Source organism: Glycine soja, chromosome 14, assembly GCF_004193775.1.
Source record: "Glycine soja cultivar W05 chromosome 14, ASM419377v2, whole genome shotgun sequence".
NCBI lineage: Eukaryota > Viridiplantae > Streptophyta > Magnoliopsida > Fabales > Fabaceae > Glycine > Glycine soja.
The window spans coordinates 1,994,236-2,050,361 of NC_041015.1; the positions used below are offsets into that span (position 1 = coordinate 1,994,236).

Consider the following 56,126-nt stretch of genomic DNA (forward strand, 5'->3'; position numbering starts at 1 on the left):
TTGGAAGTGAAAGCCACATGTTGGACTAGGTATGTGTGGACCAAATTGTCAATTGGAGTATGTGTGTGTTTTTACCTTTTATTAATTCACCATTTATCCTCTTCCTTTTTACATTTTGTGAGAAAGATGTTGAATTGTGGGTGCTAAGTTTGCTTTGCTCTTTCCTGCCTTTGCATCATCGGTGCCTGTGACGACTTAACGACAGATGGTGGTGTTTGGTTGGTGGCCACTGTTTTTGTTTGATTTTTTCCTGTGCGTTGACGGTGAAAGACAACTTTATAAGGTAAGATGTTTTTTGTTTGACTAGACTTTATTGATGACCTCCATTCTCGTAACATTTCTCCATGTGACAGTCATTTTTGTTAGATTTCTTCCTTTTTTTTTTGTTATTGTAGACAAACAAGGGATTAAACATGTGTTAGAGTTTAGGGTTTGTTGATGATGCTTTGATGAACTGAAACAATGATGCTCTGTTTTGGGTATGAAAAGGAATAAATTTTATTATTGATACAAAGATGCTTTGTTTCCTCCTTTTTTTACTCTATTTTGTGTGTTTCCTTTTATAGAATGTTTGATAAGATTAACCTTTTGTTGCACTACAAAGGTCAATTTGTCTGAAATATGACAAAAGGGTGTTGGAGTATGTATGCGGAGGGTGAAGAATGTTAATGGGACTTTGGAGACTAACCTGATGTATGTTTTTTTATTGTCCATGATACATGCAAGTTTTTAAATTCAAATTATTGTTATAGACCATGTTGTCATAAAGTTATATTTGATGGGGAACATTTTGTCGTTCTAGAAGAAAATTTTATCATGAAATTAGGAAGAAGAGCCTTTTATTTTTAAAATAGTCATTACCTTTATAAATTTTAAAATCGAAATTAAAAAAATCACTAACATTTTAGTTCAAAACATTGTAACTAATGTGGAACATCTCTTACGCACATGGATTTGCCACATCATCCAGAACGTGTCACGTTGGTATTCAATGTTAACATGAACCGATGAGACTTTGTGTTAGAATTAAATTATCGATATATTTATCCATTTTTTTGATACGGTGGCAATTTTTATAAATTATTTTTAAAATTAAAAAGACAAAATTATTCTTTATTTTTTTGTCTTATTTTCTAACCTCAAACTGTTTTTTTAAGCATTGCAATTAAATTTTTTTGTCTCTAATGGAATCTCAAATATCTATATAAGTTTCCAGTTCTTTTAGGACAACTATGGCATTAGTTCTTAATCCAAAATTTAAACTTATTTTAAAAAATTATAAAAGAATCAAATAATTTCTTGTTTTCAGTTTAAGTCTAGTATTCTAAATCTAAAGGCTCATGTTGAATGAGAATATTTTAAGAAATTATTTTTCTACCATAATGTTTTTTAGAAGATTTTCTTATATTTAAGTGTTTTTAGAAGTTATAATCACATTCAGTGAATCATAATAGGTCTTATCTTAATCTCCTATACCGAATATTTAAGAAAGTATAAATAAAAATGATAATATAGATTAAAAATAAAATAAAAAGATTCGAATAAAAAAAATTATAAATTCATATTTAAGAAAAATAATAAATAAGAAAAAGACAGAAATTATTTTGACGAATCAATTAATCTCTTACTCATCACAACTAGTAGATTATCTGGAGTGAACTGTCAAAATAATTAATAACCATGAAGTTAGACAATTTTTAATTTTTCTTTATATATGCACTAATACTCACACCTTATTCAGTGATTTTGAAGAAACGTTGTAAAAAGTATTATGGTCAATTAATAAAAATGAAAACTGACGAAAACTAAATTTGTAAACTAACTTGCATTTTTAGAGGATTATATACATCTTTGGATAATTATAATGTACAATTTCTTCTTACAAGCTAGCTTTATAATTTATATTAATCTTAACGAGTTGAGCTCTATATATCTAAATTTGTCCAATTTAGATGCATTCTATCCAGGTATATTTTATGTACAAATGTCCAGATTGAATACATCTTATTCAACTGCGACAAACCTGCATGCGTCCTGTCTTAGACCATTTCTTTTTAAGGTCTCGATCGAGTACATCTAAAGTATCTAATCAAGGATTTCTGGCTATGCTATAAAGAGTAACACTAGTTGGCTTAGATTTTTCCGTGCATATATTAATATTAAGATTATTTCTATTAAGTATTGAAATGTATATTTTTGAAAACGAATTTAACTAGAAATAAATATTTAAAAAATAAAATAAAAAATCAAAGTTATTGAGATAGCTAATGGTGACCATCGATAGTAGTCAAAAACAGTGATAATTTTTTTATTAAGGAATAATTATTAAAAATTTGAAGTTTTGTTTCCTATAAATATCTCTTTTCATTATGCAATAAGGTTGAAACTTAGAATGTTGAAATTTATAAAATCCGTAGACATTCACCTCAGATGATTGGAGATGATCACTAAAAGTTTTCATGCTACTTGACTTTTTATTTTATTTAACTATAACTAATATTTTAACTTTCACGATGCACAAGACAAATATTTATTTCTATAATATATAAGTAGGTTCTCTCTCTCCTTCTCATTTTTAAATTTTACATTATTTTTACTTCAGTTTTTATTTATATTTGTAGTAAGAAAATTTATAAACAACAAGCATCATTTTTTTTTCATGTATGAGTTTATTCATTCTTTCTCATGTCTTACCTTTTATTTCAATGAATAAAATTAGGTGGTGATAATAGCTAAATAATTATACTTTTATAATAGAAAATGAAAAGAAATTGTTTTTAAAATAATTATTAAGCAGTTATTTGCGCTTAAATGTTAAAGAATTGATATTTAGCTGAATTGTGACTACAAATATAAAAATTGGAGGTGTTATAAGCAAAAAAGTAAAAAATAATGAAGAAATCAGAAATGGCTCAGTCCAGCGTGCAGCTCGTGCTAAGCGAGACAGGAGACACAGGCGCTAAGCGAGACGTTAAATACGAAAGTTGATACTCGCACCCAGCGAGCAACACGCACCAAGTGAACAAAAAGCAGAACACGCTAAGCGAGAATCACATGCTAAGCGCGCGATCCAACATAAGTAGCACGCGCTAAGCAAGAGGAGGTTGCTAAGCGCACGATTTGAACGCATTAAGCGCAGGCTGTCGTGCTGAGCGAGCCCACGAAGGTCCAAAGCCTACTTCAGCAGCTATAAATAAAGAGTCAGTCCAAGGGGAACGACAAACCGAGTCTCAGAGTACTCTCATTACTACCTAAAGCCTGAGAACTCTTCATCTCTTTTCTCTTTTTGTATCCATTCTTTCTTTTTCCCCTCTCATTGTAAAGCTCTCATGGCCATGAGTGGTTAATCCCCTAACTAGGGTCTGACAGGCCTAAAAAGCCAAGCAATGTATGGTGTACTTCAGATTTATCAATGCAAAAGGATTCCTTCTAGGTTTTTTCTATTCTATTATCCTTTCTATTTCTTTCTTGCATTTTCATCTTTACATTCTTTTAGGGGTTAGATGCTTGGGAGAGAGTAACGTCTAATTAAGATTTAAAGAAAATATGCATGTATCAGTTTTAGGGGTTAGGTGTTTGGAAGATGGTAACCACTAATAGAACAAAAAGAAAAGATTTCATAAAAAATCATTGCTAGACATAAAATGACACTTTTTATGCGTATGCATTTTCTACGCAAACATCTAGAACTTAATCTTCATGCATTTTATTTATTGAATCTTTTCAAAGATATTTGGGAGATAGGTAAATAAAATAAGCTTGTCATCGTGAGGCATCAAGGACAAGTATATGGATAGATGTGGGTAGAATAGATCTAATCACATTGATAAAGAAAATCATCAACTCATACATCCTAGACAAACAAGTCATGTTAGATCCTAACATTTGCATCTTATTGATTTCCTCCTTAATTATTTTGTTTTTAATTTTGACTCTTATAAATTTTAGACTTAAGTCTCATCAAACTACTATTAAATTTTATTTTTGCATTAATACTAACTTGAGTCACGATATATATTTGTCTAAATTATATTCTTAATTATGTTATTAGTTCTAAGTATACCTTTAATTAGACTTAAAGACATTTTGATAATTACATACTCAAAATCAATCTTAATTAGTAGTACAAGTTTTCAAACAAAACATTGTGTATTAAAGTCTCTTTTTAAATATCTTTTATCCAAAAAAAATAAATAATATCACTGTAAATTTTTCCTTAGAATCAATTTTAGAAAATTATTATATGAATACATATTCAAGCATACATTTGAGTGTTAAGAAAGTCTAGTTCACTTAATCAAATAAGGATGTGAGTTATTATTATAAATTTCTTAACATTGTCTTTAATTCTTACAGATAAAAAAATATACACTTAAACAATGAATGTTTTTATCTTCTTTTTTTCTGAGCTATCAACATATTAACAACAAAACTCAAGAAATGAAAGTATTAAAAGAATATTGACTCTTATTGTTCTCTCCTATATCACACCTCTTTCTTACCCTTTCTTTTGTCATTTCTTGGTCACCAAGTACAAAGTGAAAGTGAATATATATAATTTCATAAGACTCAAGAAATGAAAGTATTAAAAGAAAGAAAGTAAGAAAATCATACTAATTTTTGCTACTCTATCTATTGTCACATCTCTTTCTCATCATTTCTTTATCATCTCTTCTCATCAAATATGAAGCAAAAGTAAATCTAAATTAATAGAACTCAAAAAAGGAAAGTATTAGAAGAAAAGAAGAAAAACAATTTTTCTTTTTTCTCCCATCTGTACACATCTTTTTTAAAAAAGGAAGAACCATAAAGATTAAGTAGTAATTGAAATTTGAGTTTCTCCTAAGGTGGCACTTATTATTTAATGTATAATGTGACATGATTTATCATTTAGTTCTTAATTATATTGATTTATTTCTTATTATTTAAGTGGACCTCAAAACCATGAAAATAACGCGTTAATTGTATATAATAAAAAAACAAAACAGAGTAAGTAATTTGGAAACTATTTATAATAATATATATATTTTTTTTTATAAAAAAAGAAGTGATATGATGAAGGTAGAAAGCGCGTGGATTGATGGGTGATCGCGTATGGTGGATTGTTTGTGCTCTTACAGCAGAATCTTTGTTTCATGTAAGTACACGAGCGTGGGAATATAACACCATAGATCATACTACAAATCTAACATTAGCATACAATATACAATATACATTATACATTATACGCCCCTTTTAACTATACTATCATTTAAATACATACATCGCTTAACCTTCGGCGCAGCAGCCACCAGCAAGGCAACACACACAAGTCGCAATAACTTAATTATCTTTTTTTTTTTAAAAAAATATGAAAATAACATGCATGGAAAGAAACGAATAAAGCGCAAGAGTTGATTAGCAATAATAAAATAATTAATCAACGAAAATCAATTGCAGTACCAAGCACCAACATTAACATTATAATAAAGCATGAGTGTTAATTAAATAATTGTACGAGTTTAATTAATAATTAATAAAATATTCTCTCACCTTCGTTTCTTCTGTATCTGTCGTCACTTTAGAGCTCTCTCTCTCTCTCATATGTCCCTTTCAGTCATAAATTAGGGAAAAGCAAGCAGACAGCTACACACAATACTCTCTCCTATTCCTCCTTCTTCTTCTCTTCTAGTCTGAGAGAGCAAAACGTTAATTACTCTCTTTCTCTCTCATCTAATCATCATAATCATCCATGTTCCTCTTTTCTCAGTCTTCTTCTTCTTCATAGTCTCTCCCTTCTTGTAATCACTGATCATGGTGGCGGCTACGTTTGATGGATTCTCCATAAGGTATATCTATTTGTCTATTATCTATTGTTTGTGGATTTGGTTTTACTAATATATGAAAGCGCGCTTTATAGGTTTTGATTTGGTGTTGCTGTTGCAGGGACTACACATCCAAGATGAGATCCATCGACGTTTTCAAGTGCTGGCCGTTTGCATCTACCTCCTCACGTGACGTATCAGATGAGGAGGTTCAGTCGTGGCTTCCGCCGATGAACCCGTGCCCTAGATCCGACGATTCTACCGACCACCGCGCTCAAAATCTGGAGATTCCGCCTTCTGCTGCGGAAACCGATGAAGACGACGGCGATGTAGATTGCAGCGAAGAGGAATCTGCAGAATCTATGGAATCTGAGAAATCCGCGCCTCCTTCCGACTCCTCCCCGGCGAACAACAACAACAACAATGAAGACGAGAAACTGGAGATGGTTTGTCCGGTGTGCCGCGAATTCAACGCCGCGACACTCACGGCGGTGAACGCGCACATCGACGGATGCCTCGCGCAGACGATGAGAGAGGAGCGTCGCCACATGAGGATTATGAATTTGAAATCTTCGTCGTCAAAGTCGAAGCCGTCGAAGCCGCTGAAGAAACGTTCCATAGCCGAGATTTTCATGGTGGAGGAGCAGCCACATCTGCCACAGCCACAGCCGCAGCCTCAGTTGCCGCCGCAAATCGAGAGCGTGTTGAAGTTCTGGCCGTTCCGCGAGGGCAAGGTGGACGATGTATCTATTACCGTTACGAAGTTCGAGTGGCTTTCTCGGCGACTGGAGGCGCTGAGATCCACGCGCGTAGACGGTGAGTCCGCCAAATCGGACCAAGGAGATATCTCGGAGGAGAAGATGGAGATGTTGTGTCCTGTTTGTCGAGATTTCAACGCCGCCACGGTGACGGCAGTAAACGCACACATAGATGGTTGCCTCGCACAAGCTGTCAGGGAGGAACGACGGCAGATGAGAAGGTCGACCGGTAATTGCAAGCCCATACCTAAGACGCCGAAGAAGCGCTCGCGCTCGATCGCAGAGATTCTTACAGTGGCGCCACCGATCGAAGCTGGCAAAAGGAAAGCGATTCAGGTTGAGGAAGAAGATGAGGAGAAATCCGATTATGGCTATTCAGGTGGAGATTCAACTAGGGCCGCCACTCCTGCTCCTTCTGCCGCTGTTGCTACTCCCGTTGCTTCGGTAATTAAGAACAAGAAGAGTACGATGAAGAATAGGAACAAGAAAAAGTTGATGAAGGTGAAGAAGAAGAAAAGCAAGGTGGAGAAGCACGGCGATAGTGGTGTGTGGTTCGTGAACAATGAGAAGAAGACGGTTGCGAGCAAGAAGAAGAAGAAGAAAAAGAAGAATGTCTTCAACAACAGACCAACTGGGAACAAGGTATGTGGTTTGTGTCTCATAAAATATAAGTTAATCTTCCGCTATTTGCTGTGTGTTTCCGCGATTTGCAGCAAATTCCTGACTGATAAGTATACAAATTCATGGAATTTGCGCATAAAATATTACCCGACACTGTAGAATGTAGATTTTGGGTTGATGTTGTTTCTTATACCATGGGATTATAGCTTTCCTTACTCTATGTCTTGCTTTTTCTGCATAAAATTACTGCTGAAAAAGCTGATTAGAGAGAGAGCTTCACATATTTGTGGACGAAAGTGAGTGTTTTTGTTTGTTTTTTTGGTTGAGTACTTGAGCGAAATACGCGGCAAGTAAAAGTTGGGAAAGGAGAGTTACAAGAAAGGAAAACTAAGACAAGTGCCTTCGTGCGCGGAAGGGATTCAGAAGGTAGTGAAGCCTGTAAGAATGTTGCTCCAGCTGTAGTGTGTGCTGTGTGTATAATCAGTACAAGTACCCTAGCTAGAAGGGGCCACTCATGGGTTACGAGGTAGAAGAGAGAGCTGAGTCTAATGATGAGGGGTTTCTCTAGCCCCGTCACTATTAACTAATAATTTGGGGGGGAATTATCGTATGGGCCATGGGTAGATCAAATGATTCTCATATCTCTTGTGGCCAGTTTTTCGGACGTAGAGAGGTTTTATACGCAGCTTACAGCTGGATGTATTTTGGCTAGTGGGAGATCTGTAAGTGGAGGTCCGGAATTTGATAGATCATTTATTGGGTCTGTCAGAAGTGTATATTTAGTGATTTGGATTGATGAATGTTCGCATATGCAATTTCCAGATGGGCATGTATCGTCAAAAAAGAATACTCTGGCTTGGGTTGATATAGATCATTATCGCATGGGCATATTTTATGGCGTATTAGTGAAGTAGGGGGTGGTGATGTATGGTACGTATAATGGTTTTGGACGTTCCGTCGTTGTGTGAGACACCTGATTTTATATTCTGAAAGTGTTGGTTTGTGGGTAGAATGACTTGGATGTATCGGTCAACATAAGTTAGCGACTCATGTTTTGGACATGTGCAGATAATTTCGAGTGTCTATTAGAACCCAACCTAGGAGGTCTATATAGAACCAATGGAAATCGGAAAACAATGTCAGTTTGTGGTTACGCTGGCCGAAATTTGAAAGTGGAAGTAAATTAGTCAAGTATTTAACTTGGCTAGCCATGAAGGTTACTCGATGATGATATAAGGATGATATGATTTTGCTGCCAACTCAATCCTTAGAAGTGAAATTTATAACTTGGCTGCCCTTACTGTATCAGTAATGGCATCTTATTATAGTGTCTAGATTGTTTTAAATAACGTTTCTAGACTAATCTTAGTAAATACTTTATTTTCCAAAAATAATTCGCGAACTCTGGTTCTATGTTTTTCCTACCTATCATTTCTTTTTCAAGATTAATAGATTGGATTTTTTTTGGCATTCAGATTCATAAGAAATCTCAGGTTTCGAATGGGGTTATATGGACCACGTAAATTTCTACAGAGGTGTATCATATGTGATATGTGCATTTCTAGTTTCAACAGTGAACAATTACATAGCAGTCTCAAATTTATGTAAAAAGATTATTTAAGCATCATGATTCATGCATTTGCCATTGTCCATCCCCTCCCCTTTTAATAGAATCCAATATCCCACTAATTTTTTAAAATTTAATTTAATTAATTTGCATTTTAAATTGCCTTTCTAAAAGAACGAACTAAGATATTTATCGTATAAATATTTTACAATAATAATTTTAACCACATGTGTAATAGTTGTTTGTCCTAATACTATTTGCTACATCCATGCATGTGTTTTTCGTTAGCTTCTTCTTCGTATAAACAATGATATAAGAATGTATATGTTGTTATAGAAATACACTTTGGATATTATTTTTTAGAAGTAATCTCTTGTGATTTCAAACAGAAGATTCCCAAAGTGGAATTGTACAAGGTAGAAAATTTGTTACAAAAAGGGTTTGTCTTTACAATTTTGTTTATTTCATCATAAAGTGTAATTGCAACTTACCGGATTTTTAATATCTTAATAGCATATAATTATTTTACGCCCCAGCTTTCAGTTACAACGAGATTTTTCAAAAAATAATATTCGTGCCAAATTGTACAAGCTTATTTAGCGTTCTGTTTGTTAAGTAAAATCAATTATAGGGATTTGTACTTTCTATTAACACGTAAATAATATTCATTTATGATATATACATATATAGATTTCTATGTTTCCCTCTTCTGAAAATTGATACTAAAATAACCAAGTTTAAGAATTTTGTTCAAAGCGTTTCTGAAATTTCTTATCATGATAAAATAATGATATAATTTAGTTCTTAATTCAATTGTTTCAATTTTATAAACTTCTACATGTAGTTGATCTTAATGTATTTCAATTTGACTTGTTTTTAAATGAATGGTGGGGTACTTAAAACCCCAATTAAAGTGTTATTCAAATGTAACTAAAGTCTTTTCCTCATCATAGAGATTGAAAATTAATTTTTTTTCACTTAATAATCAAAGAGTTTGTTTATCCAGAAGTTTGGAACGTGATTTTATAATTAACGCTGGAAATATAGTTTTGTATAGTTCCCTGAAACTTTCCATGGTGAAATTGTTCTTTTGTATTAAATCTACTTTTACTTGACCATAAATTCCATTTGAAAACGTCTCTGCCGTTTTATCTTTTGTAGACACAAGATATAGGCATAAACGAAGTTGCCTCAATCTTTTACAAAAAGCTTTTTGATGAGGGACGAGAATTATAAAAAAACTGAAAAACCAATGGTCTGAGTAAACTTTTGGGGACATTCATCTTTGGAATCAAGTTATTGTAAATTGTAATGTAGCAACAGTCATAGACAATTGAAATCCTTTCAAAATTTCTGATTGGAATTGTTGAAAGGATATGAAATGCTGATTTTCTACAGTGTCTGTTTCATAAACATACATTTTGGCATCATTATACGTGAAACTGTTGCAATTTTATTTATTTTCTTATAAAAGCTACAACATAACATCCATAAAAAAGAAAATAAAAGAGAAAGCTACAGGCTACAAGAGGTGTTATTATATTTATCTTGATATTTTGCATATCCTAAAGCTTAGTCGGCTTATTCTTATTTTATTATAATATAACATCCATAATTTTATTAATCTTGTCTATCTCAGGTTGATGTTTACGAGCGCATGGTGCAAAGTGCAGTAAATAGTTCCAGAAAACTAAAAGGTACAATCGATAATAAAATGCTTCCACTTCACGAGGTTGATCCTTCTATCGATAGAAAGATATCAGGTATAAATTGCTTATCGGTAGAAAAGAAGCAACAAGTTAAAAACTGCGACTCAGTTGGAAAGCAAGAAAAAGCAGTATCTCCTAATCATGGCATTCTTAAGAACCGCTTCAAACATGTTTCTGAAAAGACGTCAAGTGGCAGTAGTATTGGAGATGGTACTCAAGAAAGCTATTATAGTGATCAAGAGGAAACCTCGGACAGACATGTGAAATTCTCTGGCAAAGATGATATACCTGGTCCTAAAAAGACAAATTCATTTGATGAAACCTTGTTCAAGATATCTTCAGATGCGGTGGCATCTTCAGCAGTAAAGGAGAAGTCCTCTGGAAGTGATGAAGAAACTGCAAGTTTGGAGCCAAACAGAAATTATGACCATATTGACAGAGGCAAGAGAGAGGTTTGCCCTATAGTTGAAAGTAAACAGTTTTCTAACACTCTGGACCAAGATACCATACAAAGCTTCTTGAAGCCATGTATCAATCAAGAGAAGTCAAAGCTGTTAGAAGAGAAGTCAGAATTGTTGACCAAGGTGGCAGTTTGTGACAATAATGATTCACAGTTTTTTTACGGAGGGAACAGAACTACCCTGCATTGTTCTCCATATGCTGACATTTCTAGACCTCTTTCAGCTGTCCAAGTAGAGAAGATGTCTGGTATAAATACAAAGGTGTGTGAATCTGGATCTTTCAGCTACAGTGGGAAGTTGGACCATTTGGATGATCCACAGGTTGATGCTGTTAACTCAAATGAAAATACAAAGACATTTCTGGAGCCTTCTTCATCTTATTCTGCTTCATATAATGCAAATGAAAAACCAGAATCTCCATTGCAAACTTATGGAGATAAAGATAATAGTGGTGAGGCCTTGGGTAACAGACAATTTTCTCGTATGTTTTCTGCAGATATGATTGATAACTCATTCCCCAATACAGGCTGGGAGAAAGGAAGTGGCAAAAATAGCTGTTTGGATCCGGATTTTTTTGGTTTGCCACTCAATTCTCATGGTGAGCTAATCAATTTCAGTTCAAGTGGAAACTTAGGGATGAACCAGTCAGATACATCAAGTACGTTACGTGGTTCTTTTAGTGGCTTACCCATTAATAATATTCTCCATCAAAGTAGCCAGGAAAATTTAAGCATTAATGAGAATCATGTTGTTCAGAAGACATTTCCAAAAGATGGTCTTGATCCATTTCCACATCATCCAACCCGATTACCTGTCACTGAGTTACAATCTAGAGAGAGAGAAGATATCCACCGACCTAATTCTTCAGATATGTGTTCCAGTCACTATGTCCCGCCACTTAATTCAGAGTTGAACTGTAAGAAAAACTCGTTCGTTGAACAGAATCAATGTGACCGAGTCTGGAATCACAATGGAAATGGGGTGGTTTCTCTGAAAGAAGGTTCACATCATATCTCACCAAGTTCCAGCCAACCAACAATGAGGTTGATGGGTAAAGATGTTCCAATTGGTAGAAGCAGCCAAGAGATGCAACAATTTGCGGGAGATGTTTGGCCTGATGAGGAATCCAGAAGAAGGAATTATTCTGAATATGCTGCTTTAGATCATTCTTTATTGGAAAGAAGTTCTAAGCAGGATTGGGTATCTGGTTCACCTTTACAAATATCAGCTGACAATGTATTGCAAGCAGCAAAAATTCAAAACAATCAAGCAGCACAAGGCACCATATTGATGAGCAGTACAGACTCTGGATTCTCTCAACAGTTTATTGATCGGCAAAGTAATCATGGAGTCAACAGAAATGCCAGTTCTTATTTCAATCCCATTACTCAAAAGTCTACTTCGTATGCAGCATTTAATGGTGCATCCAATGACTTTTCAGAGCAGTTTATACCTGGAGCTAAACCTCTAGGATTGAGCTCTCAATTAGTGGTACTACCTACACCTGGCAATTTTAGTCACTCGACTCATGTAACCAATGGTGAGCTGAATGACAGGAACAAAAATCCCCATGTTACAAAATCAGCCTTTGGATTTCCTTTCTTGCAGCCAACTGTGAATGAACAGGCCAAAACATCTTGGTATAGTCCCTACAGAAGTTCACCATCGTGGTTGTCAATCTCAACAGATGAAATGCTACCAGGGACCTTTTCTCGGCAATTTTCTGCTTCAAGTAGTCAAAACTTTCCTCAAAATCTGTGGGGAAATAATTTCACTACGCCATTTGTGAATCATTCAGCAGAAGTTCGCTTTCCTTCTAATCATCTGACTTCTTCTCTAGGTCCCATGCAGACGACTCCTCTTTCTCGAGTATCAATTGGTCATCCTCTACATGTTCCGGTTACACCCTCTACCATAAATAGTGATAATATAAACATAAATAAGGTCGCTGACAGATTGAAGTTCGATGACCATCAGCTGTGCACAAATACCAGAAAGAGACCTGCAGCAGCAGCCAATCTTGATGATTCCAGAAAACCTACCAAGTTACTGAATATGCGAGTGCAAGAAAACTTCAGTCGTATGACTAGGTTGCCTGGTGAAAAGTCCAGTGTGGAATTGCAACGAAACACAAGAACACTCGAACTGGATCCACACATGGGCAGTGCTAGGAGTAGGTGTTGTCAGCATGAGGCACAAAATCTAAATCCTGGAAGTTATCCTGCTGTAAATTCTTTTAAACTGGACGGCATGGTAACATCAGGTCCTGTCCGACTTGGTCCTAAAAGAGCGAAGCACATCTTAAATTCCTCTTAAAATATGGATCAGGATGACAAGCTATTCTGCCATATTCTCACCTGCGATTACTGACAGTGTTAGTGATGTAGAAATTCAGAGAAAATTGACTAAAGTATACTGATTTTAGGTGTAAGTTATATCATTTTATCATATCTGCTTTTCCTCCTCCATAGTATATATCCATTTGAGAACATAACAGGATTGTCCATGTATCAATATTGCCAGGTTGCTGAAACCGGCGGAAAATTGATATAATTCCATCCAGTCTTTCGATACATCCAGCTCTCAGTTTTGAAGTTTTATGCCCTTTACAGAATTTTGTCTCCAAAGAATAATGACGCTTTGGATATCTATTTTTGAGCCAGGTATTCCCCACATGGCATCTGTTCAATGACTATGCAAAGATGTGCTTATTACTGATACAGCAGAAGGAAAGAAAGATGGGCTTTAGGATAAGGGAATAGTCCATCTCTCAACCTATTCAATAAAACTTGAATTGGGGCTTTAGTTATTCATTAACCATTGGATACTTCCTCATTAATTTGAACTGGCAAATTATGAAAAAAAATAAAAATTCTACCATCCCGGCTTTGATTATTTTTGAGAAAATAATTATTTTCATTTAAAAACTTCTAAAAAAAATGATTACAAGCTGCTTTGAATATAAAAGGTTAATCCAGTGAAGTTGCTTTTGATGGAAAAATAGTTTCAATTTGCATTCATGTCTTAAGTCGTGAGAGAATTTAAACTGAATTACGTTTTTGTAATTGTTTTAAATATATTAAATAAATCAATTTGACTAATTCATTCCAAGTTCAATTACAAAGGAGACGTTACATTGATGAATTTATTAAATTTAAACGAATTTCATATTCATTTGAGTCAAAATGAGCTAATGATGTGTCCGATATTCTTTAATTGCCGATACACTAACGCTTATTATTTTATTAATGCAACACGAAATAAACACAAAATTTTATCAAAATCCAACAAAAAAGTTAGTAGGCAAAGTATTGCAGTCGATCCTCCTGTTTGATTCTTTGTCTTGTAGATCATACTTCTCCAGGTATTGTATCGGCCAAACTTTTTTGTATTTTAAACTTAATAATGTATTGCCGAGGTGGAATTGATGCTAATAAGTAATAGAAAGTAATATCCAACACCATCTTTGTGTGAAAAGTGAAAATAAGGAGGGGGGTGAAGTTGTTAAGTTTTAGAATGTTTCCACATATAAAATCGGAAGAGTCTAGGATAATTCATCTTACGAGTGCATGATTTTATGTTTCAATTTTTATTTTCTTCCTGATTTTAATTATTATCTGTTAAAAACATTCATTCAACACAGTATCAGTTACTATATAGTGTATGCCAAAGTGTGGAAGGAAAAAGGTTGATCGAACTGGTTTTATTTTATTATAAGATTGGGTTTCCGCCCCTTTATTTTATACATAATGACTATTACGTTTGCTTTGTTTGAAGATGAGTATTACCCAATAAAGGTTGCTTATGAAAGCATTATGGTTTTTGAGATCGTCAAGCTTTTCCATTATTTTTGTCCCAATTAAGCATGAGTTTGTGGGTACGTAGTTAATAGTTATGCTAAAGGAACTTAGAGGAAACAATTAATAACCGTTGCAGTAGAATTCTCGTTAAAGGGTTTAAAGGATTTAGCGAAAAACTGAGGTAATTTAACCAAATAATTTTTGTTTCTTAACTAAATCAGAAAATAACTATATCAAACTAGATCGAATGCTCTTACGTACATTCTTAATCCATGGAAGGTACACATAAAATATATGAAGCATATAATCGCAGCCATTTAGTTTAATTAAACAATAATTCTGAGACTCCTCCGTCTCCTTCATGTTAAAATATACAAAGAAAGAAGTATGGATTTCACAATGTTGACGTTCGTTTCATTCCAACTTGGTCAAATCGATAGTCACTCACTCATCGCTTCTTTGCTTCTTTTTCAGCCTGATCATATGAAAGTTAACAAAAAAAAACGTTAAAAACACAGATATATAGATGAGCTTTAGGATGAAGCAATTCATAGTTTTGTATCATACCGCTCTGACTACTCTATCAAAGGCATCAGGGCCATATCTATCGTTATAGCGTTCAACTGCTTTCCTTGCATCGAAGGTCATCATGTGAAGGACCTTCTTGTACTCATCAGAATAATTGGAAGTTCCAATATTCTTTATGTATTGCCTCACATAATTCTCATATATGTAAGCCGCTCCATTGAACATTGGAAGTACCAACCAGACGCAAAACATAAGCTTCAGGTATCCCCAAATGGGAAACCTGTATATATTTTTATGCCAAAGTTCAAATATTAAATTACTATTATGTGCCTATATATATATAGTTTAATTTGACATGAAATTGATGTCAACGTACCAAGCAAGGATCTTATGAGTGGAAAGCTCAAAGAGGGTCATGAAGGAGTATAAAACCCAATACGTTAGCCACTGTTGATCATCCAAGGTTGAAGGACTTTCAATTGCTCTCATTGATGCGTATCTATGATATTTACTCAGAAGTCAAGAATTTGATGATTAGTCATATCATGTAATAATACAGATAATAAGATAATGTGCATGCATGCCTCTGCGTAGGATGCTTAATTTCTTTTTATTGATTGTTAATTAAGAATTACAGCAGTTAATCCGGAGGAAGAGAAAATGATACTCGATTGCATGATAATATGATATGGCTTTTAATATACTTACAGAGGATAAAGAAGCATCACTCCAGGCCTGGCATGCAGAAAAAAAAAGAAGCTGTTAATAATTACGGGGAAAAACATAAAATGAAAAACATATAGTTACAGTGTGCGTGTTAAATTGCAGAATACATATTTTGGTGAATATATTTTTATTAAATGAGTTTTGTACATGGGATTTAGCAGGTATTGTGTGAAAAGTATATATTAATGCATGTGTAGGAGTGGAGTGAAATAAAATATATATACGACACAAATTACAGATATTTTCAAAAGCAAATTAATGGAGAGAGATTAATTTGTTCACCCTATTATTGTGTCCAAATGTCTTGCCATTGTTCCAAGGACACCCATGATATAGAAACAGCGATACTCAGATCTTTCCTGGTGGGAAAATTCAAGTTTTAAGAAGATTTGAAGGAATATGGGTTGTATTGTTGATGCATGCAAAGATGTATATATTTAGTGTAGTAGCAGGTGAATGAAGGAAAGGAAAGGAATGTTTGTGGAATGACCCAAAAGTCTTCTTTTTCTCTCAAGAGAGGAAAGAGACCATAAAGATTAAGGTATACTATGTGTAACAAAACGGGAGGGGAATATAAGGATGCCAAAACTTTGGGATTTCACGTGCCTTTGGTGCATATTCGAGAGTTATCGTATTACCTTTTGAGCTCTAAGCTTTTGTCATTGTGGGCTTGTGGCATTAAATGTTACCAAGGTGCCTACCCTTTCAATTGTTTTTCCCAGTCTCGGTAGAGTTGCGTAAAAAGTACTACTACTACGGCCTTAAGCCTTTAGTATATAGGACAAAATAGTACCCATCAAATTCAATTTAATTGAAACCCTACATTAATAGTTTTAGGGTCCCGAGAGAATCTACTTTTTCTTTCTTCTTATTTTTCTGAAATATGTGTCTATGTATACATGATTTTAATTTCCTCTTCAGTGTAATGTCAGTATAAAAAAGTTTTGAACTTGTACTTAATGTTGTCCTGTCACATCATTTAATACAATTTGATATCTCTTCTAAACCGATCGGTTTATTAATATAGTACGTCAAATGTTAAAATAAGATTTCAAGCAAACAAATAAAATGTTAAAATAAGATTGAACATATCAAGAAAGTGCTTTGAGTCACTAGGATCTTGCTAGTGAAAAGGAGTTTGAATAATTTGTAGAAGGTGACAAATTCAAATTTCATTATTATCATTATACGAAAATTATCTTCAATTAAAAAATATATACAACTTATCTAATGGGGAAGTGAGAAATGAGAGGTAACATGATCACCATAAAAATATAGTAGGTGGTTAGGATTATTTGACTTAAATTTAATCTTGATAATCCATTTTAATTATGGTCAAAATTAAATTCCTTCGCGCTATCATGATTTTTTATTTTATTTTTTTTGTATAGTTTCCAGCTTATTGCATTCAATACCTTTTTTTGAATGCTGATTTCATTATTATAAATTGATCTTATTAAACACATCAAGTTTTTTTTTAAAAAAATTGCACAATTCAAAAATTAACTAATACTTAATAAAAAAATTTCATTTAAGCTATAATATATTTTTAAAAAAAAATATAAATAAAGGCTATAATATTGTATATATGTGAATTTTTAATATTTGAATTTATCAAATTCATATTATACAAAAAAATTGTTTAATAGAGCAAGGGTATTGGACTTTTGTAATAAATGATCCCAACAAGTTGTATCTATGTAAAACATTTTCTATATAGATAAGAAAAAAAGGGAGAAAAAAATTTAAAGAGTATTGAAATTTCATGTTTGAATAACGTTAATACGTTATTAGTCATTTTTATCCACTCACGGTTCCATTAAAAAAAAGATTAGGCACCGATCATTTGATCATCGGATTGACTCTAATTTTACAAAATTAACTTCGTATATAATCAGGCAAAACGATTTAATATCGCTAAAAGCAAAATAACACACCTATACATCTATGAAAAAAAGATTCTCAAATGCAATCATGAACATAATAACTCCTCTACACAAGAAGCAAACAAGAATATTGTATCCCATTTGCTTGTTACTTGCTACTTGTTATTTCAAGGGTAAAAATTCCAATACATCTGTTTTTCTCTTTTCCCTAAAGTGATGATCATGACATGAATTGTACACTCCCGTTTTTCTCTTTTGCCTAATAGAGCTCGATCAATACCAAGTTACAGTTAGTACATTTTACACACACAAATTCCAAAAGATTCAATCAGAAAAAGTGAAGGGGTGATTCCAAAATTAAGAAAATGTAAGCTGATTCAAGCAATATGACCAGCCAAAGTAAGAATCTTGACATGCTTCTTCTGCCTGAATTCATGGGGTACTGTCCCAAAAACTCTTGTCCCAATGGGTTGGCGTTGCTTGTCCACAAGCACCACAGCATTCTCATCAAACTTGACCTCACTTCCATCACACCTTCCCCTTTTGCATGGTCGCACGCACAACCACATCATACACTACGTTTTCTTTATTCACTTTTCCATTCGGATGTGCCTCCTTCACTGATGTTATTTTGGTGTCACCTAACCTTGCCCCTTTCTTCCCTTTCAATGCTTGAATGCACATCACTTAGTTATCAACCACCTTCAGAACCGTTCTCATCTGTATGAACGTGCGTTGCTGTTGCTGCTAAAGCAAAACATTTTTTTTTCATTAGTCGGTCAGTCACTAATCCATGTCTGGCATCTTTGCATTACTAGATTGTCTACAACTTCAAATGACCAAGTTTAGCAAAGGTAAGAAAAATAAATAGCATGCCACTGAAAATAGGACAAAACTTACATATATAGATCCTTAGATATTGTTCGCGATGCCTTCTTCTTCCATTAGAATTGGAGTTTTATCTTGATAATCCGTGTAATCCTTTAATGCAGAACTTATTATTACGAGTAGATTATGAAAGTGAAACTCTGATTCTAGTTGAATAACAGCATAAACAAGCACCAAGACCTAAAAAACTTGACAAGTATTGTCCTTAAAAATATCACTCATGATCACAATTTTCACAACTATGATATTGCCATAATTCATAAACTGACCTGGGATAAGAAATTGTTGGATGTTATCTCATGCAATGTTAAAGAACCATAGAAGTTGTTATTATTGGAGATAAATATATATATCCAAGATTCAATTTATTATATTATCAATTTTAATAAAATTAATTTTTATTTTATTATTTTATTTATTATTTTATTAAATTGTTAATTTAACAAGTTTTTAATTAAAATTAAAAACTTGTTATCATGACAGAGATTATAATAATGAAAAATAAGTTTTTTATAATTTTAATCTAAATTATTTTTTATTGTAAGATTATTGTGAATAACACATTAATAATTCGGATAAACCAATATATATGTAATGGTCTTAATTGGATAAAGATTAATAAATTTTATTTAGAGATGCATTTATAAATGTCATCATCGAACTGACTCAATCGAGAATTTCTAATAGTTAATATTATTTTAATATGTCAATAAAAAGTTCTCAAGAATAAATATAATAGTTTTCTTTGACAAGAGATTATCATAGTAATTAACAAGTTATTTGTTATATTTTAATTTTGGACACCCAATGCTTTAAGACATTAGTTGAATAAATATTGGATATGATTAAATACTTGTAGAATTAATGATTAATCAAGAATAATCCAATAACTATAGGTAATGAGTTTAAGCTCTATGATAAAATTAAGACCTTGGTCAAGGCAATTAAATGAAACAAGAGAGTTTCTTAATTAAGTCATTCATTGATTAAATGTTAAGCTCTAGATGATGGAAGAAAATATTATATTATTTTTCTATTGGTTCTTGAAAGTAAAAGATGTTACTTTATGCTGTTATCCGAACGTTAAGGAGTATTTTTAGATGCCTATCTTGATTAATAAATTAATTATAATTAATTTACTACTGGTTTGGTATTAAACATATGTGATCACACACAAATGAGTGTTCCAATTTTTTCAAAAGAAAATAATTTATTTGATGATAAAATTAGAGAATTTAATTTAATCAAATAAATATTTTAGAAAAATATTATTATATTCTTTGCTAGCACCAAGAATATAATTAATATAAAAAAGAAGTATTGTTTTATAAAATCATGTGATAACAGAATAATAGTTTATTGGTACATATCAGGATTAAATCATGTGATTAGTTATCATAACCAGTCATGTGATTAATTATGAATTATATTTGTCTTATATTAGGTAGTTCCTTAACATAAAAGATACGAGATAGTTTTTATTTTTATAAAGGTAAAGAGACATGAAATTCTTTTAAATAGAATCTTTCCTTTTTTCTTTGAAAAAGACTCAAATCGATGCATTAAATAGAAACATAAACATATACCTAAGGTAAAGTGTACCAAAAACAAATTAAAAAAAATTCAAATTTGCTCTCTAGAGTTTCATTCATCAAAGAGTTGATAACATGTATTGATCTAGGTATGCATACAAGTAGAATCTTCACATCATTGAATTTTTTTTGGTGTTTTAAAAGCTCATCAACATGTAGGCATTTAATATGTTTTCTAATTCTATATAATTTAAATGCAACATAGATCCTAATTTTTTCGTTGTACATGTTTTGAACACTTGACTTCTTTTTCCTTTGATTAATCCTTAACCCACCAAGCAAACAACAACCCATTAATTTGATATGAATCAATTTATTCTAAGAATAAGTTTTTTAGAGTTATAATAATTATTAAATTTTAAGAAAATAAATAATTAAAATAAAGATTAATTCTTTTAAAATTATTTTTAGAATAACTTAATATCTTTTCTTTCCTCCCCTCTCTATATATAAGTAGATCCTGTCCCATATATATATCTCAATAAAAATATTAGGGAATCTATCCATGACATAATGAATTCAATGCATACTTAGGCCAACCGATTTACACAAAGCTTAATAAGTGAAATATCACAACTTCAGATAAAGCGCAATTTTTTTATCAGAAAAAAAAAAGAGAGCTCAATAGCTAAAAACTGAAGGCTTTTATGAAAAACAACGAGCAAACACTGGTGATGAAGCAGAATAAAAAAGTAAGGACTTACGAAGAGAACATCTTGAAGTAAGGGTTGCAGCATGGTTGAAATTTTGAGTGCTTTTGGTGACCCAACGAACAATGTAATGAAACTCAAAAGGAGGAAGGAGTCACGGAGGCGCGGTGGAAAATCAGTTCATTATTGGGCCTCCATTTTTTGGTTTCAGGGCATAATATTATTGGGCCGCTTAAACCTCTTGTAAGTGTTATTCTTCATTCACTTAATATATTTTAAAAAAAATTAGATTAAATTACTCATTTGATTCTATAGTTTCATGATCTTATTTTTTTAGTTCATACGGTTTGAAATTGGTATTTTTAATCCCTATAATTTATATTTTAATTCTTTTTTAGTTCCTTAGTTTAAAAGTGTTCTTTTTAGCCCTTATAGTTTGTATTTTAATTCTCTTTTAATCCCTATAGTTTGAAAATAATATTTTTAGTCCCTATAATTTATATTTTAATTACCTTTTAGTTCTTACTAAAAAAAAATATATAAAAATAATTAGCTACAAATTAGTTATAAGTTATCAATTATTTTTTTATTACAAATTATCTTACGATAAATTAGTTACGAATTACTTGCTAATATTTTTATAGTTAATTGTAATTGATAATATTACTTATATTTTGATGGTAAGAACTAAAATGGAATTAAAATATAAATTATATGGACTAAAAAGATAACTTTCAAACGGTAGGGGTTAAAAGAAAATTAAAATATAAATTATAAGAACTAAAAAAATCACTTTCAAAACTATAGAGACTAAAAGAGAATTAAAATGTAAAGTGTGGGGCCTAAAAGAGAATTAAAATGTAAACTATAGGGACTAAAAAAACCACTTTCAAACTATATGGACCAAAAAAGTAAGAATCATGAAACTATAGAGACCAAATGAGTAATTTAACCAAAAATTTAACTTTATCCTTTTTTATTTCTTTTTTTTGTTAATTCATTTTTTCTTTTCTTTGTATAGCCTTATGAATTGACAATTCATATGAACCACACGAATTGTTAAAAAATAATTAACGTCATTATATATAACACTAAATTTTTTAATGTATATTTAATACATATATAAATTTATATAATAAATTTAATAACAATTAATTTTAATCTAATAATATTTTTTTACATATATAAATTTTAAATAAAAATCATAGATTTAATAAAAATTTATATATAAAAAATATATTATTAGATCAAAATTAATTATTACAAAATTTGTTATGTAAACTTATATTTGTATTAAATATACATGATAAATTTTAGTATTATATATAGCGATGTTAATTATTTTTTAACATAATTGATATATTAACTTAGTTGGTTAAAGCGTCGTGCTAACAACAAAAAAGTCACAAGTTCATGGATTGGCCTTACTAATTGCTAATCCGTAGGCTATACGAAGGAAAGAAAAAAAAGAAAGGAACAAAGAAGAAAAAGTAAAAAAAGGTAAAGTTAGACTTTTTAAAAATATATTGAGTGTAGGAAGAATAATCTCTCATATAAACAATAAAAAAGAGGCCCCTTAGCCAGCACATTTACTTCACAACAATTTTACTCACTCTACTCCTTATTATAAGAGATACATTAAGAAAAAATGATGATACTTTTTATAAGACATTTTAGAATTTTTATAAAATATTTAATTTTTCTTTCATTGGTTGATCTTATCAAATAGTCTAATTAATTATGAGTTGTATTAATTAGTATCCTTGTAATATTGATTAATAAATTAAAATGAGTAAGTATTTATTGTGTAAAACATAGGAAAGTATAACAAAATTATGAAAAACAAATTTTTTATCCTAATAAAAAAAATTTCTTTTAGTTTCTTAACTAATATTCTAAGGACATATGTTAGTATTAGTCTTTTAAGTATTTGTGTTTTTTTTTTTTTATAGTAATGTATAATACTCTAGTATTTTAACCATAAGTTAACAATTATTAATAAGAACATAATTGACGCACTAGTAGTATTTTTTTTTAAATTCAATATAATCAATTGAGTGGATTAATTTTATTGATTTGTATAATTGATGTCCAAAATGTCTTATAATAATAAGGACCAGATGGAGTATTATTTAAATATTTAAATATCAAATAAGTATTATGAAGATAAAAGAAGTTTATTTCCGTTTCTTGAAATTATTTGATAAACATATAAATTTAATAGTAATTAATTTATACTTATATATTTTTAATAAATCATTTTTGTTGTGTGTATCCATAGAACATTAGAAATAGAGGAAAATTTATAGTCATGTCCACTGTTTGTCAATATAAATTTGTTCTTTGTATGTAGTTTGATTTTGTAGATTATTATATATGGATCTTTCCGTGTTGACAGTCAAACATATCCTATTAAGGTTGATTAATTGTTTTCTTTTTAAAGATCACGAAAATATCTTTGGTCGCGACGAATGACGATAGGCTACACAAAGATAGAAAAAGTTATTTATTTTCCTTTCCTTTTATGATCCCAACCAACAAAAAGAACGAAGAATGAGGGTTGCAATGTTGTGAGTATACCCCAACTAATTTCATGGTCAATCAATTCAAAGCAAATGCAAAAGTATAATATTTAAATGACGTTAACAAGTTGTTTCGTCTCGCACGTACACGGTACACATTTATTTGAATGAGTGTTGATTTCTTTGTAATGAGATTTTCAACAATTAATTAATTGTCCTGCTTCAACTCCTTACGTAGTATTTTTTAGTCGTGGTCCCTCACCTAATCAATCATCAATTGGCTACTAGTGTTTTAGGAATTTTGACTTGTGCTTCACAAATCACAGCTGTTAACTATGATCACAATATTGCTGTTGTGGTGTGGTCCATACATTATGTAGTAGTTGGCATGACTATGAATTACTGGAGTAGACGATGTATGGCAATTGGAACACACAACAAATTCGGGTAAAGCATTTTTTTCTGACTTACTTTTACTAGGCATTCTTAACATATTATCCTATTTTTCTTTGTCAACTTTGTTTTCTCCATTGGGGCATATGAGACGCATATGTGCCTCTTCTGTTCGGGACACAATTTTATTGTTGTGCCATGTTTCCATTTTACTAACTCTTCTAGATAGTTCCAAAGTTTTTCCCTACTATATATTCTCTCTTAGAACCTTCAGGTTCTCTCAGTTCTATTACTTCTATTATTATTATTATTATACGATTTTACTGTTCTTATATTTGAATAGCAAGTAGTCAACTACTTACATGTTTTATTTGTATTTATTATTATAATATTTTTAATTATTGACTTTTTGACGACTCACACATTATAATATTTCTTCGCCTGTCAGACCTTTTTGTAAGTAGTTCTTTATGAAATCTCGACAATCTGTTTTGATTGCTTTTAAAATCAATGACGATCTCACAAATCAACGAGACTTCTCATATTTTGTTCTTACTCACACACTTTTCAAAAAAATTTCTCATTCATCTCATAACTATTTCAAGTCAAATACGTTTAACTGTGGAGTTCTTAAGAAACATCTTATTGAAAAATAGATATATCTTGTTAGTATAAATAGTACTAATTAATTTTTTTAAGTCATTCTCAGCTCTACAATCTCATGATGCTTTTCATTCTCGCATGATTTGATTGAGGTATTACAGCTCTAGTCCTTTTAATCAATAATAACTTATTTGTAATCCCCTTAGAACTAGCCTGCTCAATTATCATTGTCCTGCTGCAACTATATATGCATAATGAAATTTGTAAAAGAAGTTCAAGTTTTTTGGTGTACTCAAATAGTCAAATAAAAGCAAATTTCTGGCAACTTGTATAATTGTATTGTGGCAGCATGTCTAGCATGTTCAATCCTCAATTGTCTTATATTTAAAAATCCACAATCATCATTAAGTCTGAATGTAATGCTAAGTAATTAATGAAACAGTAATTCAATTGGAAAGGGACGAAGTACTTTTATTGATGGATAACAACTCTTAGTTTTCAGTGTGAAAATAAGAGCAAAAGCACAAGATGCAAAAGAAATTCAGAATGGAAGAGAGAATAATCAGAGAGGAAGAGAATTTTCATTCATCATACATCATGCCTATCACACTCCCACTACTTTCCCTTATACACTAGTGGGATTCCGTTATTTTCCAACTTGGTTTCTTCTCTCTCTTCCCACGTCCCAATTCCTCAAAATCAGCAAGTTTGTTATGCAATCCTCTCTCACTTGATGACTCAGCAGTCTTGTTAACCTTCTCCCCACGTGACATTCCATTCGTTACATTGCCTTCCCCTTTAAAAACAACCTTGTCCTCAAGGTTGAAGGTAGGATAGCTTGCCTTGATATCTTCAATATCCTCCCAAGTAGCTTCATCTTGCAAGCCATTCTCCCACTGCACTAGTATCTGCTCAATCTGATTGTGCCCTCTGATGATAATTCGACTTGCTAGTATTTTCACAGGCTGCATAACTGGTCCCATTTCTGTGACTGTCAAAGGCAATGGCAGGTAAGGATCTTGAGCAGTCCCATTGAATGGCTTCAGCTGGGACACATGAAAAACAGGATGAATTCGTGCAGCAGAAGGCAACTCCAACTTATAAGCAACATCACCAATCTTGGCCAGCACCTTAAATGGTCCAAAGTATCTCATGGACAGCTTTTGATTCTTTCTCAGGACAGCAGAATGCTGTCTATAAGGCTGCAGTTTCACCAGTACCTCATCTCCTATTTGGAATGACACATCCAACCTCTTCTTGTCTGCTTGTCTCTTCATGACCTGTTGTGCTCTTGTCAAATTAATTTTAAGCTTAGCTAACAATGCATCTCTGTCTGTTAATTGTTCCCTCACTTCAGCAGGATCATCTATAGAACAGGCTTGCCTGGTCAGTGTAGGAGGCTCTCTCCCATACAAGGCTCTGAATGGAGTCATGCCTAAGCTCATATGATATGCAGTGTTATACCAAAACTCTGCCCATGGTAATGCCTTTACCCAACCTTTAGGATGTTCATACGTGAAGCATCTAAGATACATCTCCAAACATTTATTCAGCACCTCAGATTGTCCATCTGACTGTGGATGATAAGCTGATGACATGGCCAATGTAGTACCTTGTAACTTGAATAAATGTTGCCAAAAAGTACTGGTAAAAACCCTATCTCGATCAGACACTATAGATCTTGGTATCCCATGTAATTTGACTATGTGACTCATAAATGCCTCTGCTACCACCTTACTGTTATAATCAGCTTTTAATGGAATGAAATGAGCATATTTGGTGAGTCTATCAATGACTACCATTATGACAGATAATCCAAAGGAATTTGGTAAACCTGTGATGAAATCCATGGCTACATCTTCCCAAACTTGTTGAGGAATAGGTAAAGGTTGGAGTAGTCCTGCTGGCAGTGTATTGTTTGATTTAGCTTGTTGACAAATCAAGCATTTCTGTATATAAGCTTTGACATCTTCCTGCATCTTAGGCCAGTAGAATTGAGCTTTCAGCCTTGCCAGAGTTCTAGTTATACCTGCATGCCCTCCAATAGGTGAGCTATGATATTCTTGGAGTATTTTGTTCACAATCTCTTCCTCAGCAGGTATTACTACTCTATCTTTCCAATACAGTAAGCCTTCCCTAACTGTATAATGACTTGCATCAGCACCTTGCTTGTATGTCTCCATCAACTGTTTCAAATGAGGATCACTAATTAGTCTAGCTCTCAATTCTTCCAAGAAGATAGAATGAGGTTCTGACCATGCTAGCATAAACATTCTTGATAAAGCATCAGCTGCTTGATTATCTTTCCCAGGCTTATATTCAATCTTGAAATCATACCCTAAGAATTTGTGTAACCAAGCTTGTTGTTCAGGGGTTTGTAAAGACTGATCCATCAAACTTTTCAAACTTCTTTTATCAGTCCTGATAATGAATTTGTTGCCTAATAAGTAGTGTCTGAATTTGGATAGAGCCTCAGTAATAGCTAGCAACTCCCTGGTATAAGCTGATTGTTTCTGCATTCTAGGTGCCAATTTTTTTGAAAAATAAGCAATTGGGTGGCCATTCTGTCCCAACACTGCTCCCACACCAATACCTGATGCATCAGTTTCCAGAATAAATGGTTGAGAAAAATCTGGTAGTGATAATACTGGAGCCTCCGTCATGGCTTTTTTGAGCTTGACAAATGCTGCTTCTGCTTCATTATTCCATAAGAAACTGTCTTTTTGTAAAAGATCAGTTAATGGTCCAGCAATATTGGCATAAGATTTAATAAATCTTCTATAATAGCCTGTTAAGCCTAGAAATCCCCTTAACTGCTTGACATTATTTGGAGTAGGCCAATCTAATACTGCTTGTACCTTTGTATTCTCCATGGAAACTCCTAACCCAGATACCTTGTGGCCCAAGTAATCAACTTCTGTATCTCCAAATGAACATTTGGACAATCTAGCAAATAACTGATGTTGCTTCAAGGTCTGTAGCACAGATTCCAAGTGCTTGAGATGATCCTTCCAAGAAGCACTATATATCAAGATGTCATCAAAAAACACAAGAACAAATTTTCTGAGAGCAAACTGAAATATTTTGTTCATTAAGCATTGGAATGTGGCTGGTGCATTAGTAAGACCAAATGGCATCACTAACCATTCATAATGGCCATGATGTGTTCTAAAAGCAGTTTTCTCTCTATCCTCAGGCTGTACCAGAATTTGATGGTATCCAGACCTCAAATCCAGTTTTGAAAAATATTGAGCTCCATGTAGTTCATCTAGCAGTTCATCCACTGTTGGCATTGGAAAGCTATCCTTCACAGTGATTGCATTCAAAGCTCTATAATCTGTGCAGAATCTCCAACTTCCATCTTTCTTCTTAACAAGCAGTATGGGTGAGGAAAATGGACTGTTACTTGGTTGAATGATGCCTTGAACCAACATTTCTTGTATCATCTTTTCAATCTGATCCTTTTGTGTGTGAGGATATCTGTATGGTCTTACTTTAACGGGGCCTGACCCTTGTTTCAGTGGTATAGCATGATCCTGTTCCCTCTGAGGTGGCAGTGATGCTGGTACTGCAAACACTTGAGCATAAGTGTGGAGTAAGATGGCCAATTCAGGATCAATATTTGTTGGTAAATCCTTCAAAGTGTCTTCTGGTACTTCCTTCTGAATCAATTGTATTGCAAAGCACTCTTCAATTGACTTTGTGTTTTGCAATCTTCTGAAATGATGGAGCTGAGCCTGTGTTGCTTCTGAATTACCTTCACCTTGTAAAGTAATGAATTTATCATTTTGGAAGAATTTCAAGGTCAATGATGCATAGTCAGCTACATGAGGACCTAATGTTGCTAACCATGTGGACCCCAATATCACATCTGCACCAGAAATTTGTAACAAGTACACTGGCACTTTCACTTCTTGGCCTTGAATATGTAATGGTAATTGCTGAACAATTCCTTCTGCACTCAGAATCTGTCCATTTCCCACTAAAACTCGAAGATTAGGAGCTGGTTCCACTGGTAACTTAAGCACCTGAGCCACTCTAGGCTGAATGAAGTTGTCAGAGCTACCTCCATCCACCAATATCTTAACTGCTATGCCTCCCACTTGGCCAGTAAATCGAATAGTGCCCACACCATTTGATCCTCTCATAGCATTTAAGGACAAATGATGAGTATCATCATCCATGTTAGCTTCTTCAGTCACCATTACCTGTTCATCAGTTTGATCCTCATCTGTTTCCTCCAGTTGTAACAGCATAACTTGTCTATTAGGACACTTGTGTGCAGGGGAAAATTTTTCATCACAAAAGTAACACAGATTCTTTTCTCTTCTCAATTGAATCTCAGCAGGGGAAATTTTTTTGATGTTTTGGTTTCGAAGGTTGAATGGTTTGGTTGATGGTGTAGGTAGAAGTGGTGGTAAATTTGGTTTTGGATTGTCATTTTTTTGGTTAGTTGGTGGATATTTCTGTGTGGCTGAAGTGTTTGAGGTAAAATTTCTGGCTAGGTTTGAGAATGTTTTTGTTTTAGGTGGTGAAGTGTATTTTTCTTCAAATAATTTGGCCAATGCAACTGCCTTGGTTAAGGTACGGGGTTCCATTGCTTTCACATCCCTGCTGATTTCTTCCTGCAACCCACTAACAAAGCAATCCAAAATTGCCTCTGCACTTAATCCATCTACTCTATTTACTAGAGCAGTGAATTGCATATAATATTCATTCACAGTTGCAGATTGATTCAGTTTAAACAAAGTAGCACGAGGACAGTCATAAGCAGATGGTCCAAAATCAAGTTCTAAGGCTCTAGTAAATGCTTGCCATGAACTGAATGGTTCAGTTTTTTGAAGCATTTGATACCAAGGGACAACATCCTGATCTAAATGTACTGAAGCAATAATCAATCTATCAGCATCTGGTGTTGCATAGTAATCGAAAAATTGTTCAGCCTTGAATATCCACTCCATCACATTTTTTCCATCAAAGCGAGGAAAATCAAGTTTGACAGATCTCACCTGAAACGAACTTCTCTGCTGCTCTTTCTGTGAGTTCGATGCACCATGGGAAGACATCGGAATGTTTTGTAGACGCTGCAGCACCTGTGACATTACTGCATTCAGTTGTGAGAATTGAGAATCATTCGTCGACTGCATCACTTCAATCTTCTCCATCTGAGCGTGATTTGTAGCTTCCAACCGTTCAATATGGTTCTGAAGATCGTCACTAACACGAGTAATCGCATCAGCGTTTTTCTTCAATTCTGCATAAACCTCCTTCATACGGGTGTTGTCTGCCATGGTGAGATGAAAGCACCAATGTAATGCTAAGTAATTAATGAAACAGTAATTCAATTGGAAAGGGACGAAGTACTTTTATTGATGGATAACAACTCTTAGTTTTCAGTGTGAAAATAAGAGCAAAAGTACAAGATGCAAAAGAAATTCAGAATGGAAGAGAGAATAATCAGAGAGGAAGAGAATTTTCATTCATCATACATCATGCCTATCACACTCCCACTACTTTCCCTTATACACTAGTGGGATTCCGTTATTTTCCAACTTGGTTTCTTCTCTCTCTTCCCACGTCCCAATTCCTCAAAATCAGCAAGTTTGTTATGCAATCCTCTCTCACTTGATGACTCAGCAGTCTTGTTAACCTTCTCCCCACGTGACATTCCATTCGTTACACTGAATCTACTCCGTAAGCGTTGACTTCAAAAACAATATTTGTGTGATAAAATTTTTCGATGATGATCAAGTTATTCCTCTGTGGCTCTGTCCATTAACTTCTTATTTGGTGAGTAATTTGTTGAATGTATTATTCATCGTACAAGAAGTACCTATTTTTTGGCTAGAAAATTAACAAAGGCATTCGAGTCAACTACATTCCCATTCACATTGAAGCAAGATTTTGGTATACATCCAATACAATGCATCTGGATGGTTACTGAAATAATGTGAGGCTTTGCAAGGAAATAACTAGCATCTCTAGGAATCAGTGTTCAACGCAAGTAAACCATTTTCAGCACATGAAAGATTCTCAGCAATCATAGTTGAAGTGTAGAAATCAGTGTTCTTGTCCTACATTCTTCACTCTGTCCCATCTCCAAAAATCCTTGTTCCTGTTCTTTTTTCTTTTTCTTATGTGAGTATAAAGATAATACTTGGTGGGAAAAATATCCGTGGGGACTTGAGTCACATAATTGACACCTAAAAAGAAAATTAGAGAACAGAGAGAAAGGCGTAAATTCTATTGTTGTTTATGTTTAGACACCTAAATTCAAGCGTCTCTCATTTTTGTCACATCTTATCACCAATCATTTATCTTTCTTCTTTTCCTAGCTTATCACTAATTCAGTCGTAAGGGATACCAAATATTAATTTACTTTATCAAACAGTATTACTTGCTCATAGTTAACATGATAAAATACTTTCGGTAATTTATCACGTTTAAAACTACATAGTGCATTGTTTTACCTTCTAACTAATTTAATCACCAAGTGTTTATGCTTTCATAGACCTTCTGATTTATATTAGCATGTATTCGGAATTCTTTTTCTCTGGGAAATACCTGTGAATTGTCATAGTTGTAAGTGTTGAATGGTCATATAAATGCATACAACTAACTTTAATTAGCTCTCATGTGATCGATCAGAAATTGTCAAGAAAAAGATGATTGTATGCCCAAATTTCAGACACCATGATTATGAGTAGGTATGAAGGAATAATTGCACTTATCAATGGGTTATTATCAAACCCCTTTCCATGTTAGAACAACGTGGTCCTTAAAGAAGAAACTTCAAGGATTCAAATTTCCTTTTATGATGTTAGGTCACGTACGTAGGAGGCTAGGACATAGAATGTAGCCTTAATATTGGCATTAAATTGTTCCGAACAGATGGCATGGGGAAAATTTGAATTTGTAAGGTTCAACAAAACAATGGTATAGAATTAAATATATGTTGCTAGAGAATGAAATCTAAATAATGGCTAGGGACCATTCACAATGCAGCTAACTAAATTGATGAATATGCCTATAAAATTATTAGATGGCACTAGTTACTGGCAAGCTATACGTGTTCCCGCAATACACTAGTTTACATTGAACCTAAGAGAAACTCATTGCATTACCAAAACTTCAACTCGAGTGTTTCGTTCACACTAATGTGATTTGAGTTCGATCATCAGATTTTTATTAGTAAGCGATGTGTATGGTTGTAGTTTACCAGTTTTTTTTTTTTTTGTGAAATAAAAGGAATTGTAGTTTAACAGGTCTTAGACAGTTTTCTTTATGGTTGCATGGTTCTGTTTGGAAGGTACCACTGGTACCCTTTTAGTATAATAATAAATTTTTCCTTTGGCTGATGAAAAAAAGGATGTGTAAATTTTACTATAAATTATCGCTGACATTAATATAGTCTTTGCCAAGGAGATGTGTTTTTCCTTAATCTAATTTTTTTATGAGAAAAAAAAGAAGAAACTCATTGCATTTGATAAAATACATATGGCATTAGGAATTGAGAAAGATTTCCTTTGTCTGGTCCGCATCTTCAGTGGATTATATTTTACAACAGACAAATTTGAAAGATAGATAATTAATTACCATGCTTATTTTCTTTGAGCAAGTTATATTGCCTACTCTTTCTTTGAGTTACTTCTATAGCATACTACCAAATGGAAGAAGTATTGGTAGATATATAACTTTTGTCATTCATATCTCAACGATGTGCTTATGTAGTTATGTTATTGAAGTTACATTAATTTCCATCGGCTCTTTTACTTTCCCATAGTATTTGATATCTGAAACAGAAATAGTTTGCACAGAGGGTCCTAATTTATTCATCAGTGAATAAATTAGATGGTGTGGTCTTGCAGAATCGTTTTCTTTTTTCTTTGCGAGAGGCATTTGAGTAAGACTAATCAAATCAAACTAATGAAGAGTTTTTTTTTCTTCAAATTCTTTTAGCTGTGCTTATAATTTTCAAACTGTCCAATTCAAAAATGGTGAGTATATATATTCATTAAGTGTAGTTCAATTGATGATATACACTAAATTATTAACAAGAATATAAATTTGATTTACATATAATATATTTTTGGGAAGAAATAATGAATATGCAACTACATCTTATATCAAGTGATTACGATTATTATTCTAAAGAATAATATTAATTGTATATATGTACATGAAAAGATATATAATAAATGATTACATGCACAATTTTATTTGCGAAATCATTTTCTGGTTGAAGTATGCTAATAACTTGTAATCTGCCAGACTGCCCCTATATCTTGCAAATGAAGATGTAATCATTTCTATACCTAATAGAGTTTTGGGAGCAATGATGAACAGTATATCCATTTTTTTAAACCGCGGTAATTAAATTATTTTTACTTTGTAATGAAACACTCTCACCAGGTTTGGTCCTTTTAATAATTTAATCATATTAAATTTTTTTATGTACAAAAATTTAAACTTAATAATAACTGATACAAATTACCCGAACATATATATCATCTAAACCACTGTCTTATCTGAGAGTAAAACATACAAATTATTATAGAGCATAATTATCGTCTTACCCCTTATATTTCTTCTAACTAGAATATGTGTTCACATTATCTATTTCATCGACATGATTGACGAACCATACCGTTATTAATTTGCTGCATTGTAGAGGGCTTTAAATAGATTGCACGCTGTTATTCTTTATCTGTATGAGATGCTAAGGCATCTCTTAATTTATTCTTGTGTGTATAAAAAAAAGAAAATATGCTTGCATTCCAATACTCCAACCTCTTAAGTATATTAAGATCAACGGTGTATTAAAGACACAACCAAACAACGATCAGTATTAATATGTTAAATATCACTTTTGGTCTTTAATTTATCTTTTTTTATTCAATTTGATTTTCTTCATCTTTTAAAATATTCATTTTAGTCTTAACTCGAGTCTGTTACGCAGAAGTTATAATTTCTAACTTTCGGTCGACACACAGAAATTTTGATTAAATGCGGAAACACACAGTTAAAAGAAGAAACAAAAAAGGAGTTTAAACTCAGGAAAAGATTTCAATATGCTTCAATTCTAATGTGAAAATTTGTAGCTCTCATTGACGTAAGGTTATGCTCTGGATTTAGGCCCAACATCTATTACTTCAATGTTTGACTAATTACTTGGTTCAGAACTTAGGTTAGTCTCTTTATGTATCATAGGTACGATTAATCAGTCATACGTTTGATTCTAATTATGTAATCTGAAAAAAAAATATTATTATTATTTTAAATAAATTCGATTAACTATTACACATGCACACCTTATAAACTGCATTCATATATTTTGAAATCAAGGGCTTAAACGCGCCACTAAAACTTGAAGATAACCGTGTTACGAAATTATCATTTTCTGTTATTAACTTCAACGTTTATTTTTTAGTAGTATCTTTTCTTTTCTTTGTCCATAAAAGCTTATATTATTTAAATTTTCTTAATTAATTTTAAACACAATAGTTAGTTTTTTTTACTGCAATACAATAGTTAGTTAATTACATCAACCTAACATGTGTTTATATTATAGTAAAAAATAAATTACAATTCTTAATTGTTCCTTTAACTAGATGGTGCCTTGGAAGGAGATATAGCTAAGAGCATTCAAATATTAAGTGTAAATTGTTTTTCTAGATCAAACCTTGAGGTTTATATAGGAATGTATCACAACTGATTGATCTGTTATTCTCGCAAGAGTATATTGTGTGATTCAATCTGTTTTATCTGTTGTTTTGAGATCCTCAGGCACATACCACGAGTGATTAAAGTGCTTAACAACTAAACATTGCAAAAAGTGGAATGCTAAACTGGTAATCAGGAATTCCTTGGTCGATACATGAGGGCATGAAACAAAGGGAGCTCCAACTGAACCTAATGACGAAATCCGACGGAAGGGACTCAAGGAGTGCACTAATATATAAGAATCTTTATAGATGTATAAGTACCTTGTCTCGTATCATGCAAGTAGACACTCCAACAACAAAAACAAATACAATGGTTTGACTTCATAGATATTTTGTTCCTGATGATGAGTCTATATATGTACCCGCCATAACTCCATAAGGGTGCATGTGAGGTCACACCGTTGTGTCCTAACACATTGTAACACCTAATTCAAAAGAATGTTTAATGAAGATAATTTAAATATTAACTAAGTCATTCAAATCAACAAGGTACTGGAAAGTCACGAGAAGGAAGAAAATTTGCAACTGAAAATACAAGGTAGACATTGAAGAATTAAGATTATGATTAGGACGTCTCAGGGGAAGCCTATGCAGAGACGTCAACATAAACCTGGTCAAATTCTGTAATAAAAAAAATAATGAATCATACTAACACTCCATGGAAACGGAATTTAATGATATTACACTAAGTATTTTTCTTTTTTTTTATCATGACTTAATTCATATAATATCGTAAATTAAGAAACATTGTATTAACGAAAATACACAGAATTATGTTGCTATCTAAATGGAAAGAAATATGTATAAAATCAACCAAAAGACCTATGAAATATAATATTAATAAACCTAGCTCACATACTTAAGATGTAAATATACTGCGCAATATTCACATATATTTGGCTTCATATTTGGGAAATTATTTTTAAGTCTAAAATTAATTTTAAATTGAAGTAATTTTAGATAACTTTTGCTTCTAATGAAAAATTATATAAAAATTTACTATTAACTTATTATTAAACATTCAAACAATCTTAAAAACAATTTTCAATAAAATTAATTTAATTCAAAATCAATTTTATATTTTTACTCAAATATTGTATGCGTGTTTAGATGAGATTTAGTAAAATTAATTTTAAAATGATATAATTTATATTTGAATGTTTTTTATTCTAAATGGGTGTTGTAGTAAAACTCTATAAGGTTTTTTCATTCAATACAAAAGCAAAAATTACTTAGTGTGTATTGATAAGTATCACTAAAATTGATTTTGAAGTTATATGTTTCATATTTGAATGTTCTTTTTTATCAATTCTAAAACTCAAAATTCTTTAACGTGAAAACATTTAAAAATTTATTTAACAAAAACTGATATTTCAACATTATAGAGAATCTAATATGACACCACACACTTAAAGTTTTCTCAATTCAATCAATTCGAGATGCAAAATTGATTTTTCAACATAAAACAAACATATGAATATTATTTAAAATTGTGTGACCTGATATTTCAAGGTGATTCTAAATCATTATTTAACATGAATCGAAACTTAATTTGTCTTAAATTCAAAAAATGCAAGAGTTGGGTTGAGTGAGCAATTGAAAACTCAGGTTTCAAGCATGAGAGAAAGAGAAACGGGGCTGAAGTGGAGGCAAACAAATCTAGATTAGATTCTAGCCGGATAAAATGCCAAAACTCAAAATCCAAGAAGCAACCCTGCAGCTATGCTTCAAAAATTCAAGCTTTCCAAGTTTTTGCGTGCAAACTTACGTTCACGTCCCTCTCATTGGAATTGAATGAAACCCCACACATTAACAAAGTCACTTTCAAAAAGACACTTTCATTGTCCCTCCCTCACCTTTTTCCCATACATGAAGAAAAATGAACGGTTAATTCATTGAGCATGAAAGTTGACAGGTGAAATCCCAAACCCCTTCTCACTATACCCTTTTTCTTTTATTCTCCAAATATTACACAAGGAGTTACTACCAAATTATTATTTTCAGTACTGAGAGTTGGAGGGTCTATTTTCTGTCCATAAATACCTGTCTCATACGCCATCTCACTTCTATATTTTGCAACATTTTCTCCTCACTTGTTGCATAACACCAAAGAACTACAAATAGTTCTCATTGCATAGGTACAACCTAATTAGATAGCTAGACACACACCCCTTGTTTCTTTCCATTCTGCCTTTGATTGATTATTATCTTCATATCAAGGACAAGCTTAATAGCTTATAGTTTAATGACCATTTTTTTTCCAAAGCTTCTTCTTTGGTTCTCCTAATTAATTTCATGCATCCCCCTTAATGAAGTGACACTCCAAAAATACCATCTTTGGTGTTTTACTTCTTTTTTTTTTTTTTTGCTAATTAAATTTTTTAACTAGATAGCTCTGGTTGCAGCCATAGATGGAATTTCCCAACGAAGCAATACCAGAAGGGTGTTCACAGAAGAAAACGGGAAGGGGGAAAATAGAAATCAAGCGGATCGAGAACACAACGAATAGGCAAGTTACCTTCTGCAAACGCCGTAACGGGTTGCTCAAGAAGGCTTATGAATTGTCTGTTCTGTGTGATGCTGAGGTTGCTCTTGTTGTCTTCTCAAGCCGTGGACGCCTCTATGAGTATGCCAACAACAGGTTCAAATATTCTTTTACTACTAATTCAACACCGTACTTTTTCTATCCTTCGATCTCATTTCATATCTTATGAACCATTTAAATAACACAAACCATATCTAGAAACAACAAGGGTTTTATATATGGGGTTATTAAGACCTTTTTTCTTATTATGATTATTTTTGTTTGTTATGTGGTATCATATATAACTGAAAGGCATAGTTAGCAGATAATCATATGAGATTAAGAGTTTAATTTTTTAATTTATATGTATGAAAAAATGTCTATTAAAAGAGGTTAATTATTTAAACAAGCATTAATACTTTGAAAAATTAGTTTTTTTTTAACTTCTGACCGATGAATACTCTAGGTTCCCCGTGTATATATCATTCTTTCTAACTCTTGTACTTAATTGTTTCTCTATCACGCGTCTTCCCAGTGATTTGTTTAGAAGGGTGCAGATCTGTGTAAGCGATAGAAATTATAGACGTTAAGGTGAAACAATATGAAGTATGTAGCAGATGAAGAGAAAGCTTTAGTTAGGGTTACAAAGATTTGCAGGTGAGAAATCTTAGCTTCCTGGTGTATCTGTTATTGTTAAGCTTTACCAATCCCTCTCTCTTGAGTTTCTCTCTCCACTTGTCATCCATCAAATCTTAAAAGGGTCTGGCCTGCTGCACAAAGCTGTCATGCACTCAATGAGCCGCTGCTTCCATCTTGACTCCTCCTTAATACCACTTATTTGTCAATATATAGTGACACAACACAAACATCTCATCCAATTGGGAGTTAGGGTTTCAGACTTTTCACTATTTAGTATTTAGTCACACCTCAATCACTTCAATTCGTTTTTCCATATGTACATAAAGTTGGAGGAAGACCACTTCAATTCTAATGAGAGATAGATCACGGGGAAATGCGCAGAAACTGCAAACTAATTAAATAACCCTTTCGGACTTTTATTCACATAGTAAACTTGTATATTTTTTATTATATATATATATATATATATATATATATATATATATATATATATCTTTTTATTGTATAATTTTTTATTAGATAACAAAAATGTAATTTGTACTAATATAGTTTCTCTTTTTAAGAATATTTTTATCTAAAGTATCACGAAGAAGCAATCAAATCGGATATTAGGGATCTTGATTCAAAATGGGTACAGTTTTCTTTAAAGTTGCAACAGAATTTTCACAGGATTAGTTGTTTATAATCAATTAAGGGCATTTTTAGTCTATAATGCTTCAATATTTTTTAAAATTCTTACTAAAGTATTCGTTATAAACTGTTTTTGAGCATAAAGTAAATAAATTTAAACTAATAAGTATATCGAGGGTTATGGATGTCCCAATTTGTTTCCCATTTTCGTAAATTTTGTCCTTTACATAATGGAGGAAAGTCTAATATGGTTAGGGCGTTTCCCAGCCCATATGGGTATTATCTGGTGATTTTACTTTAAATAACTTGAATTTCTTTTGGGTACGTAAAACAAAAAACAAAAAACAAATGAATGTAAGATGAAAAGGCAAAACGTGTAAAAGCAAACGTGTAAGAATTTGATTTTGTGCATAAAACTATAAAATTATGAAGTGTAGAGAAACAACTTTTAGGAGAAATAAATATTTTTAGAAGTGTAGAGACACAATTTTTATGAGAAACTACAAACTCATTTTCTCATCCTCATCTCCTATATTTCTTAAGAAAATACATCATAGTATTTAGATATTATTATTCTCGCTTCTGATGTCTTTACCCTAAGTAGCTAAAAGTAACATGATGATAGCAGATTCTAAGAATGGCTAAAGGCAAATTAGTTCTCTTTCCCATATGTTTTTATTGCTTTCATCATTGTGGAATAAAGCTTCTGATTCCTGACGTCAATTCTTTACCTATTCTCTCCATTATATATGTGTTTTGGACACTTCAATTAAAGAGAAATTTAAACTTACACCGGCCCACTGATGCAACATCGACCTCTTCCTGCATACTCAGTAAATAACCACTTTGTATTTGAACTTTAGAGAAGCTCAGACAGATGGGATTTACCATTCTTTAAGATCAAAAGAATGAAACTTCATGTGTTTAACCATACTCAATCAACTAGCTTGTTAATTTGTGTTCTTATTAGAAAAATTTAGAGAGGGCCTAACACTGTAAGGTAAACAAAGAAATTAAAGCAAAGAGATCAGTGAGCTATTTATATGAAAGAAAAATACTAATAACATTTTTTTAATATTAGTTATAATTATGAGTAAGACTCACTAGATAAGATTAAAAAAAAAATTATAATTTATAATAATTTTCAATCAATAACAAAGAATGTGTTAGATAATTTGTTTCTAATATTTCTCTTATATGTAATAGATGTAATGTAATTTCTCAATTTCATAGACTCCAATGGTTATTGAAATTAAAAATTATAAGATTTAAATATGTTTTTAGTCTTCATAAAATTAACATGTTATTTGGTTCTTATAAATTTTTTTCTTTACTTTCCATCCCTTTAAAATTTAAAATTATTGATGTTTTCCTTATAATATGAATAAATTTTGATTTTCATCCCTATAAAATATTTTTCTTATTTTAATCTCTAGAAATAATTTTTAAGATATTACATGTCAACATTGTACCATATATAGACACTAGTTGTTGTTACCTAAGAAGATCGCTTGACATTCCGTGAATAGGGGACGATTTAAGGACTTGAGAGATCTAAAATAAATTTAAAAATGAGATCTTTTATTTACTCATAAAATAATTTATTAAAATTATTATTATTTTAAAGAGAATAGAAATAAAAAAAGTTTTTTAGTTTCTTTAACAATTAACTATTAAATCTCTTTTTTCTAAACAAAGTTATGATATTGATGAAAAGTTATTACTTATTAATTGTTACTTATAGTACCAATAAAAAGATTAACAGTTACTTATAATATTTTAATTAAAATTTATTTTTAAATATAATTTTACAATAATTTTTTTTAAGGTATATTAGTACTAAAAAAAATTTGGGATCTTTTTTTTTTGAACCTAAAGCCGTTGTTTGGGCCTTAAGCCAGCCTGTCGCTGAACATATAAGCTATTAACGAATGTCACACAATAATAATAGAGATCAAAAATAAAATTTTAACTTTTTGCGGGATGAAAATTACAAGTAAAATTATAAGGAAAAAAAAATCAAAATTACTAATTTTATAGAAATTAAAAATATATTTAAGTCAAATTATAAAGATACACCCACTTTTATTACAATCTCAAAGCTTTTTTACCTAAGAATATAATGTCAAAGAAGATGAATTCATAATTAATTTGTAAACTACAGATTAAGTCGTCACCGTGTACGTGTTTTGGTAAAATTAGCATGTACTTTATCACATTTGTATGTTTCTATTTGTTGTATTGTTTTGCAGTGTTAGAGGAACGATCGATAGGTACAAGAAAGCATGTGCTGCCTCCACAAATCCAGAATCTGTCTCTGAAGCTAATACACAGGTATATTTAGTAAGCTAAAAAAAAATCAAAGAAATGATAGAAAATGCTCTTGTTTGGTTAATTTGGTCCAGAATAAATGTTGTTTTAAAATTACGGCATATTTTTCTTAATAGAATAACAGCGTGAAGGTTAATTATTTCAAGCTACAATCTTCTCAAAGCCACTAAAATCCTTTATCATTAGGATACTCTAATAGACTAATGCTTATTTTTGAATGTGACATTTACGAGTTCAAATGTTCAAGGGGCATCTTCACCAATATTTGACAGTTTGGTATTGAAGGGTGCAATGAGTCACACACGAGATAATGTTAAAATGGATCAAACCAATTCAATCCAATTTAATCTGCTCTCAACTCATAAAATTAAAAATGGATTGGACAAATTTTAAGAATGGGTTGAAAATAACAAGTAGTCTATTATGGGTTGGACTGAATTAATCATAAATTTAATATATATATATATATATATATATATATAATATTTAATTCATAAGTTGATTTATCCAATAAATAAATACTTTAAAAAATCTAAATATATTTTTATTATCGTAATAATACTATCTTATTACTAAATAATCTTAGTATAAGTGTTGTTTAAAATTTATCATGATGAAAAAAATATAAAGTAATGTAACATAATAACAAAACAAATAATAGTTTAAGTGATAATAGTTATGTTTCTTAATCAAATAATCCACTTAGATATAAAATAAATTATGTTATGAAAAAAAAAATATTCACTTTATACTCATAGTTCTTAAAAAATTAATATTATACTAATATCATTAAAAAAAATATGTTCAATAAAATTTCCACAAAATAATTCATAAAAGAATCCACCTGTTGACCCATTGAATTAGTAAGTTATGTAAATTTCACATTTAATCGCATAATGAAACTCAACCTATTTTGACGAGTTTAGGATGATTTGCGGAAATTTAACCTATTTTTTACGACATCATAGATTATATACAGGTTGAAATAGTTAGAGATCAGTTATCTATTAGCTCAATAAGATAACAGTTAAACTACTTAGTTTCTCCTTGAGTTATATATATATATATTACGTTTTTCTCTCATCATATATCAATAATACACATTATTTTGTTAATATCTCTCGTGTTCATGTTCTCTCTTCACTTGGGCTCTATAGACTATATCATGCATGTTTCTCAACACACAATTCAAATCATCACATTGAAAAATCAATTATTTGTTTTACACCTTATTCTGTGTTCTAGTTACATTTTAATTCTCCTATCACTAAATTAATTGCTATAACATAATGCTCCTCCACAAGGTTTCTCTAACTGCTCGACACTATTTATCAATACCAGTTTTATCAGCAGGAAGCGTCCAAATTAAAACGACAAATCAGAGACATTCAGAATCTAAACAGGTCAATGTTCCATTCTCTTAAAAATATTATTCAGCAGACTTCTCCAGTGAAATGAAAAAACTCAATGTGATTTTTTGCATTCCAGGCACATCCTTGGTGAAGCTCTTAGCTCTCTGAGTCTGAAGGAATTAAAGAACCTGGAGAGTAGACTGGAGAAAGGTTTAAGCAGAGTTAGATCCAGAAAGGTATTATACTATCAGCATGAAGCATCTTAAGCTTCTAAATATATAGGCATTGTGAATTTATGTAGATATGCAATAAGTTAGTAAAAAACTAGCAACTAATTAAGATAATTTCAGTTAGTATTTTGAATAAAATGGTTTGCCTATTATTTTGAAAATTCCAAGTTAGAATATCTCTATTCCTTTGGACTAACTACGCACTCCAATTCTTTCAGCATGAAACTTTGTTTGCCGATATCGAGTTCATGCAAAAGCGGGTACTCATCATTTCCTTCGATGCTATTAGCTTCTGCTTAACTTATTTGCTTCACACACACACACACACACATATATATATATATATCAAAGTTTTACGATATTGAAACCAAATACATATTTTCAATTAATAGGACCAAGAATATGAAACTGAAACGGGATAAACCCAGAAGAAATTCCAATAATCGTGAAAAATAAAGTAAAAATGGCATGACTGCTTCGTACGAAGGGAATTATAAAATCTTGCAAATTTATGCCTGATATTTATATTTCTTCTAACATGAACATTACACTTGCTGGAAAAATGCAGGAAATAGAGCTGCAAAACCATAATAATTTTCTGAGAGCTAAGGTGATCTCTTAATTCTCTCCAAGACTTATATATAAAGTGTATGTTGAGATGAATGATAATTAATAATATATAGTTGGTTGATGATGCATGCATGCATGTAGATAGCTGAACACGAGAAAGCACAACAACGGCAACAGGATATGATACCGGGAAATGTGTGCGAGTCAACCATACCTCCACAATCATATGACCGCAATTTCTTCCCTGTTAATCTCATAGATTCCAATAATCAATATTCAAATCAAGACCAGACTGCTCTTCAACTTGTGTAAGTACACTCATCATCCATTGTTAATTACAAGTTGTTGTTATTGAATGCCCTTTTAATAATTATTAATTGATGAAAACTAAAACAAGGTAGAGGGGCAATGACCAATGAAACAAACAACTTAATTACTTTCAACATTGTACCATTCCTTTATATGCATGCAACCATATATGCATTATATAAGGTTTTTAAATGGCTAATAACAACATGGGTTTTAGTGTGGGAACGTGGTTAGCGGACGTTCAACTTAAATGACTCAGGCTGTGTTTGTATTGCCCTTTAGCAGTTTCAACGCCAAAGCTTTCTCTCAGTAAAGTTGTGGTTCAACGTGCATTGGAACATAAGAAACAGTTCAACTTACATATATATCATTTGACTTGTTTTTAAGTCATCAATGTAGGATTTGTTATTCAGCATCTCCCCAATCCAAATGGCATAGCCAAGCTATAACTTGTTTTCAATAGTCAACCAGGATAAATTTCACATTTGATCGAGATTCAAAGATAATAGCTCCTAGTCAAGTCTTTTTTTTTTTAAATCCCTTTTCCTTTTTTGTTTATGACCATGTTTTCTTTTCTGGGCAGGTGGGTTTTTTTAATTTTCTTTCTTAATACTGTTTCTCGCTTTTGGATTTAGTGTTTTCTTATATATGAAATTTTTTGATAGAAAAAGATGAGTGGACACCAATATGGTAATATGCTGTGTTTTTTATATATATATAAATCCATAAGTTCATGATTTTGATAGATGATTCCCCATGGCAACATTAACTAACCATTTTGATATGTTTCTCGCTTCCTTAAATTCTCGCCTTTGGATGCAGCTGATAAACGATTTGAAATTATGCCGCAGCCTTTCAAGTGGTGTGGGATCCCTTACATCGTCCTATGTTTCGTGAAGGAGAGTGCCCTTAGAAACTCCTCTGCTAAAGTTCTTACAACGGAGAACAAGAGAAAAACTAATCAGCATTTGTACCAATACATCATTTGATATTGTTTATGTATCTTTCAATATATATAGTTTCTATTCAGTCCTGGCATATTGTATTTTTATGTTATAAATGCTTATTTCAATATGAACACTATATCTATCGAGGAGTAAAAGTTAACTGGGCGTCCGCATTATTCATCAAAGTTGGACAACAAAGAGGAGGGGATTAAAATCAGTGGGTTACTTTTGATTCTCAAGCATTTGAGGAATAACACAACTATTGTATTTGATTGTGTTGCAAGTCTTACGATGGGTAAAATAAAAATAAAAAATCAAAGTGAATAAGTTAGAAATGTTTGAGTTTATTAAGTTTAGACTTTTAGGACAACATGATACCTAAACTTAAACATTAAAGAGCCCAACCACATTCTATTATTAGGCCCGCAATCCATAATAAATTGCTCGGATAAATTTCCTTATAAACACTTATAGAAATGAAAATAAGTAAACTTAAATGAACTTCACCCATAGGTGAAAATTAGTAAGTTCTTTTTTTTTTTATCTTCTTTAAAAAATTAATTTAAACTTATATGTAACCTTTGTCAAAACATTATATATAAGTTAATTTTAATTTGTGTGTAATGCTTATTTCATTTTTACTTATTATTTTTTCTCTTATAATTACCAGAAAATTTATCTAAATAGGTACGTGTATTAGGAATAAGCTCTTCGGCTGCATGATTTCAACATAAATTAAGAATATACCCGCTCACTTGAGAGAAAAAAGTCACATAGTAGAGCTGTCCATTCCCTCCAGCATACATACAGAAATTGCATTAAGTAGTAATCCCTTTGTCCTAAATCTTTAAGCAGTTTTGCTTCCAAAATCCTCGGTTTCTTGCAGTATATATAGTGACCAAACTCGGCAACATTTGTTACCAGGGTCTGTTCCTTGTTGTCCAGCAGGTTGGAGTCACAGTGAAATTGTACCAATCAATTGGGCAGGTTCCTTTGCTTCTTTTTTGAAAGGTTTGTATCCTCAAAGATTATATAAGATTAATGTTATCATATATCAAATTTTGAAAACAAATTTTATACAAGAGAGATAGAAAAACAATAAATGTTATAAGATAAATGGTAGTATAATATTATTGGTGGTATTCTACATGTGAAAACTCAAACAAAATAGAATAAAAGAAAATTTATTTGAAGCTGAATGATTTTTTAATTTTATTTCAACTTTAGTTTGACTTGATACTGCAACTAGTGAGTCCAAGACTAACATTAATACTATTTTAGTGCATGTTGTTCAACAAATATAAATAAACTGTTAGGGACAAAGTCCCACATGATGAGCTTTTCTTTTAGCTTGCACTCCAAAGCTATAAAAGAAGGCTTGGTGGACCCTTTATTAACATTCCAAAATCATTTCTCTTCTCTTCCTTTATTTATTTAGTCTAGTTAGAGAAAAAAAATACGAGAAAAAATAGTTTCTCCGTTCTTTTAGTAGTAGTATTTTTCTCTTTGTTAATTAGAGTGTCAATGTGCTTTTTTCTTGTGTTTAGAGAGAGAAATGTTGTACTTTCTTTCACTTAATTAGTAAAATTCTTTTCACTCATTATGATCTCATATGCTCTTTTCTCATCTCTTATTTTAATTAAGTTATTATTTTGTTACTTGTTACCCATCATAACCAAAAAATAGAATGGATAAAATTTGTTTTAAAAGTTTGGTGTTGAAGTGCTTTCTAGGAAGTCTTACTTCAAAAACATAATTATAAAGATTTACATATCAAATTCTGTTAAGGCCTTTTGACTCAAAATCTCCTTCCGCATTTAACTTTTGGTACAATTACTTTATATAATTGATGTTAAAAGAATTATTTTTATTTAGAAATAAATTTTGTTAATTTAGAAAATGTAGTCTTACTTATAAAAAAATTAATCATTTATAAGATAAAATTGCAAATATATGTCTAAAATTATGTGGTATATACATCTAAAATAAACTTTTATTACCTAGAAAAAGCTAAAAAAATTAATAATTCCAAAAGCAATTTTATTTTTTAAGACGGTCACCATTAAAACATTATTACTAGATACATATTACAAATATAAAATAAATTAAATATTGATCAGTGTGTTCTATGGGCACTAGTGTTCATGAAAATACGTTGGAATTTATATTGCTATTATTTTTATTTAAATTTCAATTATGTAAAAAAAAAATATAGTACTAGTGTTCATGAAAATAATGGGATGCATTTATATAGATGCACTTAAAGTAAAGGAAGGATTAATTCTCGTTCATATTAATTATTCAATAGGTATAATTAAATTTAAAGAGATAAATATAATTAGGGTTGATTTGAGAGTAAAATAACTAAAATTTAAATTTTAGATTGATAAAAAAAATATACTTTTAATTTTTATAAAGAAAAAGTCACGCATATTATATATATAAAGGTTCCAACATTATAGCTCTCATAAAATGAACAAAATTCTCTCAAATTTTACTTTAGCCACGCTTATATATTGTTGGGGACCGACCCTAAGTATACTAATGTAAAATACTCTTTTATAAATCGGTTACTATTAGAATCAATCCATCTTAAAAACACATGCATCTATATACCTAGAATTAATCTAGAAAATTAAAGATAATCATACTGAAAAGGGTTAATAATATGCAAGGAGATTTGTTAACCCTTAATTTAACTATAACATTCAATGCAAGTAAGGATCTCAAATCCAAAATTAACAAGATACAAATGCTGCTCAAGTAAAACAATATCTCCATTATGAAAAACAAAATAATTTACTAGGCTACAGGATTATGATGCTTATATCTTCATATTCTTAAACTGTAGAGCTACTGCTAGCTTCTTCTAACTGGGTACGTATTGTATACTTGCTTCATCTATTTGCTATATATTTATATATGGACATGCATGGAGCATTACCGTAAGTCAGAGACTGAAGGAAAGACCTTCTTCCCTCTTATCCCATACGGTATCATTGATTATATCTCCATATTGGAGGTGCAATAACTTTGTCTGTTCACAGTATAATCCTACACTTGCTAATAAACTTATCGGAGAAATTTACATATCTAGTCCATAAAGTTCGAACCTCAGGTAAGCCAATTTCAAGCCACGGCTTTGCTGGGCCGTTGAAATGAACAACAGCAGCAGCTTCCACTCTCTCTATGCTATTGCTAATTTCTTCTGATCGATGGCGATAACCCAAATCAGTGACGAACCATGATGAATCTATGGGGTGCACTTGACCCGCAAAAGCAATCAAGGCAGGTGGAAGCACTCCAGGATTCCATAATGTCAACCCAGACTGGACGTTCTGTGTCAAATTTCAAATCGTACAAGTATACATGCAGTTAATTAATATGATCATCAGAATTCACAAGACAGAAGAAAACAGCACCCTCCATGATAAAGAATTGAGTATAGTGCACAATTAATATTTCTCTCTCTCTGTCAATTATAAGATGACTAATGATAGATGCACACATACATAAATTTATATACTTCGATCTTAAATAAATATAAGCAATAAAAGTCTTTTATTTATTTTTATCTCAAATATAAATAAATTTTAATTGCATGTTTATTTAATGAAATTATCTTTAAAATATCCTTCATTTAATAAGATTTTTTTAGTTTAATATTAAGTTCCAATAAAAAATAATTTAGAAATAAATGCTTATTTTTAATTAAGAATAACATAATTTAATATAATTAATTAATTAATTTCCTTATGAAATACATCTTTTTGTATATATAATCGAAACGGGAGGAAATATATATAGGTGATGACAATATTATTTTTTTTATCTATCTTGTCACTGATATACCACATGCATCATATATCTACACATTTTTCTCTTATATCTCTATTTTTCTTTAGGTGTCTAGTAGCGCATTAGTGTCCATGGATTATTTAACTAAGACATTATAATACTTGCTTAATTGATATTTCTCATAGTCCATACAAACTAATAAAAGATTTAATGAACATTTCAAATCACTCGTGTTGTTGTTCATTAAGAATGATGAGACACCCTAATTAAGAAGTAAAAATGTGAAGTCAAAGCAGTATCTTGCTGGTATCATTTTGAAGCATATGGAAATTTGTCAAAATGGATTTTAAAGAGAAATGCAGTTGTCTAATAACTTCCTTATGTTCATCAACATATACTTACAAGTTTCAACCATTGATGATAGGTCTTAGTAATATCTGATCTCCTCCAAGCTTCAAGATCAAATATATTCACGCCAAAGAGCCATGCACACTTATCACCATCAAAGTTGGATGATATGATAGGATGTGAAAAATTCAAGAAGTTGACGTATTTGTTTCCAGGGCAGCAACTGTTCTCACACCATGACTTGAACACTGAACCACTGACTTTGCCATTAAGATCCAGTTCCCATAAAGAAGATATGTCATGTTGTACTACAACATCATCATCCAGCAATACTACCTTGTTTAGATCTGGAAACAGCTGTGATGGTCCACAAAAAATCAGATTATGAAACAATCATCAATCATCACTTAGCATTCGTCTTGTTATTACTAAAATCTTACTCGAGGTTTTAAATTACAGTCCTATAGTTTTGTTGAATTCCTTGATATTACACAAAAAAGTGGAATAATTATCAATTTTGGTGAATCTCATGTCTAAATCATGAAAAAGAGTTATTAAATGAAACTGTTAGACTCAAACAATAATAATTATCAATAAATTTTAATCAATATAGAAAAAATATTAAAAAATAATAACAAAGAGAGTATTATTAACATTCCTCTCACAGGAAATTGCGAACGTCAGAATTAGTTGCAAACACCACAAAAACCTTCCAACTTTGAAATTGTGGTTGTCCACTGTTATTTAAAACCTTGATCAATCTTAGCATTAGGGCTAGCTAAAGAATAAAGAAAAAACTAGCATGTATTACCTCAGGGATATAGATGCGGAGATGATTCAACAAGGAAAGGCTGCTAGGCCTTAAAGCTTCAAAATATCTGTCATGCTCTTCACTATGGTCAAGCTCCTTTTCTTTATAGTTGTTGTAGTAGTGCTTCCAAATTAACTGATTTGTTTCCTGCATCTCTTTAACACCAGCGTTCACTTCTTTAGACCAATCACAGTGGTGTAACCCTCTAACTTGTACAACTGCTGAGTTAATAGAGTTGATGGCAAACCAAGTATGCATTGGAGTATAAGTTTTCTTGTCAGTAACAACGTGAAAGACTAGTCTTCCAGGGTTGGCTGAATTTTCAACAGTGGAGGTTACAACCACAGAAGCTGCAAGGACGTTGTCGGTTAGGAGAACAATGTGGTGAAAGGTGGGGTCAACAAGGCGAGAGACATGTTCAGGAGAAGGTAGACGAGATCGTGCCATGGCATTTACAGCGTATTCTTCAGCCAACTTCAAACAAAGACAATGCAGACTTTGAGGAACACCGTGTGAAGCTATATGCCAATTAAGTGACTCCTTCTTTCTTGCTGATTGCACCTCACGTTCCATCTGTGACAGCTACATATATATAAACATAAAATAAAATGACATGTCAGACAATATACTATATCCTAAGAGTAATTAACAAGCAAAAGCACAATAACAACGTAAATAATCAGTAAATTTTGTGTGTACCATGGCTTTGGTCTTGAAAGCAAATGCCTTGAGGTCTTGTTTTAACGCCAACACTTTCACAAGCTCGTTAAATGACATTGCTCCTCCTTCATTAGCATTGCCATCATTTGCCTCTATTAGCGCTCTGGTCAACTCATCTCTGAGTTTCTTCATGCACATAAATACAGTATCACCGTAAAAAACGAGAATGAAAGTCACGGGAACGTAAAAATATGAGGAAAAATAAATAAATTTCTCATTTATTTTTTTTCATATATCTTTCTTTTTCCTATATATAAAATCTAGAATAAATTAAAATTTCACTTAAAACTTACAAAGTTATAAATAAAATCATTTATGTGCTTTTACCAAAGTGTTTAAGCTTTTTCAATCAGTTTTATAAGGTAATATTAGAGTCTCTATATAATATGGTTTAGAATTTAATCAATCCTTATTCTCCTCATTATTCTAAATAAAAACTAAATTTCAGCACCTGCAATTTGAAATAATCGGTTCATTGTCATGTATAAATAAAAGTTCAATTTCAGCGTAATTTAAAATCGTTGGTTCTCTGACATGTCAAATGGTAATTAATCTGTAAGCTTAGAATATATTAGTCAAATATCATTTTTATCAAAGTATCTCTGAATCTTTCTAACCCATTTTCTGAAATTTTAAATAATTTTTTTTAACATTTGTTGTGTCCGTAAGATATTGATTACGTTTTTTTTTATTAAATAATGGATTATATGTTTAATATGTTATTGTCACTTATAATTTTACAGTCTTTTTTCTAAAATTTTATTTTGTCTTATTATTTTTCTTTTTGTCGAATCCCCGTATGAACAATATATGATAAACAACACAAAATTAAAAATTATGTCGTATTATTTTTTCTAAACTTTTATTTTGTCTTGTTATTTTTCTTTTGTCGGATCCCCATATGAACAATATATCGTTCGTGCTGGCAGTGTTCGTATTTAAATTCATTTTCATTTTAAATTTAAAAAATTATGGCGTTTATCTTAACATTATTTTTTACAACACATAATAAAAAAAGACAGTTAAATAAATAATTATAAGCTTTTTTATTAAAAATAATATATATATATATTATTGTACTTAGTGTTGTGTTTATTTTATAAAAATAAATCATAGAAATTCAAAAATTATTTATTCCAGCATTATCCAGCTCACTTTAAAACCAATTAATGATAATATAATTTATTAAAAAATGTTATTCAAAGAACTACTTATAAGTTGTTTATTCAAATAAAAATAAACAAGTCAATTAATAAAAATAATAATAGATTGGTTCTATACCAGATTGGCGTCTCCTCCGCCGAAAAATGTCGATCCCACGCAATCTGCAACAATTACAATGGTTCATATATAGATGTTGTCATAAACATTCCAACAAAAAATGAGCTCATTTTAAGGATGATTTAAGAGTTAAATTTATCTTTGTATAACTTTGAGTCAAACCAGTTAAATATGTAAGTTTTTTATGTCCTATCAGTGTGAAGATTTTTATATACCATCTCCTACTAAAATAATAACTTAAGTATGAAAAAAAAACATAAAAAGATCAGATTGAATTATTTAAAATTAAATATATTAAAATAATATTTAAATAAATTTAAGTATTATTTTAATACATTTAAATTAAGAAAAATAAAGTAACATGAAGAGTGAAACTTTCATTCTATATCAACTCTTTTAATTAGACACCTTTAAGTGTATTTTTCTTCTCTTTTATACGGATATGCATTTAGCATGCTATCTTATCAATGAGATAAAGAAAATCTTTTTCAATCATCTTAAACTAGTGATTTGATTACTGATTAAGATTTAATATTGATTGGTGATTAGTGATCTTAAGTGCACATAGTATTATAAGTGCATTTGATAATATTATTATCTCCGCTGATAAAAAAAAAGTACATTTATACTATTCTCCTATTAAAATAGACTTTTATTTCACTAACATATATTAACCTTTAAACCTTTAATTAAAGTCAATTTTTATTGCATAGATTATTAAGATAAAGCTTTAATTTTATTGAAGAATAATGCTAAAAGCATTTATAAAGCTACACCTAAATATTATCCTTAATAAATAAAATAACCTATTAGCGATATAGGATTTAGGGGTTAATTAGGGAAACATTAAAATTAAAGGTATCTTTCTATAGTTTATAGGTATTTTTCATTGGAGATAATTTTATTTGACTTAAATATTTTCCATTGAATTATTATAGAGAGTATATAGCCATGACTCAAATTAGAAATAATTCATTAAGTTAATCAATCCATTAGATCAATAGTTAAAAAATTAAAGGTAATACAAAAATAAACTAGTTTTTTCACCCAATTCTAAAAATAAAAGCATAATATTTTTAAAGATAAAAAGTACTTATTAAAATAATATTATTTCTAAATATTTTAATTAATTTTAAATTCCACTACACTTTTATCTTTTCTTTTGTTTTATAATTTCACGTTTAAACCACACACATAATCTGTTTCATCTAATTAAATTGAAACAACTGCTTTGTCTATGAAAAAACAAATATTAAAACAAAAAGAATGTTATTGCATGTTTATATATATATATATATATATATATATATATATATATATATATATATATATATTAAAAGTTTTAATTGCAGCAACTATTTCTTATTAAAAAATTCGTTTCAAAATGTTTCTTAAAAAATACCAGTATTATTAAAGCAATCGTCAAGAGAATTTTGAAAATTAGTAAATTTCCTTGAGATTATTATGTTGGACCTAGAAGAAGACAAATGAAGCTGAAAATAGTAAGTTTTGGTATTTATTATTTTCAGTATGATTATATACACTGAAATTCATTCATATGTACTTGTCCCACACTCAACAGTTTTCCTTACCGAACTAGCTACTACGAAACAGTTAACAGTAAAAGAAAAAAGAAAACATTACGAACCAAAAGTAAAAAAGGAATCGGAAAAGAAAAATTACCAAAGGTGGAGCACACCGCAGAAGATTCCAGCACCAAAACCGCCACTCTCACAAAGCTGAGCAGCAATACGATTCCGAGCACCACCACCATCCGGTTGGAAATCCGGCGAGCGGCAACGGTGTAGGCAGGAGCAGTGGTCTTGGCGGATCCTTTTCCAGCGACGACTCTCTTTATCCCCTTTGCAGATACATAGAACTTCATCTTGTGAATTCCATTCCCTATAAGCTATATCTAGCTAGCTTTCTCTCCGATCGAATCGGCACAGGATCTGAGTCACGAAGAGAGTGTGTGTTGCATTCGTGTTTGGATCGGTTTCTGCGATTGAAATGAGGGTTAAGTTTTTTAGTTGCCGCAGAGAGAGAGAGAGTGGAAATGCGAAAACCAAAGTCGCGGGAAATGATTATATTGCAATTACACCTTGGTGTTGCCATCTCTCTTTTCGCCACTTGTTTTCACGTTATTTACTCTTTTGACACTCATTCACCGACACCTCCATGACGTGACACCCGCATCTTCGAGATGCTGCTTACTGCCTCTACCTATGACCAGTGTTTTTTCAAAAATAATATATATATTGATAGAAATAATCAACATTTTATTCGTTTGTTGATATGATTTTATTTTTATTTTTCATTTATAATAAGTGAAAATATTTAAAAATTAAAACAAATATTAATACTTCCTCCTTCTTTATATATTATACACTTTTTATTAGATTTTTTCAAGTTGTTTCTTGTATTAATTTTTTTAACTAAAATACCCTTAATTTATAATAAATATTATAAATTAATCCGAGCCATTAAATAAATAGTAATAATATATTATGCTAAAAATAACTCGGATGTACTCCTATAATGATTAACAGCATTTTTAATAGCAGTAAAAAATAGCATTTTTAGTAAAAACTTATACTTTTAATTTTTTATTGATATTCTAAAAAAATATTTAAAAACTTTTAATATTGTACTATCTTTTGGAAATCTAAGGTTTTAAATGACTATTTACAAACAAGTACTACCACTGTACCACTTTCACTCGTTTTTTTTAAAGAAATTAATGTTGAAGTCGGTGATTCTGTCTCCAACCTCCACGTGTTGTTCAATTTTTTCCAATGCGAATTTGTGCTCTTATAATTTTGTATCCATTTTTAAAATATTAGTCTATAGTTATTGATTATATTCTAAAACTATATATTATCGAATTATGTGTGCAACTCAACGCGCTAGATGTACTCAGAAAGCAATCACAATCAAAATATCTAGCTAGGTATATATTTGGGCTTATTTATTTTAGAGAGAAAAATAAACAATACTATTAATTATTAATAAATAAGATTAATAGTTAATATTATGTACATATGTAATAAATTATGACTGTTTTAAAATATTAAAATTTTTCTTCATGAGTATACATATTTTAGAGATGCTAGCCAAATCTATATTCAGAAAATATTATATATATATATATATATATATATATATATATATATATATTCAAAATATTAAATAGCATATTTTAAACTAGTTGTAAATTATTGTTATTATTATTAAATTTGCCAAATTGATTATCACAAGTTCTACATTTTGTATGGGTTTTATCAATGCTCTCTTAATTATAAATTAAATTTGGATGGACATATGAAAAGGAATCTACCACTTAGATTTAATTGACGTTAAGTAGTAGTATTTGGTACGGCATACGGCCCCAGTTTTTAAAACGTTGTGTACAGCAACACATCCAAATCAAGGTTTTAAAAAACAGAGTGGGAGGTCAAATGGTTTAATTAATTATAATTAATAATATTATTTTTATTTTTGATATAATATATTAAATTATATTAAACAAAAAATCACATAATATTTATAACTTCATAATATTAAAAAAAAATTTAATTTATAAAATTCATGACTCATAATATATAATATTAAAAATTAAATATGAAACTAAATAAAATATATCATAATATTTAAATTTAATAACACATAATAATATTTATTAGTAGTAACTACGCTTAAAAAATAAAGATAATAAATACAATTATCTATCATCATAATATTGTTTTAGAATTATATCAACAATTTTAATATCAAGTTTTTAATTTAAAAAATAAAATAGAAATAGTTTTTTGGGCAAACTGATTCAAACTTGGATGATTCGTCCAGTTTTGGATAAGTTCAATTGGTTTTATACCAGTTTTTTTTGTAAGACTGGTTTCTAGAGTTAAATGAACTGGTTTGATTATTAATTTCTGGTTCAACCAGTGCATGCTAATTGGTTGGTTTGGTTCAATTCTAATACTAATATTAATCTGACTTATTAATAATTTTTGCGCGCGTGTGAAATCTTAATTACTTGTAGTTCGATGCCAACTGAGAAAACATAATCCTGTTTCATCATTAACCAAATTTATAAACTTCAACGACTGTATGCTAGATCTTAGTTTTTTTTTTTTATTCTGCTACAACGACTGTAGGTTTCTACACCGATATTTTTCCGCCAAGGAAAAAAAATGGTTATTATTAGTAAGTGTTTACCTAAATTTTGAAAAATGTAGAGTTCTACAAAAATATGGCAAGTGGTAGTGATTGTATACCTAAAGAATTAGATAGGGATGCAAATAGGTAAGAGGATGACACGTAAAGAAAAAATATATAATGGGAAACAAAACTTGTATATGAATTTATTTTTAATAAATACTACTATATATCCTTTAATTTAAATCCTCTATTCTCTTTCTACCAATTTACCCCGGGATTTAGATCCTCTCGTAAAACGATATGATTACGTTGGAAAGTAAAAGACATAATAGAAAGAAAATACTACTATAACTAGTAGGTTTAATAATTTATTTGTCTCTTTTGTTATTCTCCTTTTTAATAAAAAAAAAGTAGTAATTAAGTATATCGTGCAATGAGCAGCTATATTTGTAAAAATTTAAAAGTTAAATTAAAAATATTATATAAAATTAACTCAATTGATAAATAATTTTTTAATGATAATGAATATAAATATACAAATATTTAGAACCTTTAAACTTTTAAAATCTCAAACTATTCTAATCAACAAAAAAGTCATTTATGATTTACCAATTAAAATTCTATTATAATTTTTTACATTGATCAAAGAAATTTTTCTTCAATTAACGAAAAGCGTGAATTAATTACAGGTGACTATTATCAGAATTCGGTTGGATGCAAGTAATTCTAAGTTGATGAGGAAAATATCATAAATCTCAAAAAGAGTTAAAAAAAAGGAAATCCATAAAAGTAATTAACTTATTATAGAGCGAGGAAACTAAGTTAGAGAGAGCTGCATGTGCTCTGATACAACAAAAAGCAAGCACTCATATGTTAAGTGGAACTAACAGGTCTAGCAATCTATACCAAGTACCAACACTAAACTAATAAGTTACACTCAAGTTATATTCACATTGATATGATGATAACTATACATGCATTGATGCATGTTGATGCAATATCTTTGTCAAGTTGCTTATATCGATATATCATACAAATGAGTTTTACAATTGGTACCTAAGACAATTAATTAAAAATCAAACACGTGCATTTTAAGTATCTATTAGTTTGGTTTAATTTCTTTTTTTATTCCTTTTTCTAGAGTCTTATTAATTAATTATTTTACTTAAACATATAATTGAATGCCTTCATAAATATTCAAGTCTCCCTTTATTTCTTACTCATGGACCACCCTTAAAAATT

General features: G+C 31.0%; 4 protein-coding genes across 8 annotated transcripts; 2 read left to right on the forward strand and 2 right to left on the reverse strand.

Moving 5' to 3' along the window:
- Positions 1–5,597: 5,597 nt before the first annotated feature.
- Positions 5,598–13,815, forward strand: LOC114383579. 2 transcript variants are annotated; one of them, XR_003660545.1, is made up of 4 exons: positions 5,598–5,828; positions 5,926–7,204; positions 10,390–13,347; positions 13,444–13,815. XR_003660545.1 is itself a non-coding variant. In XM_028343275.1 (3 exons), the coding sequence occupies exons 1-3, from the start codon at positions 5,794–5,796 to the stop codon at positions 13,234–13,236; spliced, it is 4,161 nt and encodes a 1,386-aa protein (XP_028199076.1). In that variant the 5' UTR covers positions 5,598–5,793; the 3' UTR covers positions 13,237–13,759. The 2 variants fall into 2 exon arrangements, 1 of the variants encoding a protein (XP_028199076.1); XM_028343275.1 differs by having other exon boundaries at positions 10,390–13,759.
- Positions 13,816–14,933: 1,118 nt separating this feature from the next.
- LOC114384555 (HVA22-like protein f) lies at positions 14,934–16,390 on the reverse strand. The gene is made up of 5 exons (XM_028344249.1): positions 16,257–16,390; positions 15,957–15,983; positions 15,625–15,747; positions 15,288–15,528; positions 14,934–15,195 (listed from the first exon to the last, which is right to left on the reverse strand). Exons 1-5 carry the CDS (start codon positions 16,301–16,303, stop codon positions 15,169–15,171), a joined length of 465 nt encoding a protein of 154 aa, XP_028200050.1. The 5' UTR covers positions 16,304–16,390; the 3' UTR covers positions 14,934–15,168.
- Positions 16,391–36,122: 19,732 nt separating this feature from the next.
- LOC114383718 (agamous-like MADS-box protein AGL5) lies at positions 36,123–44,035 on the forward strand. 4 transcript variants are annotated; one of them, XM_028343449.1, is made up of 9 exons: positions 36,123–36,371; positions 36,639–36,874; positions 40,279–40,360; positions 41,699–41,760; positions 41,846–41,945; positions 42,158–42,199; positions 42,508–42,549; positions 42,651–42,817; positions 43,670–44,035. In XM_028343449.1, exons 2-9 carry the CDS (start codon positions 36,645–36,647, stop codon positions 43,713–43,715), a joined length of 771 nt encoding a protein of 256 aa, XP_028199250.1. In that variant the 5' UTR covers positions 36,123–36,371; positions 36,639–36,644; the 3' UTR covers positions 43,716–44,035. The 4 variants fall into 4 exon arrangements, with proteins under 4 accessions (XP_028199250.1, XP_028199252.1, XP_028199251.1 ...); XM_028343451.1 differs by having other exon boundaries at positions 36,127–36,371; positions 43,641–44,035; XM_028343450.1 differs by lacking the exon at positions 36,123–36,371 and having other exon boundaries at positions 36,386–36,874; positions 43,641–44,035.
- Positions 44,036–46,477: 2,442 nt separating this feature from the next.
- Positions 46,478–52,793, reverse strand: LOC114383325 (probable galacturonosyltransferase 15). Its single transcript, XM_028342975.1, has 6 exons — positions 52,407–52,793; positions 50,724–50,767; positions 49,422–49,568; positions 48,723–49,304; positions 47,966–48,268; positions 46,478–47,103 (listed from the first exon to the last, which is right to left on the reverse strand). Exons 1-6 carry the CDS (start codon positions 52,606–52,608, stop codon positions 46,807–46,809), a joined length of 1,575 nt encoding a protein of 524 aa, XP_028198776.1. The 5' UTR covers positions 52,609–52,793; the 3' UTR covers positions 46,478–46,806.
- Positions 52,794–56,126: the final 3,333 nt, after the last annotated feature.

Coding starts and splice junctions, on each gene's coding strand:
- LOC114383579 (XM_028343275.1), top strand. CDS start 5,794: ATGGTGGCGGCTACGTTTGATGGATTCTCCATAAG. Junction 5,829..5,925: donor TTTGATGGATTCTCCATAAG/GTATATCTATTT, acceptor TTGCTGTTGCAG/GGACTACACATCCAAGATGA. Junction 7,205..10,389: donor ACAGACCAACTGGGAACAAG/GTATGTGGTTTG, acceptor TGTCTATCTCAG/GTTGATGTTTACGAGCGCAT.
- LOC114384555 (XM_028344249.1), bottom strand. CDS start 16,303: ATGGGTGTCCTTGGAACAATGGCAAGACATTTGGACACAATAATAGG. Junction 15,748..15,956: donor GTGATGCTTCTTTATCCTCT/GTAAGTATATTA, acceptor TAAATATCATAG/ATACGCATCAATGAGAGCAA. Junction 15,529..15,624: donor ACTCATAAGATCCTTGCTTG/GTACGTTGACAT, acceptor AAATATATACAG/GTTTCCCATTTGGGGATACC.
- LOC114383718 (XM_028343449.1), top strand. CDS start 36,645: ATGGAATTTCCCAACGAAGCAATACCAGAAGGGTGTTCACAGAAGAAA. Junction 36,875..40,278: donor TATGAGTATGCCAACAACAG/GTTCAAATATTC, acceptor ATTGTTTTGCAG/TGTTAGAGGAACGATCGATA. Junction 40,361..41,698: donor TCTCTGAAGCTAATACACAG/GTATATTTAGTA, acceptor TATCAATACCAG/TTTTATCAGCAGGAAGCGTC.
- LOC114383325 (XM_028342975.1), bottom strand. CDS start 52,608: ATGAAGTTCTATGTATCTGCAAAGGGGATAAAGAGAGTCGTCGCTGGA. Junction 49,305..49,421: donor CTTTCAAGACCAAAGCCATG/GTACACACAAAA, acceptor ATATATATGTAG/CTGTCACAGATGGAACGTGA. Junction 48,269..48,722: donor TCCGCATCTATATCCCTGAG/GTAATACATGCT, acceptor GGACCATCACAG/CTGTTTCCAGATCTAAACAA.